At 44.6% G+C, this 60948-nt stretch overlaps 3 protein-coding genes and 2 long non-coding RNA genes across 7 annotated transcripts; 2 read left to right on the top strand and 3 right to left on the bottom strand.

The window, feature by feature from the left end:
• Nucleotides 1-4675: 4675 nt before the first annotated feature.
• Nucleotides 4676-6175, bottom strand: LOC139673635 (uncharacterized). 2 transcript variants are annotated; one of them, XR_011698165.1, is made up of 3 exons: nt 5944-6175; nt 5545-5701; nt 4676-4755 (listed from the first exon to the last, which is right to left on the bottom strand). It is a non-coding gene; the product is annotated as an uncharacterized lncRNA (long non-coding RNA). The 2 variants fall into 2 exon arrangements; XR_011698166.1 differs by having other exon boundaries at nt 5545-5590.
• A 302-nt stretch (nt 6176-6477) lies between these two features.
• On the bottom strand, nt 6478-10750 carry LOC139673634 (uncharacterized). Its single transcript, XR_011698164.1, has 3 exons — nt 10684-10750; nt 6993-7260; nt 6478-6876 (listed from the first exon to the last, which is right to left on the bottom strand). It is a non-coding gene; the product is annotated as an uncharacterized lncRNA (long non-coding RNA).
• A 213-nt stretch (nt 10751-10963) lies between these two features.
• On the top strand, nt 10964-26100 carry VASH1 (vasohibin 1). The gene is made up of 7 exons (XM_071557785.1): nt 10964-11480; nt 16362-16450; nt 17546-17602; nt 18668-18742; nt 19541-19922; nt 20301-20413; nt 21015-26100. Exons 1-7 carry the CDS (start codon nt 11205-11207, stop codon nt 21085-21087), a joined length of 1065 nt encoding a protein of 354 aa, XP_071413886.1. The 5' UTR covers nt 10964-11204; the 3' UTR covers nt 21088-26100.
• Nucleotides 23329-42061, bottom strand: ANGEL1 (angel homolog 1). Of its 2 annotated transcripts, none has more exons than XM_071557784.1 (10): nt 41962-42061; nt 39559-40161; nt 38780-39006; nt 38143-38212; nt 37292-37725; nt 36476-36602; nt 35531-35641; nt 34311-34380; nt 33764-33921; nt 23329-32955 (listed from the first exon to the last, which is right to left on the bottom strand). In XM_071557784.1, the coding sequence occupies exons 2-10, from the start codon at nt 39926-39928 to the stop codon at nt 32786-32788; spliced, it is 1737 nt and encodes a 578-aa protein (XP_071413885.1). In that variant the 5' UTR covers nt 39929-40161; nt 41962-42061; the 3' UTR covers nt 23329-32785. The 2 variants fall into 2 exon arrangements, with proteins under 2 accessions (XP_071413885.1, XP_071413884.1); XM_071557783.1 differs by lacking the exon at nt 41962-42061 and adding an exon at nt 41804-41934.
• A 1948-nt stretch (nt 42062-44009) lies between these two features.
• Nucleotides 44010-59244, top strand: LRRC74A (leucine rich repeat containing 74A). Its single transcript, XM_071559300.1, is given in 10 exon segments — nt 44010-44033; nt 44384-44480; nt 46325-46441; nt 47655-47838; nt 52393-52507; nt 52509-52556; nt 56055-56169; nt 57293-57462; nt 58058-58143; nt 59169-59244. Coding segments are annotated over 10 exon segments (1032 nt in total).
• Nucleotides 59245-60948: the final 1704 nt, after the last annotated feature.

The raw sequence follows: 60948 nt of genomic DNA, 5'->3' as shown, positions 1-60948 counted from the left end.
AGAGGATGAACTCATTGCAGGAGAGGCAGCTGGTGTGGCTTCACCTATAATTGCTGCCAGACCACGTGTACTTTATAAACACGTCCAGAAGTTATAATGCAACAGGCCCACATGTTGGAGAACTTCTTCTGCCCTTTAGAGCTTTGAAGTTAAATTCAGAATTGTTTCTGTCATACCCCAGTAGCTGTCACTACTGAAGTTTTTGGGAAAATTCCCCTCACTGTTCTCCCCTACACGCAGCTCCTGTCCATAACACTCCCCACTCTGGAGGAACTCTATGATGGCACCAGGCTTTGCCCCATTATAATATGAACTTACGGCTTCATAAAGGAGGTATTTAACAGTGAGGTGCCTGTCCCTTTCTCACAGCATGAGAGCACTGACTTTTAAAGGAAAAATCTGTCATTTGCTAGCACTCAAACACATGATGGCTTCCTCTGAGCACAACAGATTTCATCTGCTTCCTTTTGCTTGCAGATCCCACAGCTGTGATGGATATGTTACTAACACATGGAGCACATGTGCCTCATATCCCTTTATCTTCCTCTCTCCATTTCTGCACCCCTGAAGAACTGAAAGGAAATAGAGCTGAGCAGAGTCATCTGGATGTATGCAAGGCCCTATCAAAGACTCATGAGACCTGACAGATTGACATAGCTACAGCTCATCCTCTTTCCAAAGTTTTCCATAACTACATATGTATCCGTCCCAAAAGCCCTCTGGAGCACAAAGTTTACCAGATTATTTTAATTACAGGCTCAACTGCAGTGGTTGCTCGTCTAAACTTGACCAAATGACTTACCCATTTTCATATAATGTGTTGGCAGGGAAATTTCTGGATATGCTTGTGACTTCCCAGGAAGCCACGTAAGAAGGATTAATCTAATTTCTCAAATCAGAGGAAATGTCTGTTTCCATTTTCTCTGAAGTCTATCAGGCCAGTAGGAAGACACAACACTTTTCATCACCAAAATCTAAAAAAAATATGACCATACACTAGCCCATTTCTCAGCATTCTACATATGACCATACACCAGCTCATTTCTCAGCATTCTACACTTAACCAGAAATCATAGTGTTGTATAACACAAGAAGCCAAGCACTGCCCTAGAGTGATACAGATTTTATCTAGCTCCTGCTTCAATGGGAACTGGACAGCTGGAATTTGTTCATAAGTATTTCTGGGGTAGTAAGATCAGTTACACTGGTCCAGTTGATTAGAAAAAGAGTAATTGGAAATTACAACAGGATAGAACCTACTAAAGCCACCTGTTTCCTCCATGAGGCATCATACAGGTGTAATCCTCTGTTACCGTTAGACAGAATCCATTCAGCAAAGTTGCCCTGAGATAGCAGAGACCTGGTCCAGGTGTTGAAGTCCAGTCCTGGACTAGAATCCTTCCACGGGAAGTGAACAGTGAATAGTGTCAACTCCTCCACCACTGAGAGCAACAAGTAAGACAAGTTGGGTTCTTACCAGTACAAACCGGTTAATCACTTTCTCACAAGTGAGCTATTCATGAGATGACCTCCTTCCAACTGCCTAAAAAAAAAAGAATAATCACAAAATTATATGATTCTAAAGTCATTCTGGTTGTGGCAAAGTGAGAGCCATGCAAAAATATCCCGAAAAACAAACAATGAAATTGGAAAGAGACAAAAGAAGACATTAGAATGTGTTGAGGGTAACCAGGTCTTGGCATCAGATATCAAATTCATTCCTTGGCATTGGACATCAAGCAGGAAAGTTACAGCTTACAGAGGCTGACAGAAGAAGTGGCAGTGGTGGAAACTGATCTATAAATTCCAAGTTTTGTAGATTCTAAGTTAATTGCAGGCCATTTTTTAGGAATTGCTTTACTTTTCATTGTCCTGCGGGAAAAACATTTGATCCTGCAAATTTTTATTCGTAACCACTAGATGTCACTCATCCCATTTCGGTCTCATGCCCACCATCACGGTAATTTTTAACCCGGGGAAAAAAAGCGCTAAATAATCACTACGGAGAAATAGACAAATTGTCAAATAGGGCACAAAGTTTTCCCAAACACAGCCTGAATTAGTTTTCAAATACTCACAGGTCAAGGTGTTTTGGAGCTGAGACTTAGATTCAGTACTACTTCTAATTGGAGAGAGTGAAAAAATCAATTCCATAGTTAGAGGCACAGAGTTATTAACATTCCAATTAATGTCCAACTCAAACAGTACAAAGTGAACAACTTAGGTGGAAAGCAACACCTCTCAGGCCTCTGCAAAGTCCATTATACTCTCAGAGTGTGAGTCTTGACCTCTGCAGCATATTCCTTATCACAGAATCTTAGACTGGTTTGGATTGGAAGGGATCTTGGAGATCACCTGGTTCCAACCCATCACTACAGGCAGTGACATCTGCCAGTAGACCAGGTTGCTCAGAGTCCCACCCAGTCTGTCCATGAACACTTCCAGGGATGGGGCATTCACATCTTTTCTGTTCCAGTGCCTCACCACTCTCATAGTAAAGACTTTATTCCTAACATCCAATCTAAACCTAGCCTCCTTCAGTCTGAAGCCATTCCTCCTCATCCTGTCACTACATGCTCTTGTAAAAAGTCCCTCTGCAGCTCTCTCTAGTTTTCCTTTAGGTACTGGAAGGCTCCTAGGAGTTCTTCCCAGAACCTTCCCTTCTCCAGGCTGAACAGCTCCAGCTCGCTCAGCCTGTCTTCACAGGTGAGGTGCTCTAACCCTCTGATCATCTTTGTGGCCTTCCTCTGGACTCACTCCAAGATATCCACATCCTTCTTATGTTGGGGGCCCCAGAGATGGATGCAGTACTCCAGTGGGGTCTCACTGGAGCAGAGTAGAGGGGCAGAAACACCTCCCCTGACCTGATGGCCACACTGCCTTTGATGCAGACCAGGACACTGTTGGCTTTCTGGGTTGCAAGTGCACATGGCTGTGTCATGTCAAACTTCTCATTCATCAACACCTCCAAGTTCTCTTCTGGACTACTCTCAACCATTCTTCACCCAGCCTGTATTTGAGTTTGGAATTGCCCCAGTCCACATGCAGGACCTTGCACCTGGCTTTGCTGGACATCTTGAGTTCACACAGGCCCACCTCTCAAACCTGTCAAGGTCCCTCTGGATGGCATCCCTTCCCTTCAGCATGTTGACTGCACCACACAGACTGGTATCATTGACCAGGTTGCTGAGAATGCACCCAGTACTACTGTCCATGTCACTGACAAAGATGTTAAACAGTGCCAGTCCAAATACAGACCCCTGAGGAATACTTATCATTGCTGGCCTCCACTTGGCTGCCTTTGTCTTCTGTGACTTGGGCAGTATGGCTGGAGCACTGGCTGGTAGAGACTGAGTTAAAAAACCTTGTTGATACCTCAGCCCTCTCATTGTCCTGGGTAGCCAGGTCTCCTGTTTCCTTCAAAAAATGGCCCATGATTTTCCTAGTCTTCCTTTTATTGCCAAGGTATTTATAGAAGCTTTGCTTACTGTTCCTGATGTCCCTGGTCAGACTTGATTCTATCAGGGCTTTACCCTTCCTAACCAGATCCCTGGCTGCTCAGACAATTTGTCTTCCTCTCTGCCCTTTCTTCCACTCTCTGTAGGCTTTCTTTTGAGTTTGAGTTTGTCTAGGAGCATCTCGTTGAACCACGCAGGCCTCCTGGCAGTTTTACCCAACCTTGTCTTGCTGGGATGCATTGCTCCTGAGCTTGCAGGAAGTGGTCCTTAAATATCAACCAGCTTTCTTGGGCCCCTCTTCCTTCCCTCTAGGACTTCATCACATGGTACTCTGCCAAGCAGATCACTGAAGAGGCTGAAGTCTGCTCTCCTGAAGTCCAGGGTTGTGAGCCTGCTATATGCGCTCTTTGCTACCCTAAGGATATGGAACTTCAACATTCCACGATCCCTGCAGCCCAGCTGCCCTCGAGCTGCACCCTCCCCACCAGCTCCTCCTTGTTGGTGATGGTGAGCACAAGATCCAGCATAGCACCTCTCCTCATTGGCTCCTCTATCACTTGGAGAAGGAAGTGATCATCAATGCATTTTGAGAATCTCCTGGATTGCTTAAGCCCTGCCTGTATTGTCCCTCCAACAGATGTGAGGATAGTAGAAATCCTTCATGAGAATGAGGGCTTGTGAACATGAGGCTGCTCCTATCTGTCTACAGAGAGAGTCATCAGCTCGGTCTTCCTGGTTGGGCAGATCCCCACTATAATGTCACCTGTCCCTGCCCTCCGTGTAATCCTGACCTGTAAGATATCAGTTGGCTCCTTATCTATTCCCAAGATGACCACCATGCACTCCAGCTGGTCCTTGACATAGAGGGCAACACCATTTCCTTGTCTCCCCTGCCTGTCCTTCCTAAAGAGCCTGTATCCTTCCATTCCAACACTTCAGTCATAGGATTCATATCACTGTATCTCTGTGATGACAAAAGATCATAGCCCTGCAGGCATGTGCACATCTCTAATTCCTCTTGGTTATTCCCCACAGTGTGTGCAGTTGCATAGAGGCATTTAAATTGGGCACATACCCCACCCCACCCCAATGAAACCAACTTACCTGCCATCCCTCTCCATATATCTTATAAGATATTCCTTTGGAAAATGTATCTTTTCAGTCCACAGCCAGCTAAAAAAAACTACACCTTAACTTCCATGTAGCCCCAAACCTACCTCCAAATCCACAGTGACAAATTTTCTCCTCTGTATGAACAGATGGCACTGCATGGCATCAAGCACAGTCCATACGATACCTACAAGGTTTCAGCAAACCAGGGAACATGTAACACAGTAAGTTGGGCACAATAGGACTATGAAGTAGTAACAGGACTATGAAGTAGTAACAGCAAAGAGGGGGAAGGAGGAATCAAGAACCAGGTGATTAACACTGACAAAAAGAATGCACCATTTCATAAGAGTAATAAACCCTTTTTTCATGAAACTTTTTATTACTATTCTTCTAATATATTCTTCAATGTATTAGAAGAAGAATAAATTTCTACATTCCTTCCAGTTTATGACATAATTAGGCAAATCAATACTGATCAATGCATTCCTACTCTAACTTCAATAAAGCAAAGCAATATGGAAATCTAATCTATCAAAATTTTATTTGCATTTCCAACAGTGAAAAAACCTGTTTCTTTAGCATAACTAATCCTATTGCAAAATCAATCCTCTCCAGTCCCCCAAACCTAACTTGTTCTAGGAATTAACCTACTTTCCAAACAGTATTGAAGAAGTCTTTCCATATGCACATAATTTTTATTCACTTACAATTTATGTAGCCTAGAAACAAAATTAAAGGTTGGCTTGCTCCTTAAGAGAAAACTCACATTATGTCCCTGCTCTGCCAGTGTCTTCCTCTGTGATCTTGGACAAGTCATTCAGGACATGTTTACACCTCACAGCAGAGAACAATGCAGAATTCTCTGAGTTGCAGACTCCCAAGCCAGGAAACACACATGGCACAGCACTGCTGTACCTGTGTGACCCAGAGTCAGTGCTGGTATGTTCAGATACCATGGCATGAAGGTGGTTACCTGATTCATGAGGTCAGTGATGTCCTCTGCTCAGGTGTCTTTTCACCTACAATAAAAGCACTTGCTGTAGTTCTTTATCTCATTTCTCCCTTTCCAGAATGGGAAGAGTAGCACTTCTATGTTTTGTAAAGATGCTGCAGGCATACAAACAAGAAAACTGCGGAAGTATGAACAGAACAGAAGTGAGGGAATACAGCAGAGAGCTCTAAACCCTATGCAGCACTTGAAAAGTTTCTTTCCTGTAATAACTTTATCCTAGGCATCAGGAGAAAAAAAACCCAGAACATCTATTCCTACTTAATGAGAAAATTAAAACTGAAGACACTAAGGAACAAGCTGTGAAAACTGCTCAGGACCAATTTGACTTAGAAAATGATAATAAATTTCTTAAGGAAATACCTTTTCTCTTGGGAAGTGCCAGTTTCTTGAAACTTCCTGAAGAAAAATAAATTACTGCTAAGAAAGGTTATTCAGGTTCAACTGAGGATTTTCAGATCAGACCAAAATGGGAAGGCACCAATTTCAGAATACACAGACGATCTGCAGCATCAATGATAAGACAGACAAAAGTTCAAATTGCATGACAAGACTTAGCACAGGGAATTGAACCTAAGGCTCCACATAAATTCCTGGACTGGCTAGTCTGGGAGTAGTGTATTTTGTACATACAACTGAATGCTCACTCTGACCCATATAAGAAAGGCACATGTTACAGACCAGGCTCAGCACATCTGGCTGAATGTGAGAAATGTTACATTTAAATTTCTATTTCACACAAAGCATTGTTGAGATTCAAAGTTGGGATTTGATTTCTTCCAAAAACCTCATTAAATACCCGGTGTGTTGGTGTATTCATTATTCTGGCTCCAGAATAAATCTTTCAGAAGCGTCTGTTCTGTACCAGTGTAGAACAATAAAAAGGTTTTACGGGATTGAGCTCATTTCCTCTCCATCTCTAGAAAAAAATATCAGATAGACAGAAAGGCAATTAAGAATTTTATTATAAAATTCTAGTTTTAACCAAAAGCTTACTGGAGAAGCTAATGAACTTTAAAACAGGTGCAACTATTTGCAATTTGTGTTCCATGATATTTTGCTAGTGTAACTTCAAGTTTTAACAACATCTGTTCAACACTCATATAGCAGAAAGCTTTTAACTCCTCTATGATTGCTAAAACTAGAGTTTTCCATTCACTTCAGAAAACAAAGCCCCTCTTCCTTCCCAGCAAAGTGGAATGTTTTAAAGCTGTTAGTTGCTCCACTTCCTTTCCTTGAAGTTTGATGTGAACCCGTATCAGTCCATGGTCTTTCTTATAGGCCTCCTTTCAGTACCTGAAGGGAGATGGAGAGGGACTTTTTATAAGGGCATGGAGCAACAGAACAAGGGGGAATGGCTTCAAACTGAAAGAAGGTAGGTTCAGATTAGATATTACGAAGAAATTATTTACTGTGAGGATGGTGAGGCACTGGAACAGGTTGTCCGGAGAAGCTGTGGCTGCCCCATCCCTGAAGGTGTTCAGGACCAGGTTGGATGGGGCTCTGAGCAATGTGGTTTAGTGGAAGGTGTCCCTGTCCATGGCTGTGGCGTTGGAACTATATGATCTTTAAGGTCCCTTCCCATCCAAACCATTCCATGGCAAATGCAGCAGTCTCACAAATATTTGCAGATATTCAATAACTTGCTTAGATTTAAGATTCGTCTCTCTTAGATGAGACCTACAAAGGAAATCAGTATGACTGTACCCGAAGAGAAAAACCTGTTAAGTCACTACATCAGTCTCTGTTGAAGTCATTCTTTGCTGCCCAGAAAAATAGGGCTGTTCTGGCACTGCTATGCCAATCAAACTCCCAGACAGACTAAAGGTTCACATGTGTTGTAATCAAGTAACAGAAGTTTTGCTGTTATCTGCAGAGATAGTCCTGATTAGAGCCAAGGCAAGAGCAAATGTAGGGGCAAAGGTAGAACTCCTGCTTGGGGCAAAGATCTACTGCAGCAGCACACTGTTCTCATCAGGCTTTTCTGCACAGGAGAGAATTTCCCAGCACATAAAGACTTTGTATGAATAGGCTAAAGGCAGTCCTGTGAGCTGGAGAAAACTAAACACAAACAAAGGAAAAAAACACATGAATAAACACCACTTCAACAATGAGTTTCAACCCTCTATCTTTAACTGAAACTTAAAAAACACCACAAACAACAAATCAAACATTTAAAAAAGGTAGATCACCCAATATGTGAAAAATATGCTAGAAAGAAAACTTTCATTGAGCTATTGTTCTGTGGTGTTCCACCCTGATATACACTATTTCTCTCATTTAAGCACAGCAACTGGAACCAAAGAGGTGGTTTGTATGAGAAAAGGCCATTAATGCAAGAGAGTTGAGCTTATTTCACCATCAAGAGAGCCCTTGAAATGGGCAAAAACTCCCCACCTTCAGTAGTCAATACATTAGGCTAGTGATTTTCAGGCACAAAACAAAGGGTCATAAGGGACTTTAACCAGTCATACAGGTTCTCTCCCCTCCTCTCAAAAGCATGATCAACTTTAAGCAAATCATAGAATCATTTAGATAGGAAAAGACCTTTAAGATTATTGAGTCCAATTGTAATAATTCCTGACTGATGGCTGACAAACAACGCTTGAAACTTTTCAATTACATGGACTCTGTATTTTACTGAGGACAATTCTCCCAGTCTTTCATTGTCCTTCTGTAAAGTTTTTTCTAATGTATATCCTGACTCTTTCACATTACATTTTAAACATGTTACTTTTTGTCCTATATACCCTAGAAGTTTAAGACATGCCTGTCTTCCAGGAATCTTTTTTATATCTAAAGGTTGTACAATCTCAGACTTCTCTTCCAATAGACAACCAATTCAGCTCCCCCGCTTATTCTAAACAAACCCTAAAGTTTCATGTAAATATGTTCATAAAACATAGGTAATGTGAATCCAAATTAACACCATATCACGTGTAATGATTTTGCACAGAGAATTTGCAACTAGAAAGCTATGTAAGTTTCTTTCCCATCCTTTCACTGAGCATGGCAGCTCTGCTAACTTTTCAGGTCAAGGTCATCCTGGACTCCACCATGACATCCTTCCCAGCCCATTCCTCTCTTCAGTGGGACTCAGCTGGACACCGCAGGGCCAAACACAGTCAGGCAGCTGCAAACCTCACTGCCCTTCTGCTCCCCACCTCCTCTCATATATGCCACCAGCAGAGTCAAGCTTAGACAAAAATATGCAAATCTGTTGGAATTGTATTTCACTTCTACTACAATACAGTATTTTTAGTTTTAAGAAAAAATAATTGTTAATGTGCCAAAAATGCCAACTTTACAGAATCTCTGGCTGCAAGTCAGGGTTACTACCATTTCTCTTTTACAGGTAGAAAAGCACAGGTACAGAAAGCAATGTGAACTACCAGCTGTAAACTAGTGCTGGAGCTCAGAATCAAACCCAGCATCCTTGCTTCTACAGACAGCTATGCCTAATTTCAGCCAGGGGAGGCAATACAGCTCTAAAAGAAGCATTTAAAATCTTTGCACCCTGTCCTTTCCCCAGTGCTGTTATTGGAAATACACCTGCCACTCAACCACAATGCAGATTATGTCCCCCAATATGAATGTGCCATTGCACAACTGGTACCCTTCCAGTCCCATGTCTGTAGAGGAACTGAGAACCACTGGGTCAGAAGGGACAGGGACACAGGAGGTTATGAACTGTCCTTACAAAATGCACCCATTCAGGGAGTGTAGAATTATTCTTGGCACAGGCTTTGATGTCTCTTTAGATATAAGGAGTCAACTTCTACTGACTGCCACGTGCTCACAGGTAAAAAGACAAAATACCCTGTAAAAGCCTTACAGAGGTGATAAATCCGAAGTACTCAAGGTCCCCATTCAAGAGAAATTCCTTAGTTCACAGACATATATGTTTAGGTATTGCCGAAGTTAATATAGGCTGCATGCAGTGATGCTGGTGATTTGTTTAAAAGCAAGAAGGAAGAGGTAGGGATGCATATTTAGCTTAGTTTTTCTAACGAGAATCAACCTTTCAGAATTTTGGGCAATGTTGAACTCAACAGAAACACTGTGGTCAAGTATCTTGCCTTCAGAAATGAACTCACATGAACAACAGACCACAGAGCACTACAAGAGAAGTGGCATTTTTCTCTGAAATCCTTTATCAGGCTCTGTAAAGGTTATACCCAGTTCTCAGGTCACATCAAATCCCATGGACACTGGGATGTATTTCCCATCATTTCCCACAGCCCTTTGAGTACTAAACGCAAGCATTTTAAGATGCTTCAAGAGGTTCCTCAGCAGCTGACCGGGTAATTTGTACACATTTCTTGTATTCGGTGTTTACATTACAGAACCCTTTTATGCTAGAGCATTCAAAATGGACTAATATTACAGGGTGGTGAAAACATACAGGCAGCAGTCCTGTCCATGGCAAGGTATAGCCTGGCTATTACCGATGACACAACCATTGTATTAGGTACACTGGAGAATAGGCTTACAAATCTCCTGCATCATGTGGACAACCTCCCATCAAGAGGGCTGAACCGGAACCAAACAATGAGGCAGAGCAAAACACTCGGTCTTTAACGCCTGGTGCATCTCCAGACCTTCGATGCAGTGCATTTTGTCTCTTCCCAGGCAGAAGAGCCCTGCTCAGCTCCTCCCTTGAGGGGGACACACCACACGTGGCACACCCCCAGATCAGCCGTGCGACCCCACCCTGGGAGAAGTGCCTCCTTCACCATCGCTTTGTGCCGTAGGAACACTCCAATACCCTCTCCTTCCCTCACTGCTTCCCATCTGGCAACTTCACCCCAGCTCTTGTTCCTCAAAGCTACCTCAGCACTGAGACCTGCTCCTGGCTCCCGGCGGTGCTCTGTTGTCCGACGGGGCCGGGGGGATCCCTCCAGTCGCGCCGCCCATCCCGGCGGGGCCGCGCCCATCCCGCACCCGCCGAGCGCAGACCCGCGGGCGGCAGCGCTCGGTGCCCCCTGCCCCGCACGGCGACCCTGCAGCGGCCGCTCCGTGCCCCGCCCCAGCCTGCCCACCGGGCCCGCCCCGCCCCGTTATCGCCCGGCCGCAGCCGGCTCCCTTATCGCCCGTATCTGCCTTATCGCCCGCAGGCAGCGACAGCGCTGCTCCGGTGCCGAGGTGGACACCCGCCGCGACCGCGACCGCGACCACGACCACGACCGCCGCCGCCCGGCCCGGGGCGGAACAGGGTGGAGAAGAGGGGAGCGACGCCCGCCCACCCATCCCATTCCGCCCCGCCCCTAGCGGGGGCTTTGTTCCCATGTGCAGCCCCCGCCCGGAGGCGGCTGTGCCCGCCCGGCCCGCGGGAGGCGGCGCGGGGGTGCCCGGGGCAGGCCCGCCCCGCGCGGGGCCCGCCGTCACAGCCGCGGGCGATCGGGCCGCCGGCGCCTCCCCCGCCGCCGCGGCGGCCTGATGCGGCACCCGGCACCGCCCCGCCCGGCTTTCTCTCCCGTTCCTCCCGCGAACCCTCCGTTCTGATATCCCCGGGGGCGCGGCGGGGGCGGGGGCGGTGACGCCCCGTGCCCGGAGCGCCGGCCATGCGGGGCGCGGCCCCCGGCGGCCCCGCGGCGGGCGGCGGGCGCTGAGCGCGGGCGGCGATGCCGATGCCGATGCCGGGGGGCGGTGGGGCCGCGGCCGCCGCCAGGCAGCCCCCGGCCGGAGAGGCGGCAGCGGCGGCGCCGCGGGACGAGGACCAGCAGGAGGAGGAGGGCGAGGAGGATCTCCGCGACGGTGGCGTCCCCTTCTTCGTAAACCGCGGCGGGCTGCCCGTGGACGAGCCCACCTGGGAGCGGATGTGGAGGCATGTGGGCAGAATCCACCCCGAGGGCGAGCGGGTGGCGCAGAGGATCCGGGGCGCCGCCGACCTGCCCAAGGTGAGACCCCGCAGCCCGGAGCTGCTGCGGTGCGTGGTCCCGGCGGGAGCGCCCGGGCGTACCGTCCCCGCAGGGCGGACGAAAGGAAGGGGAAACGGCGGCATCGCACAGGGAAGGGGCGCCCGCCTGCCCCACTTAGGGGCCGGGCTCCTCTGCTCGGGAGCGATCCCTCGGGAAAAGGGCTACCGGGAGTGTTCTTGCGGCAAGCAAAGCTACACACTGACTCGCAGTGTGAGAGGGTGTCCGCGGGACTCTGCCCTGTGTGGTGCGCCAGCAGTACCCCCTTCGTGTGCGGCCTTGCTGGAAAACAGACTTCATATGGCTAATGTGCGAGCAGCCTGGGGGTGGAGATGGGCAATGCCTAAAGAGAAAGACTGGATAAATGCTGAAAAAATGAGGAGTCCAAATGTTTGTCGGGGGCCGGGGAGAGAGTGAAACAGGCAGAGGTGACTCTTTAAACATAAAGAAACTCCATTTCGGTAGTCTCCCACACCAAAAGACGTTCTTGCACAGAGCTGTGTCTTTCAGAAAAGGGACTCTCGATGCCAGGAGTTCTAAGAGGAGTTAGCGAATGCTTGCAGAGCTTATTGCTGATGTAGGGTCAGATGTGATTAAGCACGTTCTTGGCCTTGCTGCAGAGAACTCTAGAAAAGAAAAACGGCTGACCATTTCACTTAACCTTGTACCATACTGAAACATTTGCATGTGAATTCTTGCAATTGTTGCTATCTGTGTTGAACCTTAGCCTGAGAAAAATCTGCCCCTTTCACTGGCATCCTGTGAACAAAAGACGCTACAAACACTCCACTGGTAGGTTATGAGAGTATTCCCATCACTCTAAAAGGGAAAATTCACATACAAAAAGATGAAGTTTTTTCGGCTCAGTCTTTTTTAGCAAGAACTTAATTCCTTGGGAAGGTAATTTGAAGTACTAAAGAACATACCGTTATATAGTGCACAGGCAATCCACACTGTTTTCCATGAGGAACTCTGGAGAAGCATGTGATGCAACATCCTTTGTGCAGTGAAGAGTTATAGGCATCTGTGGCAGCAACCGGAACAAATCCTGAGTCCTGATTACAGTCCCTATTCTAACCCCACTGAACTTTTCCTTCCTTTTGAGATTTCCTTCCTTTTCTCTGACTTTGTCCTAAGCCGAGGTGAAGACTGAAAGTGTGTTTCAGATCAGTCAGAATGCATACTACTTAATTTCCAAACCATAAGGGATGATTTGGAGAGATGGGGGAAATAGAAGAAAGAAGTTAAAAAACAGGGATCCAGTACATGAGGAGAGGGAAATACAATGCCCAGTCTCTGGGTTTGGTCTTAGGAGAAGAACTTCCACTGTTCTCACTTTGTAGTCTTGGTACCAAAGGGTTACAGCTGGGGGGCACAAGTGGTATGAGCTCTTGTAATAACAGGTAAAATTGGGCTGTTTAGTTTTGGGGGTTGTTGGTGTTTGAGGATTTTTGTTGCATCTGCTAGCACCCATGCTACCCAGTGCTCTGCCATCTGAGATCCCATTCCCAAACTTCCCAGGCACACAGATGAGAGGATACTGGGATGCAGGAAACCACAAGGATGGATGAGCTCTGTTTCCCTAACTCTTTCTCCACTCTAGGGTTGTATTTTTATATTGGAGAGCTACTTAGCACCACCTGTCTCCATGCCATCAAATTTCTTTGAATGGCTGGTGCAACAGGTGAGAATTAGGGCAACAAGTGTACTCTGTGAGGCTGGCTCCTTTGAAAAGCCAGATACTCTACATGGGCTAGGGGGTGAATAGTCATTTTTAGGTGGTGGGAATTGGACAGTGATTCACCTGCTTCAAAATTTTGGCTTTGAATGGTAGCCAGCATTCGGTGTTGGGGGAAATAACTCTCAAAAGAATTGCACTAAAGTACTCTAAAATGATGAGTGCAGGAGGCTGTGATCATGCTTTGTAAATATGTTCACAGATCAGCTTCAGGGACTGTGTCTCTCACCGGGGTGTGGGAGTTCAGAGTTCTCCTCTAGTCTCAATTTCTTTCCAGTAGATTTGGGGTGAGTGGGCATTAAGTGAGCCATGCCACGATAGCAGGACATAGTTGATTGGCCATGTATGTTAGGCTTGAGAGTGCCACCGTCCTTGGTTGCCTTTTTTTCTAGCAACAGAGTGGGTTATTGCTTTGTTTGGAACTGCTGGTATCGTCAAATGGGAGCAGACTGGAAATACAAAGTGATGTGTGCTTGCCTCATTAAGAAATGATGGATTTTAAATGAGGTGGTTAGGAGAGCAAAGCAAGGAAGAGTTGCATCTAATGGATTTATACAGAGGGAGATGGAAAAGAATCCGTTTCCGTTCTTTCCAAGCTATCAACCAAGATTGGTATTGCTCCCACGTTTTTGTTTGCAAAAGGAAGAGTAGGGAGCAGCTTGCCTACATATAAGTGCCATAAAAGAAACTGTTGCTAAATTGGGCAGGCCAAAAAAGCGCCTCCGTGGTATCCATAAGGGTGGAGCTTTGTGCCTTGCTCCCATCTGCCTTTTCTCATGTACAGCATGGCCCACTAAGTACATGCAAATCTCTATTGTTCGCAGGATGCTCTTTCTAAAAGCAGGGTCCCAATCCCATGCATATAGCCAGCCTGCCGAGGTGCATGAATCTGGGAACGGGGTGATGCAAGCCCTCCACACAAACGATGAGGGACCAAGCTGTGTGTTCTTTCAGTCTACGAAGCCTGGCAGAGGTTATATACTCTGGGAAATCTGGGCTCTCTTTCTAGCTGACTCTCCAGCTTTCAGAATAACTGAAGGGAAAGCAAAATAGATCTGATTTCCTATATTTTCTGATACAAATAAATTCTGCTCTGCTTTCTAACAGATTATGAAAACTGCCTAATATTTATAGCCCTTCTGAAATGTGCAGTGGATCATATTGGGTAAGAAAAAAGTGTACGGATCTCTCACCCTGTCAGTGTGGGATAGAAGGATGAAGACGTTATTCCTCTCCTCCTGCTTCTGCTGCTCCATTAAAATGCTATAGACCTGATGCAGAAGAAACTGTAGCTCAGTCTGGGCTGCAGGCCCAGGTCTGAGAGAGAGAGAGAGAGAGAGAGAGCACAGTATACTTTCATCAGTTTAACTACTTGAGGTGCAGGAGGCTTTTTTCCATTAACTAGTCCCCTGCTGAAGTGGTTGCCATTGCACTGTCTCAGTGTGATACAGTCTTTTGAGGGAAAGGGGACCTGGGGGCCTGTTTTAGTAAGGGAGCAGTAACTACCCACAATTATTTATCTGTTCTGTCAGCATGCTCTCAATCTGTCTCCACTCAAAAGCATGAAAGTCTCCGTGCTGAAGAAATGAAACAAAGTTAAACAGTCAGCCTGCCCTGGTTGTTACCTTTTCCATTTTTTTTCTGCCTGGAAATTATTCCCTATGACTCAGTGTGTCAGCTCACAGCATCCAAACTGACTCAGCTTGTGCAGTTCCAGAGATGTCTCCATTCCTATGCCACTCTCTGGAGCCTTCCCTGGTCCTGCTGCAGCTGAACAAACCCAGTTTCACATCTGCTCCCGCCATTCCTGTGCTGCCTCCTGCAAGTGAGCCAGCGGTGCCTCCGCTTGATTAGGAGAGGCAACAACACTCGTCTCTCAAAGTTAAGTGGTCTCTGGCCCTTGTATTGTGGAGGGGGCACAAGCAGAGTGCAGCCATGAGGCAAGCCAGGACAAGAAGCTGATCTGACTGAAAACTACCCATGCTTGTTGGCTCAGTTTTCAGCTGCTTAAGGTGCCTGACCTGGTTCACCAGTCAGTTGTGCCAACCCAGGGCAGAAGAAGGAGGTATATGGGAATGACTGGCCACAGATATAGATGTGAAGGCTGCACAACATACAGTGGTGCCACTGGCTACAAGACTGTGTCCAGCAGAGGCAGTTGTACACAGCAGAGTGGAAGGCTCAAGAGAAGAACTGTCTCTGACTCACTCTTTCATAGCTGTGGATAGCCCAGCTCTGGAGGAAGTCTGAGGAGGAACTGAAATGTTAAAAACCAAACTGCGGAGAAAAGTTTGGTATCAGAGAGGTGCATGCTAGGCATGAGCTATCCTTCATAGAGAAAATATTGGGCTCTTTCTTCAAGTCTGTCAGTCATCCTAAATTTGTGTCTTCTCCTTTATGTTTGTCCTCTGGGCAGGACCTTACTTTTTCCTTAGACACACTTTCTCAGCTGCTGACAAGACTGCAGTTATCCCCTGTGGAGCAAATGGTGAGAAAGATCTGGCTGGGCCCATAAGGCTGAGGCCTCAGAATGGGACAGCAGTCTGAGTGGTGAACGTCCAGAAGTCATTCTCTGACCATGTAATTTGAAACGCCAGGCACTGGAGGGCTGGGGGTCATACTGTCAAGTCTGTGTCCAAGTAAGTGCCAATTCACCTGAGATGCCAGGAGGCAGTGAGGGACCTTTACACCCCTGCTTACAGGACTGTTCCACCCTCTGGTGGCTTTAGGGAAACTCATTTTCCATTTCTGCTTTTCTCTCTCCTTCTCTTATTTTTGTTTTGTTGTTCCAGTTTCAATACTCAAATGAGATCCTTCAGGTGTTAGTTTTCCTGTCTTGCATCTTGCTTTATCATTTAATTCTGTCTAATTCTTCCAAAGTTACATAAATGCAGGACTTTTGTGCATAGTTTCTCTTGCAGCTCTGTGGTAATGCTTCATTCTGAATCCCTTCCCAGTTACCAGTGTGGAAACAGAGCAATGTTTCTGGTGTGGTCACTCTGGGCAGCAAAAAGGGTCTGGTTTTCAGAGGCACATGCTCCCTGTAGCTATGTGTGACTGAGTTCAGCAGGAATCTGGAGAGGTTTGGAAGCAGTGATTTATGTATGTTCTGCTCCTCATTTCAGATTCCCATACCAAGTGTGCCTGTGTTCCAGCCATCCACCCCCATCCCTGAGCGCCTGGAAGCTGTACAGCGCTACATCAGGGAGCTTCAGTATCCTTTGCTGTTACCTTAGTTACTGCTGTGATGCCCCAGGAAGAGGGAGCAAGGGAACTTTCTTTCCCTGTGAAGAACAGAAAGGTCTTCTCCAGCCTTCTGTTGTAGCTGGAGAACTGAAACTTGCTCCCTGAAAACAGGAAGCTGGACTTGGGATATTTTTTTGTTTTGCTGCTCTGTTTCTTTTCTTCGTTGCCCAAATTACCTTCTGATTGTGTTCACTCCATGTAGCAAATGGGCATGTTGTCAAGGGCCTTTCCCCACTACCCACCCTTCTAGGTCAGTGCCTTTACAGTGGCATTTTGTTAAAAACACATATCTGAGATCCTGACAGCCAGGTGTGAGATGGACTACAAACTGCATCACCTCACTGTTAAGGCATGGGTGAGCTGTGGTGATGAGAAAACCATCTCAGATCATTGTACTCAATCACTCTTCTCTGTAGCTATCTAAACTGACAGTCAGCCACCCTGCTTTCATGCATCTGTGGTATCCTGCCCCTTTATGTGCAGGGCTGCCTGTGTAACTGTGTCCTGGGAATGAGATGTCCTGTTGTGCTCAAGAACAGGTATATGCCATGCAAACACACTCTAATCTCACTGATGAGTTACAGAGCTGGCTTCAGCTCTAATTCAGGGTAAGATGGTAGACCTTTTGGCACCATCCAGGGTGGTTGTGCTCTGGATTGGGTCCCAGTCAGTCTTAGAATAAGGTACCATGAATGTTTCATTGTTCTGTGCATTGTGTGCAGATCAGAGCAGGAAGAGATTCATCAAACTCTGTTCTGCCCTGATAACTGGAAAGATGAGCAAATCACGTGCTGTCAGCATGGACCTTTTGGAAATAGAGTGGAAACCTGTGTGTGGGTACGAGAGAGAGAGAATTTACAAGAAGGAAATACAGTGGAAGTAAGGAGGGACTATAAATGGGAGAATAGCAGCAGAAGAAGCTGAGGATTTTCTTGTGTTGCTTGTTATATTTGTGACATCATGACTTTGCTGTGAGAGTGGTAAATAACATAAAAGTTCTTCAGACAAGTTTTCTTCAAATTCTACTTTCCAAGCCGCCAAGCCCTTAACTTCTTGCCTCCAGGTACAATCACACTGGGACTCAATTCTTTGAGATTAAGAAGAGCAGACCTCTGACTGGGTAAGTACTGGCAGCCTCTACAGGATTTAATCCTTTTTTTGTTGAGTCCTTCTGTAAGCACTGCTTTTTCTCCATCCCCTGCACAAGGTCTAGTAGTGCTCAGGGTTTTCAGTACTGCAGCTCCATCCTGCTTTAGGTGACTTTACTGTCTGTTGCCTGGGGCACAGCTGGGCAGAGCTGTGTCTGGTCCTTTTCAAGAGCAAGAATAGGGTTTGGGTTTTTTTTGTCATGAATCAGTAAATCCAGTAAAATAACAAAGATGTATTGCAAAGATGTGCAGATTCTGCCTACTTCTAATTGAAATGTAACTATAAATTTCTGATTTCTAAATTAAGTCCTGCTGTGAACAATTTTTGTAAAACCCAAGTATCTTTACAGGTCTAGCTTCACAGCTCTTAGGAGTGCCTTTGCAGAATCTAGGCTCACTAAGCTTTTGGTGACTCATACTTTAAATGAGAAATGGGAATTCTCCTCTGCAGACTTTGGGAAGAGCTGTGCCCCGTAAGTTCCTTGAGATAAGCACCTGATGTTCATTGACTCTCTTGAGACTGGCTTCTTTCTATTGGTCTAGTGCATAGACTTACGGACCTCCAAATGCCTTGTTTTGTAATCAGTGCAACATCTCCTTCATGGTACTTGCTGAACAGAAACGAGGGCTGATGCCAGAGAAGAAGGCTTCATTGTCCTTGAGCCCTGTGAGCCTAACACTGCTGTGTCTTGTTCCTTTGAGGGTTTTACTTGTGGTCAGACTGGTGTCTATCCAGAACTTGCTGAGCCATGCGCTGTGGTCTCCCTGAGAACAGAGGTTGGCCTGGTAGGCAGCTTTGCTGTAACTCACTGAAGGGAGTCCCTTGTAAGCAGCAACAGCAGGTGGCAGAGACCTAGTTTGGTTTTTAATATCTTCCTAAAGAAGATACCTTGTTCTGTTCCCTGTCCTCAGTGGGCCACCCTCTCCTGGAAACAAACCTTTACCTTACATGTATAGTGAGAAAAGGCTGAGCTGGCCAAACTTGCATAGCATAAGCTCTCTAATTGTCGTTGTCTTTCCCTTGTCCCATTTTGCAGGCTAATGGACCTGGCCAAAGAAATGACCAAAGAGGCCCTGCCAATAAAATGCCTGGAAGCTGTGATCCTGGGAATGTATCCTTTCCTCTTGGAGTTGTGCATGTCTGCCCATCCTTGTGTTTTTGCCTCTGCTCTCTCTCTTACGATACTTGGAGGCTGATTATAATACTGTCACCAAGCCCCACATTCCTCCTGTTTTCCTCCCCAGTTCTTCCACAAAACCCTACCAATAACGTCCAAATCCAAGAAATTAAGTTAGGGATCCTCCCTCAACTTTCAGTTATGACTTAGGTCACCTATTAGCTTAGACAATACCTTTATTAGTTCTAGATGTGTTGTCTTTACGTACACATCTTTCCTAGCTATCTTCCATGTTTAGTTTGTGGCACTTGGCTATAAGTTCTTCATGCACATTGGTAAAGCCACCTGGAGGGGCAGAGATGGCAAGGGAATGGTTCAGAAGGATAGTTGGTTGAGTTTTTGTCCTAAAGGTGTATGATACAGCAGCTAGTGGAACAGATTAAAACAAACAAAGGAATAATGGCTGCAGATTAACAGTTTGGGAACTATGGACTACAGTAAACTTGTGGTCCTAGCATTGCAACTTCTGTATCAAAAAACTGCCTCAAAATTAACTTCCCTTTGTTGATTGTCTCCTTGAAGAGGCCAAGTCTCTTTTTCCCCATGACCCAGATGAAATTAGGGCAGCCTGCAGTGAGCTGGACTCCTGGTCTGGAGAACAAATCCTGCCTGTGTGATGTGTGAATCAACAGTGAGTCTGCTGAGCAGGCTGTGAGGGTCTGTAGGAGGGAGGAAGTATCTTGTCAAGAAACTTGTATCACCACTTGTTTCCTGAATAGTGGCTGCTGTCAGTTACCTCACCAACAACATGACCACACTGGACCGTTTCCCCATCAGCTTCAAAACCCACTTCTCAGGGAACTACTTCCGACACATTGTGCTGGGGGTGAACTTTGGAGGCCGCTATGGGGCACTGGGCATCAGCCGACGTGAGGAGCTCATGTACAAAGCACCTGTCTTCCGCACGCTGAGCGAACTCATCTTTGACTTCGAGGAGGCGTATCGCCGCTGCTGGCACACTCTCAAAAAGGTGAAGCTGGGCCACTGTGTGTCCCATGACCCACACAGTGTGGAGCAGATTGAGTGGAAGCATTCCATCCTGGATCTAGACAAGCTAACTAGAGAAGACTTCCGCAAAGAACTTGAGAGACATGCCCGTGATATGAGGCTGAAGGTAAGGAGCAAGGATGGAGTAGTTTGCTGCTGTATGCCCTGTCTTGCTTGGCTGCTGGTGTTCTGGGGGAATGAAGTGACAGGAAGCTCTCCTAGATGGTGGTGGAGTAGAGGCTGAAATAGAGGCTGCAGCCTTTTCCCTTTGTATACAGCCTGGTCCCCTAATGGATGCTCGTACAGTGCTGCAGCCTTGGACTGTATACAGTCCTTGGAGCCACAGCCATCACTGTAACTTGTATTTTCTGGCTTTTGCATTTTTGATGCACTCATATTGCTTTTTGTCTTCTCTGCCCATATAATAAATCATTGCTAGTTTTTGTGTTTTCTGTTATTACTCATATTGGTTTTCTGTTCATGTTGCTCTTTAATTTTCTGGCAGATTGGGAAAGGAACTGGACCACCATCTCCCACTAAGGACAGAAAAAAAGATGTCTCCTCCCCCCAGAGAGGTCAGGCCAGCCCCCATCGGCGCAACAGCCGTGGGGACCGACGGTGAGTGGGGCTGCTGGGCAGGAGGCCTGTGTAGAGCAGCTCTGTTTTACTCACAGTCTCCACCTTGCTATTTGGTTTTGGATCCTTCTGATGTCCTATCGGGTTTCTTTAGAACAGTGGGTACTGCTCTGACCCGCAGTAGCATTCTTCCCTAGTCTGTGACTTTGTGACTTTTATGATTGCTTAGAGAGTTGAGGGGACAGATGGGTTTTTTGTTTGTTTGTTGTTTTGGCAGGGAGGAGGAAGGCAGCTCAGACAGGCAGTGATTTTGGTAGCTGACATTTAACCTTACACATGGGTCTGAGCTCTGGTGTCTCACAGACCTGTGCCTCAGAGAGATTCCAAAAATTACACTGCTGTCAATAAGATTCTTTTCCTGAAAGTAGTCTGGGTTCCAGAGTGGACTTCCTACTCTTCCTAACTTGCCTTCCCTTTTGTTGAGATTGTTGGGAGAATTACAGAGGTTGCAGAAAATCTTGCCCTGAGTAGTGCAGGACCAGTCTGAAGTTTTCCTGTACCTTTTCCTGTGCTGCCATCTCCATGTGTAGCACCTCCTGACTGAGAATGGTTTCTGAAGAGTTGTTGCCCTCTTTGCTCACAGGCCATCTGGTGAGAAGAAGCCTGCTGATTCCAAAGCCATGCCAGATCTCAATGGGTACCAGATCCGGGTGTGAAGAGAGCTGTGCCTTGTACGCCTGGCTCCGTGGACTTCTTCCTGGCCACAGTTAGGACCTGGATCCACCTGTAGTGATTCTGACAAAGGGAACAGGGGAATGGGAGCAAAAGAGAGTGCTGCTTTTCCCAGGTACTTACTAGTGGGCCAGTCCCAGAGCTGGATCCCATGGGTCCCAGAGGATTCACCTGCCTATTTCTGGGAGAGGTATCCATCTTAATTCATGAACTATTTTTTTTAAAAAAGGGTAAAAAAAAAGAGAAAAATTTCTGTATGTTGGTGGGAATTTGCTTCAGGAAGAATATGAAGTGAGTGGGGTCAACAGACTTGCTATCAACTTTTTTGCCTTGACAGCAAGTTGATGAAGCATTTTGTCAACAGTACTTCTTCCCTGTGTGCTCAGAAGCCTTCAACCCATGCAAGGCCTGCAGGGCTGAGGAAGAAGTGATGTTGGAATGGGATTGCCCCCAAATCTTGTGCAAAAACTCCGGGTTTTGTCATTATGAATACTTTTTTTTATTATTGCTCTCGTCAGAGACAGGTCTGATATTTTCTCAGCCTGATTTATTGATCATACTAAGTCATCTTATCCAGAAAAAATGCATCTTGTATGTTAAGTCCTGCCTATTTCAAAGCATTTCGTTGTCTCTGAGGGGGTACACAGTGGAAGGATGAACCTCTTTGCCTGCTGCAATGCTGGTGAACTGTTGCTGTAAGTCCTTTTGTGGTTGAGTGGGTCAGGATATGCCTATGCCATTGCCATATGAAAACAGGCAGAGAGAACTCCATTGTCCCAGCAGTGGAGATGAGGCAGGCAGGGGCTGGTGGGAACCCAAACTTTGAGTCATCTCTTCATCAGCCTTCTATTTAAACTTCTAGTGTCTGCTACTGTGAAAGTGTGTGGAAGGCACTTCAGTCACTGAGATATGAGTTTGAAGATTAAATAGTTAAAGAAGGATGCCGTGATGTGAACAGGTTTTACAAGCATTTTTTCCTTTCCACAAGAGTCTTGCTCCTTCCTTCCTGTAGTCTTAGTGCTAGAGTTACACACACCTGTTTGTGAGGAGCCCTGCTTGAGGAAATTGCAGCTGCTTTCCTGACAGCTCAGCCTGAAGCCTTCTGAAGGCAGATCCCCACTCCAGTGCCAGAGCTGTGCTTATGTTCTGAGTCTTCAGGTAACTGCAAGATATAAGAGGACCACTTACTCTAACCTTGCCCAAAAGACTGGGCTGGGCCTTGCTGCCACTTACAGCCTTGGCTGTTTCTGCACTTCTTTTCAGGGCGTGTTGTACTACTGATTAAGCAGTGTAATGCTTGTCAGAAATCTGGAGTGTTATCAGACCCCTTTTTGAGGCCTAGGGCCTGGGAACAGTGGGGTTTCCAGAAGTCAGAACAGCATTGTCTTGAAGTGATTTGGATTAATGGATCTAGGGGATGGAAAAACAGAGCTTGATAGAGGGAGTATCTTTGAGAGAAAGTCTTGTTTTACTACAGCACTGACAAGGAGCTAAACTTTCTGAAATACAATGTATTTAATTTTGTTAGAACTGGCTTATTCTTTCCTGTGAACTTGCTAGAAACATGATGGAGCTTAACTACCAGCTTTTTTTTTGTTGCAATATTGCTGTGCTGCAACCTTATGATAAGCAGAGCTATTTTGGTGCAGAGAATGGGTTCTTAACCCCAAACAAATCAGCTCTTCTGTCTAGGTAAAGCAGTGTTAATCCTTGAAGCACCACCCACAAGCGATTTAACTCAAGCCTTACAGGTTTGTAATTGTACATCCTCAACTCTGATGTAACTTGCAAGGTATAACTACTGCAGTCTGTCCTTCTTCCAGCTGTCTTTGTACTTTTCTGTTAGGTTGCACAGGCAGAACGATCCATAAGAAAGTGGCAGAACCTGCTGCTGAGCCTAGAGAAGGTTAATCCAGAAGAGTATAGTGCACTGCAGCACCTGTCCCCTCCCTTACACTCCATCTACATGCAACAATTGATGTTAACAGCCAGTAGCAAGCCAAGCACCGCTTTGAGTGTGTCCTCTGATCACTTTTGTGTGGCTGCAAATTAACATATTTAGTGTCTGGATGCTAACAATGATGTTAGCTGTAAAGGTACCACAATTACCTGTAACTAATATGGGCCACTAGAAAACCTCTTTTGCATAATGTTTGCAATGCAGAGGACTGAAAGTTCAGATGTCACTGTGAATCATGTGATAAATACAAGCAGCAGTCAGCAAGGGAAACAATGTCAGGTTTTATTAAAGTGGATGGAATACAGGATAAAAAAAATTTAGATTACTAGGATGCACCCTCACCAGGACTTTGGTTAGTTAATTCAGAATAATTGGAAAGCTCTTGAAAATAATTAGCAGCTTCATACAGAGAACATTCAATAGCTGGACAGACTGGAGCCTTATTAGATGGAAAGGAGTGGAAATGTGTTGGGGGTGGAAGAATTCAAAACTGATGGGGCAAGTGAAGGGTCAGCTGCAAGTTAATGCTTTCTTGAGCAGGGCAACAGGGATGCTCAGAAGTGTTAGATCACCAAGGCAGAATGGCTTAAAACAAAGTGCTTTGACTTTTTAATGAAACGCTTTCCTGCAGGATGTAACTGAGGCCAATAGCTTAGAAAACTAAAGGAAGTGCATGTTTAAGAAATGAATGACAGGTAAAGTTCAAGGTCTCTTAAATCATCAGCTGCAGCCAGTCAAGAACATCCTCTCTGAAGATTTAATTGCAGCATTATATATGTTGGAAGACCTTCAGTTCTGTGCATGTATCCAATGTTGGTAAGTTCTCAAGATGGATGTTGGAGCAGACAAGTGCCCTCTTCTGGGGTTACTATTTCAAGCCTTTTGCTGTGTTTCTCTTATGTTAAGAATTTCTGCTCTTTACTGTTTCTGTATCTGCAGTTTAGCAGATGGTGCAAGAAACTGGAAAAGGACTATACCCTTCCTGTTCTTTCTCCCCCCATCTTTGTAACAAGATGAATCACTTCAATACAAAGCTTTGCTTTTTTTCCTCACAAGACAGCATCCTTCCATGACAGAGAGGATTAGTGCAATCCAGCTTTATGCTATAAGAAACCTGAGGGTAAAATGCAAGGCTAACTTTATCTCTTCCACATCCTTCCTCCCTCATCCACTTACTCTGGCTTCTGGTCTGTCTGCTGTTAACCATAAGATAAAAAAGGCTGGCAATGAGAGTCTTTTTCACTCCTGCACTCTTTAGGGCTATAAAGAAGGAATGAAAATAAGGAACTAGATTGTAACTCATATTCCTTAGTGCCTGCAGAACAAGAAAGATGAATCTGGAGATGTCCATTAATTATTTAATGTTTAATATTGATAGGGTTGTTCATGTAGCTCTGTGGTGTAGATTTCACTGTTCAGTAGGTCTCACCTGATGTCTGTTCTGCAGTACAAGTCCTTTGAATTCTGTGGAAGGGAACTGTGTCCATACACTATGGAATGGATAGACACTCTACACTGTATGTAAAGTCTAGGTGAACTTTGAAAGACTTCAACAAATGCTGAATTACTTATTAATTACTTACTAATTACCTATTACTTGCAAAACTATTTTGAATGTAATACACACCTTGAAATAGGAGTTCCTCTTTTCACTTTCATGAGGACAAGTCCTTAGTACCTTGGTACCTGGCCAACTGCAATTTCTTTTAATGGACAGATGGATTAGTGAGCAAAACTTCCTGCTACAGTGTCACTGACATCCTCTTTTTATATTAAAGAGGGGTGTTGGGTGTCCATCAGTCTGTGACACACTAGCCTTTTTTTAATGCTGATACAAGCTACAGGAGTCTAGGAAATTAAGGTGTTAGCAAGTGTGTTAGCTGGGAGTGGTTTTCTTTCAGTTGTGAGTTTTACCTGTGTGCCACTCTGTGAGTCTACAGAGAAAAATTACTTCATAACTGGTTGAAACGTAGTTTCTGTTCATGAAGTAGCTGTATTGCTGTTGTCAGATCTGCTGAACATGATTTTTTTTAAAGTATTTCAGGTGAAAGCCTTAATCAGGTGCCTGCCATTAAGGTAGGCTCGTATGTGGTGTTGTATAGATTGAAACATGGCTGTCCTTAAAATTTCATAGTTTAAGAAACTATAATGAGCAGAAGAATGCTCCTGTTGCCAAAGGGCAAGAGTCTGGATTAGATTGGCTTGACCTTATTCTGGTGGCTATGGTTAATCACTTCAGGTGGTTGCTTCAGTCACTTGATTCTTCTGAGTGAAGTATTTTTAAGTCCTGATGATCAGACACAAGATGTAGGCGGGAGCTGTCCCACGTCCCATGTGTACTGTGTGTGCAAGACTGGCTGAAATAACACCACATACTCCGGTGGCCTTGTGCTGTTGTCCTGATGACATTAATACCTGCATTATGGATTTATAGTCTTACTTAACAAAGCAAGTGCTATTCTGGCTTGATGTTTGCTCTCCCAGAGCAAAGTGGAGATGGCCCCTCTACAGCCAAGCTGAACTCCTTAGGGAATTTAATATTTTTGTCTGTTTTCTAAGCAGGTGTTTACTTGTATCACAACCACGCTCCTTCAGTGGTGCCCTGTACCTCTGCTCAAGAGCAACTCAGCCTAGGCCCAGAAGGTTACTGAATCCCCCCTAATCTCTGCAGAGCAGAGTTTCCCTCCAGGTCGGGGTTGAGCTGGTGCTAGTGGGACCAGCATGGTCCCCTTCCCTGCACATCAGTATTCTACTCTAGCACTGATAGGGTGCTCCAAAACCATTTACATCTTTACCACTGGTACTGCTCAGAACTAAGAAATGGAAATTTTCTTTCTTTAAGAACAGTATCATGTGTGTCTTTTTGTAATTAATCAGTGTGGTTCTGTGTTCTTATGTAGCCAACACAGAATTTTTATTTAGATTAGTTCCTACTGCACTTCCCATGGCCCTCATGTTGATACTTCTTCCTGCTTCCTTTGACACTTAGACAATAAAATTCCCTCTGTACTGCTCTCAGCTTGTGCAGAGAAAACAAGTTGTCTGTACTGTCCTTCTTTCTGATTTAAATTTTCCCATTATAAGTCAGCTAAGAAGTCAAAGGGACAGCCTTCAGTGATGACACTAGGCAGATTATGTAAACATGCCCTGTACTTGCTACACTATGGACATGGAAACACCCACATTCTCCTTGAATCATCTGAACACGTGAGGATGTCTGTGCACACAGAGGCAGCTGCCAGAGAGTAAGTATATATGTGGCTGTTTGACAAAGGCTAGAACCCATGTTTTCCTCCTGCATTGCTGTCTGGATGGACGGAAAAAAAATCAGTGTGGGCAGCAACAGGAATTTCAGTCTTCCAGCATAAGGGTTAATACAAACCCTCTGCTTGCACTGCTCAACTCTTCAATATACAATTCAGTTTCCTTTCCTGGCCTGAAAAGCAGTTCTACTCAAGGTCTGTGTTTCGTGACCTTCCAGACTAATGACCTCACCAGGACTTCTCAAGACAAATGCTGGGTTAATAAAGGACAGTCAGCTGCAAGATTCAGTGCAAGGATCCCCAGCAAGGAGGTCCAACTTTATTCAGGCTATCATCTTGCAGGCATAACATACCCCTTCTCTCTTGGGAAATGAGTAATAGCTGGGACTAGGGCCAGGATGTAGGCAAGCCTACAGTGTGTAGAGGAAAGGAAAAAGCATTTCCTAACCTGCTACTCCAAAGAGAAAGGCACATGCAATAGTCCCTCTTAACCAAGTTAATGATATGAACAGCTTCTGCCTTGAGGGAAGGTACTTGCACTGCACTAAACCTCTGCTTCAGATGCTGGTTCAAAAATACCCTCTGTTCCACATCTTAAAAATTTTGCTAAAAATCAGGTAACTCCTATACCCCCTATAGATGTATAGGTCAGGCTGATTGACAGCAAAATGAGAACAGCAAAACAGAGATGTGGCCACAGACTTTTTGCTCCCTTTTAGATCAGGCTTTCCCCCTTCTACTGATTGTTATGCAGTTCTAGGTTTTTAAGTCAAAGCTTATGCTACTTGGACCTTAGGTGGAAAAACTTTATTGTAGAAAGGATAAGCAATTGGTTGAAGCGGAAATTTTAAAAACATGAGGAAAAACAAAACCCAGTCAGTTTTACACTGAGGCCCAAAACTGCAAAACTTAAGGCTCTCACATTTGTAAAAGCATATAGAAATTAATGGGAGAGTCAGACTGAGCCTTAAGAGCACCATTCACACAGAGACGGCAGGCAAAGGCATATGACATCCTGGGGATAGTAGGCCATGATAGAATTCAGTTAACTCAGCTGAACTGCCTTTCCTAGATGACATTTTTATTTTGGCAGAGAGTGACTGTCATTCTATGTCTAACCTCATTCTAGGGGAGGAAGGGAGGAAAGGAGTAGCTATAGAATAACTACTGCATCCATCTACCCCCAGTTCAAGAGCAGTTCCTGAAACTGACCAAAAACTGAACAAATAGAAGTAGAATAAATGTAAGTAGAAGACTTTGCATCCATAAAGAAAAGACTAAAAAAACTAAATAACATTGCTAAGGCTTGAAGCGAAGGGGGTTTTGTGTGTATAAATGAAAGATGGCATGGAACAATACACCTTCTCTTGTAGCACACACCAGCATCTAGACTAGTCCTTCTCCCATTTGCCAGATCAGCACTTTGAAAGCCGCTGTGTTTCTCTAACCAAAGTTACAGAACATTTCCCAGCTCTACTGTACAGCATTCCTATTCCCCTGGAGCACAAGAATATAGTCTAAATCTGAAAGAAAATAAATAAATTTTAAAATAAATAAAGGGAGAAAGAGCTTCAAGACTAGAATGACATTTTCAATCGAAGTTGGAGGACAACCTTGACAGGAGAAGCCAAACTTGTACAGCTGACAAAAGGAAGGCACTTGAGGCATGCCAGCTGTTAAATCTGTCATCTTGGTTATGGTTATAGCAGGTGAGTTCTCAACAGAAATTCTGTATCATACTTTGAAACACAGTACAGGACATTCACTGCAGCTTGTGCATTTCAGCATGACAGTGCTATGAGAAGCACTACAGGCCAGGCAGCTTCAGTCTGGTAAGGAGCAGGTCACAGCCAGCAATTCAATTAACCTGCACAACAGGAAGCCTCCTGAAAGGATATGGTATCCCACTGATGCTTGTGTGCACCCCTCACCCCACCCCTGTCTTTAGGTAAGCATCAAAAGGCTTCATCTGCATTTGGATGCACCATGGATGTGTCTGCAAATTTCTGAACTGTACATCCAGTACACGTTCATTACTGAGGTGGTGGCAACGGGAGGAGACTTTGCTGTGTAGAAACGCCCTGCTTTGAAGACTGTCTGCCAAGACCACACAAACATCATTAGGAGCAGGACACATACCTTGATCCACTCTTTTAAGAGATTCTTTCTGAAATGCTGAACTTGTTCTTGAGACCTCTGAGAGACTCCTCAGAGAAGAGGAACTAAGCTGAAGTGTATTTCAGAGTTCTGTCTTCACAAAGCAGGTGGGATACAGAGCACTAACAATAAATCTGAAACTCATTTTTGTTTAAGAGAACAAGAGTTATTCCCATCTAAGTGTTCATTTCAGAGCTCCCACCCCTCCCACTTAACTGTTCAGGGGTGAGGGAACCCACTATCTTATGTCTTGACCCTATTTAAATGTTGAGTATATAGTAAGACTTAGCCCTAAAGAATTCTACCTGTAGCTTTCAACTGAAAAAATACAGCTGCATCAAAAAATAAACACCAGTAAGACAGAAAGTTAACTAGATATGGCAGTCACGGGAAAACAGCTGCTGGAGAGATATCTTCTTAAGGAAAAGGCATGGAGAAAGAAGACTTCAAACAGCAGCCAAGTTTCATTTATTAAGGAAAGGAAAGAAGCTAGAGCAATTCTATTGTTTACCACTCCTCCTATCCCATGTAATTGGGAAAACTGATTATGAGGGGCAACCTCCTGAAACTATGAACTTAAAACTCTGAGAAAACGAAGGTATTCCAATTTCTATCTAGATAGCATAACTAAATAGAGCCCAGCAGCTGTGGTGCAAACTATGCAAAGAACTAGCTAAGATCCTTTGTCAGATGTGTTTACCTCTACAGCTGCATGCTCCTGTGGCTTAGAAGACTGCTAACAGGGGACGTACACATAGCCAGTGGTCTCTGGCATCACTTCCCCCAAGTACCAGTTTCTCTCAGCTCTACCTTACTACTATGATGTAACTGGTAACTACCTCTATGACACCTTTCCTTTCAGAGCACTGCAGATATTCCTGTTTTTCTTCTTCCCTAACGATTTACAGACCCCTCTGCAATTCATCAGAAACCTGTGTTAATGACAACTAGTCATGCACTTAGGTCCAGAAACTGTTAAGATTTACATCTGGAACCTCAGGTACATATGTCACAATGCTTATTACCACAGGCTCTGATTAAATTACTGGGTTTTATTCTTAAAGCATCACAAAACATCATTTTCTCCCAACAACTATATAGCAGCTGATATGTTAGAGTTAGGAATCTTCCACCCACCACACCCTCCAAACTTCTCCTCTAGCCCCCCACAGAGGCATTCACAGGTCTTCAGATCGATTTGCTATTAACTCCAAATTGCCTGGAACACAGGGGGTTTTGTTTCCTGGAACAGGCTAACTCTATAGGGGCCTATACTAGAGCTTCAGTGTCATCGGTCAAAAGAAACAGCCATCGAGACCTCAACTCTGCCTTTGTGTCTGGTCCTGTATTTCTGCAATAATTTCACCTATGAGAGCCCAGGGAAGCACATGGAAGCCAGGGCTCTGGGAGCTGCAAGTCCCTCTGGGAGCTTTATAACCTTCAGAGAGAAGAATAAGGGGACTTGCGGGCATTGTCCTGGAGTTTCTCAGCACATGACTCTGTGTCCAGCGTTCAACTTAACCACTCCAAGTGCATACCATATTATTTCATGCACAGAAAGAGGAAGCATTAGCTTGACCTATGCAACATTGGATTTTCCAGCAAAATATAGCTGGAAGCTTACAGCCTCCCTGAGATGCCTTCACGCAAGTTTCCCAAAAGTCTTTGGTTTAAATAAAATGGAGAACACTTGTGATGTTGGAACACAGCTCCTCTGCCTGAATTATATTACAGGATTGGCAGGCAGCTTCGGCCTATGCAGGGGCAACCAGTTCCTCTGACGGTGCACTGTGCACATGCACTGTGCACACCGTATGGGTCTCAATAGGTGGGGCAGGCAGCTTTTACACACACACACCCACACACCCCTCATCAACTGACCATCAGACCTAGCCAGCAATCAAAATGGAAGCAGGCAGCTAAATTTGTAAGTGCCAATACCATGTGTCACAGCGTTTTTTGTTTTGCTTTTGGTTGGTTGTTTTTAAATCTTGCGTGTTTTCCAAGCTTCTTATTACAATGTTAACAGCAGGTGGGAGTCATCTGCAACCAGGCTGCCTTCTGGCAGCCTCTTTTCGAGCTTGGCAGAAAATAAAGCTCTCAGTTCACCCTTTCCTTCCCTCCCTTTACAAATACAACCACTGACAAAATCAAGAGTAAGAGTAGTTGCAGAAATTAGTGAAACTGTCAGATAAACAGCCACAGAAATGCACAGTTCTGCATCCCTCCCCATGTACCAGTGCCAGGCCAGAACTATTACTTGTCAAACTAAGGGCAAACAAAGCTGCAAAATTATTCACCCCCAAGACTGCTGTCCACTTACAGAACTCCCAACTGGGTAGCAAAAGCCATTGACACATAACCAGACAAATACTGCGCCATCTGGCAGGAGCAAGACGGAAATACGCAGTCCTTACATGCTTATAAGGGCACAGAAAACAATCCCCACACTCCACCCTTGTTTTTGCAGTTTACAGAAGCGATCTGTAAAAGATCAGCAGTACTTTCTTTCTTTGGGAGCAGAGAAAGGGTTCCTGAATGCAAATTTTTGGGGGTTTGGGAGGTTTTTTGGCAAGACAAAGAAACTATCTCTCCACCTCTGGGAGTTGGGGATGTGCTAGGAGACAATAGCAAGGCTCACTTCTTCCCTCCTCAACCCTCATTATTGCTGCTATCTTGTGTAGCTCATTTTTCCTCTTCTCTTTCACATCCCAGCCAGCAAAACCTTGTTAAGCAAGTCTTCAGAGGGTTCAGCTTCCAGAAGTACAAGGTGCTGCCATTAGTTTGTGGTTTTGGCTTAGATTAGAAATGTTTTATTTTTCAATAAAGAAAGTAACATTTAAAACATGAAAGTCCTTCAATATAGACCAGAAAGAAAGTACAGTATTTCAAGTCTCCTCATACCTTCCCATAAAAAAATGAAATGGGACCAGATTTCCTGCCTTGTTTGTGAATGACTGAAGAAGATTGATAACGTTTCTGCCAGTATAGGTCTCATCTCTTAGAGAAAAACTGAGCACCAAATGTCAGGCTGAACTGGGGAATTTCCCTCTAGGAACAGGTACAGTTCTACTGCTTTTCTACTGGCCAAGCCACTGCTGACAAAAGCACACAGACAGGACACCAAAGGTACACAGAGATCCACGCAACTGACAATCTGGGTCCAAGTTACAGAGCCTTACCCTTCCTCCCAATGCCTGTCAAGAGACAGAAGTCAGTCCTAAGAGATCTACCTACCGAAATATGGCTGGGGCCAGAGGAAGGAGGCAGCATGAACTTCAGTCTGGCACAGGTGGATGCTGCACGTTGGCTATTGACACCTGGCTGAATGGAATAGGGAGTGCACAGAGGCAAGCAACAAGTATCAGCTCTTCCATCTGACAGCTGTGCTGCCTCTCACATGCCTCCCATGTTCATGATTCTTTTGGGACCTCCAGAGTTAGCCTTCTGGGGTTGTCATGCCTTACAGCATGGGGTTTTTTTCACTGGATATTCACTGGGAGGATCCTATACATTTTTCTTATGACTGCCAAACTAGGTGCGATTCTGACACTGCTACAGAAAGGAAGGGAACCTTCCCCAAGGCCTCTAAGCCTTTTGCTGCAGTTCTAGAGCTGCTGTGGGTGGCTCTGTAGAACACCTGGCTCAATTCCTGGCAATCCCATTCCCTGAACCATTAGTCACAGCAAGTAGTTTCTTGTAGAAACTGTTACACCACACAAACCCTTCTGTCAGCAAGACGGTCCTTATTAAGTAAAAGACATTTCTAAGCAGTTAGCAGATCCAACATTCTAAAAGACAACACAACAACTAGCCCTGAAAGGACCATTCTTCCTAAACTATCACTGAGAAATTAAAATAACTATTTTTTTGGTGCGAAAGAACATTGGTGTATACATCTCATGCTCCTTGGTAGCAATTAACTAACCAGAAGTAGATGGCACAGCCGCTCTCTTTTCCAGCTCATGGATCTCACACAGGGACAAATAAATATGGCAGTTATGTTGGTTCCCACAGCTCAAAAACACCTGCTAAAGAAAACAGTGGAACAAAGACCCTTTTAAGAGATGGTAATGCCTGAATACAACTTGAAGCGCACTTGGAACACAACCCAGGTTTGCAGAGATCCAGAAAATACCAATACAAAAAGCACTCCAACTCCCTATCCCTGCTTTTAGTGAGGGTGTGAGAGGAGAGAGACTTAGCGTATGACAAAAAGGGTTTTCTTGCAAGCAGGTTGTGCAATCCAGAGCGTCAACTGCTGTATTGGAACAACTTTTCTTTAGGGAAAGAGAACCAACACTAACTCTTTCTGAGGCTGGAAATCTCCAGGCCAAAGCTAGCCAGCAGGCAGAGATGATCAGATGAACAAAAAGGATTTGGTAAGCCATTTGCCATCAACAGGACATCTTCAGAGAGAAGGGAAAGGCGGCCAAGCAGCTTCAGGGCTCCATCTTTGTACATCCTGCGGCCTGACAAAGAAAATGGAAAGAAACATCAGCCAGAGACTCCTGCAGTAGATTAACTCTATACACTCCCAGAGGGATGTTTGTCAATTCATCCCTGACAACTGAAGACAGCCTGCACAAACACTGCATGCACCTTTGAGCCTAGGAGTGAAAGCAGTGAGCATCCCACAATACTGCTGTTCATGGTTTCACATACTTGCAGGCATGGGAAGCAGAATATACTGAATTCACTGGGTAGTTGCTTACATGAGAAGTTCCTTACTGTATCATAGCTTCAGATCCTCCCCCAACGAGGAATTCATCTCTGCATTCATAACCTGTTCCCCAGAGTTGATTCTGACATGACCCAAAACAGCTCAGAGACAGTTCTTGGATGCATTTTGCAGTCTTTCATCAACATAACTCCTGTTTCAGGTAGCAGAGAGGAGATGCCATTGTAAGGCAACCAGAGCCACCATGTATGTTCCAAGGCCAGCATGTGGTCTCAAACAGATCAGAAGTTCAAGCCTTGAACTTAGGACACAGCACTGCCTGTTATCAGGAGCACAAGTAAGATACTTAGACAGAAGAAAAGAATCCATTGTGATTGAGCTTTCTCAAAAGTCTACATGAACCTAAGCAGCTTCATTCTTTTCACAGCAAAGTGTCTTCTCATAATTCATAAGCAAATGTTCCCTCCACCTTGTGCATCATTTCAGTCAAAGACACACCCTGTAGATTCACTCCAGCTTGACAGCATGCACTGCCATCTGGGCTGTCTCACAGTCCTCTTCCAATGTCACAGGGATAAGTCCTGCACTGCCACACTCACCTGCCCTGTTCTCCACAGGCTCTGCTGAGTAGAAAATGTAGTCAACAGTGGCTCCAAGTCCCATGGGCATAGTTGTGACCTCCGGGCGTCCCCTCTGTGGCAGGAAGTGGCTGTAGACAGAGGTCAGGTTCAGGCTATGCTGGATAACACCTGAACACCTGCACACAAACAGTCACCATTTACCAAGGAAGGAAAGAGAATTATGCCTTTTCAATATTGCAGTCACAGCTGAATGTTCTCTTGCTGATGCAACTGTCCCAACTATTTCTGCTTTCTGAATACATAAAAGAAAGCATTTCAGAACTATTCACTTCACTTACACGAAAGCAAAGCAGACTATGCACTTCCTTTGTCTTCAATACCCAGTCCTGTCTATGCTCTTCATTCTTGACCTCACCAACACAATACTGACAGAGCAGTGCCCAGCTGCTGAGACAATCCTGGAAGGATCTAGCTCTTCCAGATAGCCCTCTCTACTCTCTTCCACTTTCATGTTTATTTCAGTCTTTCCCTCCAGAGAGGGGCCATTGAACGTACACCAAATTACCTTGGGATGAATGGCTGGGGATCAGGATATTTCACCAGGGCAGCAGGCTTGGGCCAGTGTGCAGGGCGGTCTGCGAAGGAGCAAAGAGATTCCAGCCAGACCTACATAGATCCCAGAACAGGCTGCCCATCCCAAATCTGAGAAGCTTGTCCCGAGACCAAATGAATCTTTTTGCCCAAGAAGAGTAGATAGCTACCAGTCACAACCATCTTAAAGAAAAATATCCAAAGGAAACACTAGCTGTAAGACTAACAGGAAGGTCCTTTGAGCAGATCAGTGCAAAAAATGGAGAAGTCATATTCTGTCCTACTAAGGACATGTTCGTAAAGGATTTAATATTATCAAAGTTAGGGTACTTCAACCTTTGCTCTCAAACAAGGTTTGCTTGCCTTAACCCACAGCTTACTCAGAGTGTCTAGAAAGGCTGAACACAAATAGAAATCAGAACCAGCCATGCTGCAAGGCCCATAGGTGAGGTAGTGTCTACTGGGTACCATCCAGAGACATCTATGTTGTGGCCATCGTGTGACAGCCTTCAGGTTTGTTCTTTACCACCCAGAATCTTGAAGCAGAGTAAGAGAAATACATATATATATGTGTTTCAGTTTACAAAAAAAGCCTCAAAAAGAGGTTGAATCTCAGTGCATCTCAAGGAACATGGTCAGTGTGTAAGACTGTACACCTCTGAACTCTCATGGAATCTAATCACACAGTCAAAGAAGGAACCCTTCTGCCTTCCCCATTCCTCACCAGGCATTACCTCCACCTTACGTTTTCCTTGAAATTATAAAATCATACAACTATAGAAGGGTCTGGGTTGGAAAGAACCTTAAAGATCCTCTAGTTCCATCCCTCCCCTCCCACAGGCAAGGATACCAACCACTGTATCACGTTGCCCAGGGTCCCATGGCCCCATGGCCTTGAACACTTTCCCGGGATGTGGCATCCACAACTTCCCTGGTCCAGTGCCTTACTACCCTCTAAGTAAAGAATTTTAAGAAGTTTAAAACCATTTCCCCTTGTCCTATCACTATATTCCTGTGTAAATGGTCACTGTCCCTACTTTTTAATAAGCTCCCTTTAAGTACTGGAAGTCCACAATGAGGCCTCAGTGGAGTTTTCTCCAGTCTGAAAAACCCTTACTTTCTCAGTCTCTCCTCACAGGAGAGGTGTTCCATTAAACTAGGAGAGTCACAAGCTGAAAAGTCTCCCATTAATACCTGGTTTAGCATCTGTCACACCTTCCAAGAGGACCAGCTGCGGGGGTCGTTCACAGGCAATATCACAAAAACGAAACTGGAGCAGAAAGTCACGGCTGTATTCACGTCTCCCTACAGAGAAAAGTACAAGTTAAAAGAAAAAATAACAGCAGCCAAGTCACATCTACAAGGAACACCTACAGAAGTTTTAGACCTTTGGGCCTCTAAGACCTCTTTTGTTTGAGAGCAACTTTTGTGCCCAAATGTTCTAATACCATGAGAATAGCAAGCACTCTAACTTAAATGCAGAATAGAACAGATGTGTAAATGAAGAAGAACAGAGCACAGTTATTGCTATCCCTTTAGCTAATGCAACAGTCATGGTCAGTATAAAGTTAGAATGTCCCCTCCGAGACACCACAAGTTCAAGGGATTTTCAAGCAGATCAGTTAGCTCACAACTCAAGGAAATGTCTGTCAAAAAAGAAAAAAACAGTTCTGAAGATTGGTTTGAGTACAAGTTCTACAGTCAAGATTTTAACAAAAGCTATTTTGTGTGGGCTCCTGTTTTTTTAATCCTCTCTAAGGATGGTAGAGAATAGACATGATAGAGAAGATGAAGACTAGGCTCTTAGGAATGATTTCTTAGCAGTGCAGATGAAAGCTGAACATAGTTTACGACTACACAAAAGCCTAAGTTTCAGCATAGGAAAGAGATACATAGAGCAATTGTTACTGGTACAGGAAAATTCAGCTCCTGACTAGACAAGAAAATGGCGGAAACGGGGCTACAGCAATAGATTCTGGGAAAATTGTATTTAATTCATATACCAAGGAAATGGATAGAAGAAGAGAATCTTTGCTCAGTGGCTCATGTAACACATGACCAAGCTATTCAGATGACAGCAAGGCCCACAAACTGCCCATCCTCAGCAAACTCATGTTCTTAGTGCATACTGGAGCTCACCTGGTTTCTTTGGCTGGCACCGAGTGACATACTGGCAGTTGTCTGTTACACCCAGTGAGCTCGGCCACAGTGGGGCCAGCAGCTTCCGTGAATACAACTGTTGGGAAAAGTCTTCCTGACCAGACACCTGCAAAGAGGCCAGAAAAAGAGAGGAACCATCAGCAACAGAGCAGAACTTTTGCAAGCTATAGACAATGGACATATATACACTTGCAAAGAGCAAGACAGGAGAATGCCCTGATAGAAAGGCATGAACTAAGCTATTCAGAACATGGTACAGGTGTGATAAACCTTCAGCTGTGGGGAATAGATACAAATAGCTAAAAGTCACCTGACATGATACTTCACAGGCATCTTACTGAACTGATGAGTTAGCTTGCAAGCCGAGGGTGTATTTGATAGCAGACACACAGTAAGAGGGAACCACAACAGACTCTAGCATAGGTGCCCATTTCAAACTGTTTTCAGAACAAGCATCCACACAAAATTTCAGTAAGTCTTGGTGGAGCTGCACTCCTCTACACTTTCAGTCACGTAGCCACAAAAATTCCATAGCAAAGGAAAACAAAGACATGAAATTAAGTGGTCTGTTATCACATGTCTGCCTCAAGAGAAACCAAAAGAGCAGTAATGGAAACAACAGGCACACATTTATCCACTTCGTTCCCCTGCAGTGCTGGAGATATCGGGGAAGACTGCTGAATAACTGAATTCAGTATTCACACTAATTTTTCCCAAAAGAAGGAATGCAGCCATGCATTTATCTAGCAATATGAAATGAAGAGCTACCCAATCCCACTTCTGGTTGGCAACTACCTTCCAAGCTGGCATCCCATGGTAGGAAAGTTCACCATTCCGGATGAATTTGTACAGTGGAGAATCAGGTACAGAGTTCAGGTCTCCACAAAAGATGACAGGATAGTAGCTGCCTTCAGCAGTTCTTGCAATTTTGTCAATTTCTGCCAAGAGTAAGGCCACCTGGGCCAGTTTGATATCTCCTCGACGAGGATTGAACAATACATGAGTGTTGGCCACACACAAAGGACTGATGGCCTTCACACCTAGGCCCTCTGAGAGCACAGGCTGTAGCAGCAGCACCAAGCCCACATTATCCCGATTGAGGACATCCAGGCCAGGACGGAAGTATTCTATGGGGCTGAGGCTGATCAGCTGGAACCTGCTGTGCTTATAGCACACTGCACATCCATCTGTCTTCGTCCCAGTTCTCCGTTTGTAGAAGCATGCAAAGCCTGAAACAAAATCATCATCTATTAAGAGGTTTATCCAGTCACTACCTCAGGCTACCCCTATCAGCTGGGAGTTCAGCAAATTTGTGTAGATAAGATTCCTACTACATTTGGGTACAGGATTAGACCCAATTCTGTTCCAGTAATCACTATTTATTATTAATCACTGGCAGTATTTTCTCTCTCCTTGTCCTTCTAGGATGCTCTCAGCTTTGTTACTCTGATCTTTCAATTCTGAGGGAGAGCAACTGCAAAAGAAAGGATAAAGGTCTAAGCTGACAGTTCAGACATAGGGCCAGCAGCCACCTGGCAAACAGGAAGAGGTCTCTTGAAACCAAGTGCTTTGAAGACAGTAAGCAAGAAGCACTGCTTGGCCAGTTCCATGAGCTGGATGTACAGAACCATAAAAGCAGGACATACCCATCTCCTTGAATGTCGGTTCCAGTTGTTCCCAATAATGGTTCTCTTGCACCTCCTGGAGACACAGAACCTGGAAGGAAGGCAGAGACCTCACTTATTCTACAAGTATTTGCTAGTTACCTTGTTTTGGGGAAGAAAGAAAACAGAAAAGTACACTCACATACCAACCCTGCACCCAGAAATGTCATCACCGCAACTCTCTCCTGTACTTTCCAGATGAAGAGCAATAACTTTCTGGGTCACATTAGCTTAGTTTTCCAGTGATGAAGCAAAAGATCCTTCATCCCACAAAGAGGACTCAAAGAAGAGAAAAATTCATGAAGTCCTCTTCTATGCAGGCTTCCCCTCTTGCGCTGCCTTAGAAACCTGGTCCTTCTTCCTCTACTTCTGATGCTTACAGAAGTTAAGCCCTGCCATCAAAGTATGACTAGTTTCTACAATCAAAGCAAGACAGACACCAAAAAATAGGTCTGCAGAAGTCCTCAAACCCTCTCAGGGCAATCAGTGTTCAGTTACCAAGCAGGTAGTAGCTTCCTAGGACTTCCCCCCATCTTTTGTTCTTTTTTAATACTGCTAGATCAAACAAGGAATTCAAATTCTGGTGACACTGATGTAGGAAGGGCTTAGCCATACTCACATCAGGATCCCAATGCTGGATCTCCTGCAAAAGGTTTGGAAGGCGGTAGTTCCAGTTCAGGATGTCTGGATGACAGTGTACATAGAGATCAAGGCCCTGCTCCACCAGGTCCTGGGCAAGGATGTTGTAAGACATGACTCGGAATTCAAAGAGAGCTGTGTTTTTCGAGACCTGCTCTAGGACACACGGCTGGACAGAAAGATCTTCCCAGTCTCTCCATAAAATCTCTACATGCAAGAGACAAAAAGCAAAGTTTTACATGCTGAGTACCTTCCTGATACTTTAGTTCCCTCGGCACCCAGAAAACAGCCATTCTCATTCCCCAAGCTAGGCCATTCTAGCCTCTGAGCAAACCCTCTCCCACTCTGGTTTTCAGGTGCTCTTTCTGGATGCCTTTAAATACTTGTTCTTTAAATACTGGATGCCTTTAAATACTTGTTCTTGGCGATGGCATAACACATGACCAGAGTCAAGCACACCAAAACACACACTCAACTATTTGGTGCTTTTTAGATTATAATGCCAGCACTTGGGAACAGTTCCTGGGAAGGGAACATATAGTGATATTTAGACCAGACAGCCTAACAGCACAGAGACCACTGGCTGTGACCAGCCCCTCCTCAGCAAAAACTCACTTTACAGTTTTCACTAGCAGATCCTGTCAATTCTGCAGGGACAATCAGTGCCCTACTGACACCAAGTTCAAACACAATAGCCTGACCACATTCACTACGAATGCCAATCCCAATTTGAACATTAGATTCAGAGCCATTACTGACCATGGTAGGGGACCTCTGTTGGGACAGGACAAAATGGTACTGCATCCTGAATGGGTCGGGCTGGGAGTTGTTCTGCTGGCACTGTCTCTGTATCACATGCTAAACTCCAGGCCAGCACAGCTGGGTCATCATTCAGCACTTCTGTGTTGATCCCAGCACAGCCAGCTATCTGCTGATCCGTCTGTGGCACCACAGCTGCCCAAGGGGCACTGTCTGCTACAGTCATTGTTTCCTCTGCTGGTACTCTTGCCAGTTCAGCCACTGCATGATCTGGCAGTTCTGAAGAAGCCAAGGTGTTTAGCTCTGAGAGCTGCTGATCAGCACACGGTGTGACTTCTGGAGACACGTTCAGGTCACTGAGGCTAGTCATCAATAGCTCTGAACCTTCTAACCAGTCACTAGTGAGTGTAACTGATACTTTCCCCACTGCTGGAACACTCTCATTGGCTGGGAAATTGCCTGCTCCTTCCTCCAACCATTGCTGGAGAAGGGCTTCTTGCTCTTCTGAGACCAATCTTCCTCTGGTTGCAGCAAAGACACCTTCTATCTGGGTGGACGGGCTCTTCGCCAGAAGAACATTCTTTTGACAGGTAAAGAAACCATCTGTCATTTAAAACAAAATCAACATAAGACAGACAGAAATCCTTTCTCACTCACTCTTTTCTTTTTCCAATACATTTGCTGTAGCTCTGAGCAATACAACCATTCAGTGTATCAACTCAAATGACTTCTCTGAAGAAAAATACTTACAATCTGAGTAACTTACCCCTGCCTCCTCCAGAATGCTAAGCCACAGTCCAAGTCTCCTTATGTTAGTCAAAGTCAGTGAAACTGCACGATAGCAAAGGCTTTACCAATCTAGGGAATTCAATTCTAATTTATGCAGCACCACAGAATCAGCCAAGCTAAAAGGCCTTGTAGAAACTATCAACTCTCAGCAACGCATATAAAGGCACAGTCTGTAGAAGTTAGCAGATCAGGTGCGTGGGCTAAGAAGCCAAGGTCTTGTAGATCGTTACTTGGAGTAAGTATCTTTTCAGGCATGGAGTAAAAAATATCAGTCAGCTAACTGCAATGTATCACAAGAATGTGTTGTACAAGAAAAACTGTTCTGCTACTAAGACATAAAAAATGAAGACACAGAAGCAGCAACATATGCCTTACTAGAGAGATATATGCATAGAAGTAGTCCTCGTAAGAATTACAGATCATCTGATGACTGAAATATATGGCAAAAAAATAAAAACATTTTAAACTATTTTTAATGTAACAATTGAACATAGTAATATTCACTGGGTAAAGTAGAAAAAGACGACTCTTTTCACTTATATCTATACAAAAGATGGCGTTTACAATTTACTATGAATTCTGCACAGACAGTAGTCCCTACTGTTGACTAGCAATTTCTGTTGACTACAAATCACTTTTTTCTCTGTATCCCTGTGACAGTCAGTCAGCCACAGCAGTAACATACTGTCAGCAACATCTGTGTATACTTTTACTAACTTCTGTGTCGAAGTTTTCTGTATCTGTCAGAAATGGGGCTTTAAGAGCCATACACCTCTCTGAAGTTTTGTAATTAAGTTCATGAACGTCAGAAACACCAGTGCACCAAGGTAATGTCTCCACACACCACTAGCCAGGCACGGCTGTTACAGGAGCCTGTTATTACACCGTAGAAGCTGAATTTGAGGGGAGTTAGCTGCTCACTGTGACCACAGAGTGCGTGCCCGTCATTGCTACAGGCCCAGGGACAGGCTCAGGCAGAAAGGTGGCCTTGCATCAGCGCAGCAAACAGGGGCTGTGAAGCAGCAGCCGGATCTATAAAACTATGTGAAACAGCGATGCACGCAAGGCAAGAGTCACAGCAGGTCCTTCGGGGGGGTCACAGATCTATCTCCGAGCAGCCCATCTCCAGAGATGTTCCCCAGGCTGCAGGGCAGGCCCGGGGCAGGAGCTGGAGTCGCTGCGCACACCGCAACCTGCCTCTGCAGCACAGCAGCTGTTCCTTGCAAACAAACACACACCCGGCTCCCTGCGGCGCCCGGGGTCAGCAGCTCCGGGCCGGCACAGCTGCCCCAGGTCCTGCCCAGCGCCGGGGCTAGGGCTGCTGGGGGCAGGCGGGCCGCCCTGGTTCCCGCTGCCGGGCCGCACCGCCCCGGGCCGGCACAGGGACGGCGGGGCACACCGCGCCCCTCCGGCTGCCCGCCCCGGCCCCGCCGCCGCCCGCCCGCAGCCGGGTTACCTCGCAGGGCCCGGAGGAGCCGCGCCGCCGGCAGCAGCACGTAGCAGAGCACGGTGCCGATCATACCGCCCGGCCCGGCCCCGACGCCGCGCCGGCCCCGCCCCAGCTGCGACCGCACGGCGCGGGCGGCGCGGGGCACGGCGCGCCCGGGCACTCACCGCGGCGGGGCCCGGCCGGCTCGGCATGCGCTCCTCCCGCGCCGCTCCGGGGCCGCCCGCGCCCGGGAGGCCGCGCCCGTGGTGGGGCGGCCCCCGCTGGAGGGCGGCCCCGCCCGCCCCTCCTCTGTGCGGCAGCAGCGCCGCCGGGGCCGGGCTGAGCCCCAGGGGTCGGGAGCTGTGAATGGGCTGAGTGACGGCAGTTTTCTGCCCTCCTCACTCTGAAATCTGTGGTTTCAAAAATTTTCATCCCGAGTTCTACAGAAATCCAAACAGGACAACTCCCAGGATTTTTTTTCACTCTGGGAAGCCACCATATGCTGCATTTGAGTTAATAATTACACTGGCTTTTCAAACCTTTGATGACAGCCAAGGTTTTGCAAAGCAGTCCCTGTGCGGCCGGTGGGGTGGGTGCAATAGCGGGGCAGGCTGGAGCAGGAGCAGAGCGTACGCTCCCGCAAGTGCTGCTGACCGGTTACCTCGGTTCTGCAAAATCCCTTCTCGCCTGGCTGTGAGCACTCTGCCTCTTCAAGCTGAGACCCAGCACATGTTGAAACCAGACAGTTGCATTTGAAAAGCGAAGTCCTGGTTGATGTCCAGGACTTCAATGTTTGCTTCATTTCACAATTAAATGTTTTCAGCATCTAAAGGCAAACAGATCAAGTTGAGCACGCTACAGCTTTTTACACAAAATACTAATTTCTAATATGCAATCTCAGTAACCCTCTTCCAAACTCAGGGATGGGTACCTGCAATGAAGTCAAGATTCATGTCATCCCTGCCTTTTGCACTGATAAGTGTTGCCAAACTGTTCCCTTGATGGTGACCAGTTGCTGTCTTACGGGTTATAATTGAATAAAACGCTTGGTGATTAGCACAGTGAATGTCCACGGCCAGGATTTCAGCTGATATAATAAATACATATTATGTATATAAATGTATATAAATAATAATCCTACCAATCTCCTTTTCAAATCTCCAGTTATAAAATACCACAGACCATAAATGCAGTGACTTGCCTCAAATCCCACAAATGTCTCTGGCAAAGCACAGAACTGGACTGTGGTCTCCCATCTGTTGCAGCAACCAGACCAACACTGGTTTTCATTTCTAGTCAGAAAATGGCGGGTGTTCACCAGAGGAAGTATCTGAAACATTAAGGGCTGATGACTGGGTAATTTAAAACTAAGCTGTTCTTTAAAAAGAAAGATCTAAAAAAATCTTCAGACCCAACCCACATCAGAATAATCAGACTGAAATCAGAGAAGAATGTTAGCTGGCGCTATAAACAAGCAAGTAACTGTGGCCAAAGTTTGTATGTATTTTTTCTTGTGAGGGCCAAACAACTGTGGCCTACACAAGAAAAAATACATACAAACTTTGGCAATAAAATCAAAGCTGACAATGGTCATCTGCTTCAGGGTCAAACCTTCCACTGGGTTTTGTGGCATTTTGTTCTATATACAAATATAACCCTACCACAGTCACTAATGACTGGACTACTTGAGAGGTCTATGTAGAACCTAAGGGAATAAAGCCACTAAAATTACCTTATTCTTAGGAAACAGACCTTTTCTCTCTAGAGTCCATATGACACTACATAAACTTCAAAAGCTGTACCAGGGATTATGTTCACTGAGCATCGCCCCTAATGGAAATATTTCTTAGTGTATGAATTAGTTGTGCTCAACCTTTATCAGAAAGCCTCTTCTGTAACAGTTTGATTTTAGCCCCTTATGAAAAGTCACAAAGTCCTCAGTATAAAAGATGTAAAATAATAAGCACTGAACCAATTTTGGCACCAACAATAGTTGGTGGGACAAACAAGCACTTGATTCAAGGCCCCATTAAGTGCTGACATGTTTATGAGCCACACTTTATTACTGAACTTACTGGGAATTTGTCAGTCGAGAAGTCTGAATCTGTTCAGACTAAAAAGGTGAATACAGCCCTATCCTTGTCTCCTCTCAGACTGTAACTGCCACAGTCTGACTTGAAATTGTACACACTGGAATATGAACTTAAAGGAGACAAGAACTCTTATCAGAAGCATGGCAGGACTCTTTGACACACCTGTGAGGGTTTCCATAGCCAAAACCACAGCTGTTCTCAGTTACTGGGAGCTGATTTGATCTCAGAGTGATGGGGTTTCCAGCACTGAATGTCACCCTTAGGAGTCAGAAGGTGCAGATAAAGTTACAGAAGGGTGGTGACGGCAGGACAGGCTAACCACAGGCTCTGCAGGGCCTTCTCATAACACCAGGACAGCCCATGCACAAGCCAGAAATGGGATTCTCCTATTTAGAAGCAGTAGAAATCAATAACACACATCTTACAAGTGGCACCATTCCTCCTGTAGATGTTTTAATTGAAGCCAAGCAGCTGCGCTTTTTGTGTGTAGGTGTGAGAAACTTACAGGATCTAGGAAGTGGCTGTGAACTCCTCATTTACAGAAAAGAAAAAGCAAACGAACCTGCATCTCACTGATGGTGACACCAAGAATGAGTCTAAGAAGGATGCAGGTGCAGTGTTTAGTTACAAGCAAACTCACTTCAGAAATTGTCAGAAATGGCCAAATTAAAGTCACCATCACCCAAGACAGACTGTTGTTGCAGCAGGCTGATCACCAGGTGGAAAGGCTTCTCTTCTCCAGCAATGAGGAGAAGGGTGGCAAACAGGGATCCAGGCTGCCAGTGGCCAGAGATGGGAGCTGCCATCTGGGAACAGTTTGGAAAAAAGCAAGATGAATAATAGGAGACCTTGCCAGTACCAGCTTTCAAGGCACTCCACCCAGCTGCCCCTAATGCCCACAAGAGGGGTCAGAACTCAGCATCTTGTGAGACCAGATCGTTTTTGAGGTCTCCATCACCCAGGAGGACAGGCAGGGCATGAGGGGCAGGAGGGTTTTCTGAACCTGCTGCTCTCAGGCTGTGCTTGTACACAGTAGAGTCAGGCACCAGGACTGCTCACAGCACTTTGGCCTGACTTCTAGGTCAGCATTAACAGTTCCTCTAAAAATACAAAAACCCCTTTGGACTGTCACTTAATCATTACAAGTTAATTTCTTATTTTTCTTTGTTGCTGTATATACAATTACTTGTTAAATAATGCAGTTACTGTAAGGTAGGGACATATGCGGGACAACTTCTCTCTTTGGCTCATTTTCCTATATTTAAATAGAGTATAATGCAATTTATGAAGTGCAGGGATCACTTCTGAATCTATTTCAGAAGGTTCAGTTCACAGACTGGGACTGGCTAATGCACTGGGCACATGACTAATCTCACGAGTTCTTTCATAGGATTTAGACCTATTTTTACCCTTTCTTTTGTCTTTCTCACACTAAAGTAATGCAAGTAAACCCATCATTTGACAAATAAAGTCTGGCAGAAGGAAAAGGTCTTAATAAAGGAGCTGCAGCTGCAGGGCTGGTTGAAATGCAGTGATGTAGGTGTCAGCTGGCAAGTCTTTCTCTCAGATAGGTCTGAATGAAGAGCCAAACTGCAAGCTCCACATCAGACATCAGAGCTAGGTGATATCCAGGAAGGGTACAAAATTACCCTTAGTACAGGTCAATAGCCTGGAGCTCTAAAGGGAAATAGTAAGGGAAGAGGGCAGTAAAAGCAGTGACTAGGAATGAAAAGGAAGATTCAGAGTAGAAAAAAATATATATTATGCTATTAGTCAGAAATTACACTTCATTATTTTTCATGCATTTATTCCTCTTAAAAAGGAATTTTCCAAATTCTTCTTCTCTCTATGAAATAAATTATAAATTGTGGGTAAGAGAAGCTGTATCACTTCCAGTGAGCCTAGTTACACTCAGTCCCAATAGACAGTACCATTCAAATGCTTTCTCTTCTGCCATTCAGAAAGAGTACTGCAAAGCATTCCCAGTCTGATCACAAAGTCAGCCAGCAGTGTCCAGCCTGTGCATGGGGAAGAGTCAGTCAGTTCAAGAGAGGCTGAAGAGGCTGACATGGGTTTGGCTTGTGGGGAAAAGGGATGGAGATGAAAAATTTGCTTTGCCCGATGGGCTCAGAAATTGAGAAATGGGAGAAAGGCAGCTTGTGAAGGAACAAAGACCTAATGAGGGAGAACTGTGAGTTCCCTGCACACAGGCTGAAGAGTTTGAGAAGTTTTTCCAACACTGCCAAGCACCAGAGTGAGCCCATCCCCACACTGAGGCCAGCACCATATGTGGACAGTGCACAGGGAGTGGCGGGCATGAAGCAGGGATGAAGGGGAGGTACATCCACAGCATGTTGAAGAGGGGCTTTAGTGAGAGGAGTGGGAAATCTATCACACCCAAGGAGTCACATCTCTGTTGGGCTTGCATTGACAAACTGAATCTGTTTCATGGCAGACCAGAATGAAGAGATGTCCAAAATCAGTGAGTCTCAGGAGTGTGTGTTGCTGGCTGATGCCTCAGCAGAGAAGGCCACAGAAGGCCCAGACACTGAACCAGGGGTTGAAGCTGAATGTTTTCTGACCATCTGCCTTCACTATGCTTTCCCTTACAGTCAGAGCTGTTCCTACCAATGGGTATATATTCAAAATGGAGACCAAGAACACAATCCTGCTAGAATCCTGACAACCACATATAGTCTGAAAACTGATTAAGATGGGGGTGGGAATGAACTTCCCCTTAAGAGCACTCCCTTTGATGTCAAATATCTTCCTTCAACTGCTCTCTCCACACCACCGCAATGTATTTGTTCCTTATTCTCTCCTCTAGTCATTAATAGCCAACACTGCCAGTCCAGCCCCATGCCTGGGCAGGAGGAGCAGCTATCTGAAACTAGGGATGGGACTGTGGCCTTGTTTGTGCACCCCTGATAAAACACTGCATGGCACTTATAGGTCTGCACACCATGGGTTTGCCACAACCATCCTAGACTGTTCTGGTGGCCCTCCTCTTATTTTCTGCCTCATTAAGTCAGTCCTCTGGCTAAGCAAGTCTTGCACTCCTTTTTGTAACAGTAGGATTTATCCATAATTTAGGATAAGAACTTTCTAATTTGTTAAAAATGGAAGGAAAATCAAAAAAACATAAGAATGCTAGAACAAGGACTGTTTTGTTAGAGGCTTCAGAATGAACTGGAAAATGGCTTTGATGAGAGTGGAATTTGTCTTGAGGTTAGACCACTGAATGTGTATAACAACATGGAGAAATATGAGCTCTAAGTATGGGGTTTGATGAAGGAATTCCAAATGACAAGTTTTTGTGGAAATACAGCCTTGAGCTGCACTGATATGTCTCACTGCAGCTGTGTCAACAACACTCAGTGGCCAAGATGAGAATGCTGGGATCCTTCCTGCTGGTTGTAAGCCAGTATGTTCTGAGCTGCCCTACCTCTGCTGGCAATATCAGCTGTGTGCTTCAATTATGATTAAAAAAAATGTTTTTGCCTGATGTGAAGAATTCTCAATTACACAAAAAAGGTTCAGTCACATTGCAGACTGGTGAGAAGCTGCAGTAAGTCACTGGAAGCCAAATGAGGAAGCAAGGAGGATAACTCCTGGAGATCTGGGATAAAGGGATGGAGACAACCAAAAGATTACAACTCCTTAAGATCTAGTAACAATATACTGTTGTTGCATAGTGTTACTTAATTTTATTAAGTTGCTTAATTTATTTAAAGTGGAGAGAGAACATTTAATGCACCACTCATGAATATACTTTTTGTTTGTAGACCCTGAGGTAGCCTTTGTGTGCACTATGGGCACAGAGATGTCCTTGGAAGCATACAGGCTGAGGGAGGTGGTGCCTGTCTCACACATTATTCAAAACTTGGCCAAGCCTTATGTAAATCTGAACTACCATGGTCTAGGGCTCAAAGGTGTCAAAGTCCTTGTTGGTGTTATGGTGAGTAGTCAGTAATACTGAAGCCACTGTTCTCAAGAACAGTAGGAATTTTAGGCCTCTCTCAGTCCTGGAAGTCATCACTGAGTACAGGGTGGTAGAAAAAGTCCTGTATCTTCCCCATTGAAACTCTAAGCATGTTTCTAATCCTCTGTGCAGGAAAAGTTTTATGCAGCAACTGATGGCCTTTCAGGGAGCTACCCCCAAGAGCTAGTGAGCTCTCAGAGCATCACACTGTCTCTCCAACACCTCCCTCACCATTAGGCTGAGGGTGGGCAAGATCCTGGGAGGGTACATAGCCAGGAAAGCTGATCCAACCTAAGCAAAGGGATATTCCATACCATATCACATCTCCTCAGCACTGGAAGCTGAGAGAAAGGCACAGGAGGGAAGGGGAGGTGGGACATGGTGGCACATTTGTTAGTACAACTTTTGTTTTCTAGAGCAACCATTATGTGTACTGAAGCCTGACTTCACAGGAAGTGACTGGATATCACCTGCTGATGGGAAATAGAGAATAAATAGTTTCTTTTCCTTTGCTTCAGTGTGTGGCTTCTTTTACTTCATTAAACTGCCTTTATTTTGATGCACAGGATAGCGTTTTACTATGTTGTTTTCTCCCCACTGTACTGCTGAGCAAGGGAGTGACAGAGTGGCTTGGTGACTACCTGGTATCCAATCAAGGTCAACCCATCAGAACTTCTTACAGCCAGATACGGACTGTGATGAACTGGAAGCACAGCTTTCTGCAGAACTCAGCATAGCACCAAGGGAGAGATCAGTGCATTGTTATCATACTTTTCTTCCCTGGGAATCAACTTTGGAGAGGAGACTTCATCTTACTTGCTGAGGCATTAATGGTGAGTTACCTGAAATCCAAGGTCATTTGCAGCCCTGGCTGTGTAACAGACTATTCTCATCTGGAAGCTGCTACTCACTTGGCAGGATTTCACTTGGCAATGCCCACATGATTTTCTGGTATAATTCTGCTAAGTGCATCTTGCTTAGTTCAGAAATAAGGGAGGCTGGAAGGACACAGACACTGGATGAACTGCACCAACATTTTTTCAGAACAGCTATGTGTGTCTGTCTGAGAAACAAACCTTCAGAACTGTGTAAGAGACGCCAACTTCATAAAATTTTGCAATTCTCCAGTAAAAATAAGAGGCTTAACTTCTCTGATTAGTTCCTGTCTCAAAGCCTCTGCATCATTTGGCACCTTCAGCAGCTGCCCTGCAGCAAGGCCTTTACCTGGTATCAGGAAGGGCTCTTGGTCAAGGTACAATGATGGGAGTGGAATAGGGGCAGGAAAAATTCAGAATGTGTTGTAGGCCATGAATGACCTGTATGAGAGAAGTTTGCACAACACAAAGTCCCATTGCTTCAGCTGTTTTAGGAAAATAATCACTGTGATCTTATATGTCTGTTTTGGGATGTGCAGTGCCACAATCTCTGTCCTGCTGATGTCCCATGCACTGAAGATTTCAGTGTGTCTGGTATCCCTCATTTTCATCTTCCTTTGGAGGCCTTGGGATGGCATCTGGTTACAGCTGGCTGGAAGATCCCATTGTCTCTGCACACTTGTCTCTCTTCAGGGCAATTACCAAGCGAAGAAACTGAACCTTCACCATAAGGACTTCTCTGAGAAAGGATGAAGCTCCTGAAATAGATGCTCAGTAATTTATTACTCCTGCAAAGCCAGGATGTCGTGGTTTAGGAACAGCACTCCAAACCACAAGCTGCTCCTCTCCCCCCAGCTCCAGTGAGACAGGGAAAAGTCAAAGATTACAGGTTGAGATAAAAACAATTTAATGGAAACAGCAATGAGATAAGAAAACAAACAGTAACAGCAACAACATTAATAACAAAAGTATACAAAAAGAGGGTGATTTACATGAAAAAATGCTTTTCCCTTACTGCAAGCCATACCCACCTTCTTGGAAGCGAGATTCCCTTACTCTCATCCCTGGCAGTGATGTGAGGTGGTATGGAATAACAACTTAGACATGCACACACAGCTCCAGGCTCTGCTCCCTCACAGCTACTGTGAAAAAATTCACTGTCCTAGCCAAAAACCAGGAGTACAGGCACTGAGGGGCTTGGGGTTAGCACAGTGAACACATATTTTCTCCTCCTAGCAAAAGCGCCCGATGACCTGGTTGGTAGTACAAAAGCCAGGGCCCACAGATTCAGAGTTTCCTGGATGGCCCACAGACTCACCCTCATCACCGCAGGGGACTCCAGCAACAACGACTAATATATGAGAACGCACAGGCAGGAGGAGAAACCACAGTAACAGAACAGTCTGGCAGAGAGAAGGGAGCTGAAAGAGAAGCCCCTCAGGGTGTATAAAGCAGAAAATTTCACTCTACTAAAACCTCACAGGATCAGAACTGTTGTTCTTTTTAAGCTTCTGATTACAAAGTTCAGGAGCTATTTCAGTTTTTCTTAAGTAGCCATTGCACAGTAAGCAGCAAGAGAAACAGATTAGGAAGTAATAAAATTAAGCTGACTAATCTGTCTGTGCAGACAAAGTGAGCTCCAGAGTGTGCTAGTAGCCCTTGAAAGGGAAAGCAAACCAAACAGTATTTCAGTAATCTCAGGTGCTATTACAACATTGTGAAAGGCTTGCATGAATATGAGGGCTCTTCTTCCCCTCAGTATGTTCAACACACCTGCTGCCAAAACGGCCACAAGTGAGCACCCAGCGTTCCTTGAGAATTGCAGTAACACAATGCATTTAGTTTAATTAACACTTTCCTTCTCCTGGTTCAGTATTTCCATTGATATGTATCTCTTTCTAATAAAAGTCCATGTCTTTAAAATATGGATCAATTAAAACTAAAGTGAGGACAAGGTATTGTGCCCCTGCCTTGAACAATCCTGCAGGCAACACAGAGATCAGTACTAAAATGCGTGACCTTCCTAGTCCAGAAAAATGCCTCTCCAAAATTCAGGGGTTTGCAGCTCCTCTCCTTCCAGCTCAGTTGAAGCAGGAGCAGCAGAGATTACTGCAGAATGTTTCTTTTCTGTTTTGCTTCTTAAAAGAATATTTTTAAGTCAGCTAAATTCACCATCTGTCTCCATCCAACCTCCCATACATGGAAAATTTGGATGAGAAATTATCTCTGAAAATGAGAGCAAGTGTTGGCAGCAAGTCCTATCCCTCCCAGTGTCACAGCAGACACAAACAAATTCACAAATACCCTGCTCTAAGTAGAACTTACACCCTGAGGTGTGCAATGCATGTGAATTGGCACTGGTACATATACAGCTGGGCATAGCTACCATATGAAGCTGAGTTCCTCTACTCTGCTAATCAAACAAGCAGAGTCTTGATATTTTAGATGTGGCAAGGAGAATCCAGCCTTTTTTCACAGTGAGAAAAACAGGCAGTGTCTATTAATACAGGAAATCCTCTCTCTCTCTACTTTCCTCCTTCACAATGTAAATCATTTGCTAAGATTTTATTCAAGCACAACTGTCATTTTCACAACAGGGCAATGCCACAGCACTACCTAAAGTAGAGGAGTATTATCAAGTCCTGGAAAAAAATGGCTAAAGCTGCCTCCTAGGAAGTTAGGAATCAATAATCCTGGAAAGAGCAAAACTAAAAAAACAGCCAAAATGGCTTCAGAGGTTAGGGTTGAGAGCTTACATGTCTTCTCAATCCAAGATCAGACTCTTGGAATTCAGCTCAGAAAAGTCAGCTTGCTTACAAGCTGCACTCAGCTCGATCCAACATCATCATCCTGAGAGCCTGCACATGGCTTGAGGGGAAACGGTACAGCTGTTAGTGAAAGCTTGTCTCTGGGCACCCCTGCCCTTGTAAATCACTGCAACCACACCAGTCTTTTGGACTGCTGTTTTAAATTATGTAAATAAATGTCTCTCTGCCTTGCTCTTAACCTGGCTTGCGGTAAGGTCACTAGCTCACACCAAGGCATTCCACATGGATTATCTTTGGAGCTGATAGCACAAAGGACTTGAAGGAGGACATGTCTTCTGCTGGCCAGTGGTAACAAAGAAATTTTTCTTCCTAATAGGGGGAATGGGATCTGCACATGAAGTCCAAGGTGGGCTAGAAATTATGTTCACACTCTAACAAACACACGTGGTAATGCCAACCCTCTAATGCCAGAGAGCCAGACCTTGTAGGCTGGTGGCAGGTAACACCCTGAGCTCTGATCTGCTGTGCTGCCCGGAGGAACAGGGAATGTCCCAAGGGAAACACCCCTCGTGCAGAAGGACCCTACTAGCAAGCACACATTCAAATGCAGCCCATTGCCTCACCCCTCTCCCCATCACATGGCTGAACATGATCCACATCTTATCCTCCTGCATGACAAATATGAGGGACCTGACATGTGGAATTTCACACAAGGAGACAGAGAGAAACTGAGAAGGTAATTCCACTTAGAAGCTGCATTGCAGACCTTTGTGGGACAGAGACAAGAGATGGTGAGATAACAGACAAACCCCTTGAAAGGGAGCACAGTTTTAACACAGCCCAGCTGAAGAAGGGGAAGAAAGGGTCATCCTTGAGTTTACATCATGCCTTCTGCTAGGCATGACATCCTTATTCTCCCCATGTCTGGATCTATATCTCTTCTTCCAGACATGGCCAGTAACCCCCTGACCACAGAAGATGCCACTTCCCTACTCACATCTGTCAGAAAGATCTTCTTTCAAATTCATGATGGAGAAAATCAACATCTTACTAAGAGCTTCTGTGCTGAAAAGCCTCCGGACCATACACCATGCATTTTTAAGAAGTGAGGGGATCATACAGCTGCCCCTTTCCAAAACTGTTTTGAGGCTTGCTGTTTGTTTCATTTAGGCAAAGTCATTAACAAAAAAGGCTAGTATTTGACAACCCTGCTAGGAGCCATGTGGAATTTGGCTTTGGTCTAGCTCTGGAGAGAGGTGCTTATAGTTTCACCATATTTCACTCCCTTCCATTATGTAATAACTGAATAAGAACACAGAGTGAATTCCCACTGGAGGATGAATTCTCTTCATCCCCTGAGCTGTCTTCTTCCAGGGTAGCCTAAGATACTGTGAAGTGCTTTGATACTCTGTCAGTATGTGTGAGGAACAGAAGCAGGTGGATGCTTCCAGGCATCGGAAGCCAAGCAGTTCTATTAAAAATAAAACAAAACGAAATAAGCAAACAAACAAACAACAAAACCACCACCACATTAAAAAGCTGGTGAGGAAGGAAATAGAAATTAGAGGCCAAATTTTGTATGCTACTCTGTAGCGAGGCTGGAGCATGACACACAGACACATACTGTTGTAACCTCATGTGCTGCTTCTAAAATGGGAGACTAAGAAATGCTCCTGAGCTCCTGCATGAGGGCGGGGGTTACATTGCAGATCAACACAGGGGAGAGACCCGGGCATGCATCAGTCTAGTCCTGGCACTTCCATCCACGCACTGGTTCTTCACGGGAGCAGTTACAGAAGGCATCAGGGGCCTCAGGACCCTCCACCTACCTCTGGGAGCAGCATGATTAAAGGAAAGAGCATTTTCACAAAAATTAAATTTAGGACATAGATAATATGCTCATGCTTGAAACAAGCTAAAAATAAAGTTCATGGGCAGTTTTGGACACTCTTGTAGTGGGTTGTATCTAAGTTACATCTGCATGTGTTCTTTGTCCTGTGGTTACTATATTAAAGAAAGAAACTAAAAATAAGCAGAATAAATAATATTCATCTATAGTCTTTCCTGAGAGTATCGAGTGCTTTCAACAGAGATCATCTGAAGAACAGGCATTCCTCCAAGGTAAAGATTTTTTCCTGCATAAATTAAGATCAAAGAGAATTCTTTTCCAAGTCTGCAAGGAATCAGGCCTCATTCTGCAAAGGAAAACTGTATGGGGGTAAAGGACTGCATTACAATAGATGTGGTTCTGCTAGTTTTATTACTAATAACCTAAATAATTCATAAAATTGGAAAGAGTAATAAATTTTAGCTAAATTATGATAAATTAAAAGAAATTATTGAAATGCATTTATTTGAGAGGAAGCACTCAAGAAATTTTGAGGCAAGTACTTAATCTACAATCCAACCTAAATCTCACTAAGAATTTCTGCTTTTTAGGGTTAAGAGTTGTTCTCTTCACCTCACCCTTGAAAAAGTCTAAATTACCTGGCATTTCACAAGATAAATGGTCAATGGCATAAATTTGCAATGACATTTCAGTATCCCAATCAAATCTTCATAGGCAAACACCTAATCTGTCTGACAGACTTCATTCCACCTGTGATGCAGGGAGTCTTGCATTTCAATTCAGAATAATTGTAAATATACAATGCTCAAGGCCTTACGCGGTCTTAAACCTTCAAGAAATAAGTAAAGGTTTTAATCTTTTATAGGAAACTTAAGGGAAGACATAAACAAAAGCCTCTTCTGCCCCTTTTCTCCAGGATAAATGCTTATCTTGACTTTTAAAGAATGAATAATTATTGCATCTATAAAAGGAATATAGAAGAAGAATCACATCTAGAAACCTTTGCATGGGTTTGACAGCACCAGCAATGGTGAAGTAATAAAGGCACATTTTTAACAATTTATTGCTTCTGACATCATTTCTATACGACTGTTCCCCACATTCTTTTCATAATCTACTCTTCAAAGGGTTCCAACTCGTAGATACTGACCAATGAAACATTTTCTACAAGTTCTGAATCAAAGTAGCCAGCACATGCTCATCTTCAGCATCACAATACAAAAGAAACTCCTGCTGCTTTTCAGCTGTCTGTGTGTTGTTTTCCTGGACTCTACTGCCTGTGTCAAATATGCAGAAATGCCCAAGCTGCCCCCAGGTGCTGCCCAGTCCCAGCATGGTTTGTTAGGCCAGACACGGTGCTTTGGCTGTGCAGCTTCTGAGGTGGCACTGGCAGTCCACTGCCTTTGTTGTGGGTTCAAGCCAGTCTGGCTACCCTGGAGAGAGCTGGCAGCAGCAGAGCCAGTTTGGGCTTTCCTGTGCTGCATGCCCAGGACTAGGGCATTCATTAGTGTGCTTAGTGCAAGGATGTCTGAATGATTTCAAGCCACTCTACGTCCATCAAACCCTTGGTGCTGAATGAAAGCTACTAAACCCAGCTGGACCCAGACCGGTTCAAGACTGTTATTGAGCAGTGACAGTCAAGAGATCACTGTTCAGTAGATTATAAGCTTCTAGATGGATCTTACAAACAATGGATCTTAAGTTTCTAAAAAGGAGCTGTAAGAATGCATTTGGAAACTTTGTAAATAAACTTTGGGAAAAAATACAGTGCTTGATGTCCTGGGACCCTCCCACAATGACAAAAAGAGAAGCTTTCATGAATTTCCTGAACTGCCTTGAAATTTGCAACAAATAAGCATATCCCTAACATAACACACAAGCAATTCCCCTGTCATCATGGGTATGAACAAAACCATAGTCATGTCTTTAAAGGATCAATCAAGGCAAAGTCAAATTTTTCATAACTTAAATGTAGAAGAAAAATTTAGTGACATCAATAATATTTGCATCGATAAGTTTCTAAGATTTCAAACCCCATGCTGCCCATTCCATAGATGTTAAAACAGAAAACTTAAAATGTGAGCTCTGAAATGCTGAGCTGTCAGTACCCTGTTTGAAATTCTGGGGAAAAAAAACAAATGTCAGGTCTTCTACTACTGACTGGAGCTTCCTCTTACGGTTATACAATGAACCAAAGCTTTGCCAAAAGTTCTTTTCATCTGGAGGCACCCAGACCCTTCCCAGATAGGATCATCTTTCTTGTCTGGGCTATAAAGCTACAGAGCTGGAAATACTAATCCTTTAATATCTTGGGTGATTTTTTTTCATTTTTTGCAGAGCTCTATGGCCCATTTTGGCCATTAACTGTTTAACTTGCAGTCTACATCTTCACAGAATGGAAAGAACTGTCTCAGGGATGAACATGAATTACTTGAATCACCAACAATAAGAGGTCTTTGGTGATGAACACCTACCTAGCATTAAGCTATTACCTACATAAATTAGTAGATCTTTGTCTCAGACATGTAAAAAGAGAAAGATGAACACTTATTTAGGGTCAAACCTCCACGGGATTCCTGAAAGTGAAGAGGAGAGATATCAGAAAGCACCATCCTTAGGAGAAAATGGTTAATGTATTTGTGAATACAAGAAAGTCTTAGTTGTTCTCTGGGGGTCCATGCTGAGTGCACTTTCCTTGCTCCTATGTACAGAATGAGTTGGCGAATGAAACTTTGATTAAGTTGCAGGATTTGATGTGTCAAATGTATCCTGAACTAGATGTAATCTACAGTGAGGTCAAAGGCTGTATCACCAAGATCCCCAAAAGCATTCAAATCCCATAGACATGATTCAGGTGAACTACTGAATTTGGGTCCTTAGCTGCCTGTACACAGCACACATGTTCCAGATAGATACTTGGAGGCATGGAGGTTGAAAAGTAAGCTTTCTTTCAAGTCAGAAATTCATCCAAGTTCCTTCAGAAAAGTAAATTTACAAAGGCACTCATGATGTTCACATATCTCTGTTCACACAGACTGACTAAGCAAATCCTTTGATTTTCAGTAGAGGCTATTGCCTTGGTATCTGAGGGCACTGAGCAGAGAGGGGGAAAGGAACAAGAAGAGATGTCTGCTCACTGTGTAAAATACGTTAATTCATTTCAGGTCTGCTCCAAATTCCTCATCACAAGACCACCACAACAGCTGACTTTCATAGAACCCTTCACCGACAGCTGTGCTTTAGCATCAAAATTAATGTGCTTCATAAAAGTAGAATATGGTATTACAAGTAAATACTGTCCTATATAGACATTGCATAGCTTTTCAAGGTCTGCAGTTTTCATGGATAGCAGCAGATGGTGCCGTCCTCCTTGCTGGAAGCCAACGCAAGCACTTGGGCATTCCTGAGCTAAACACCTTTGCACTACCAGCTTTACTGTGTTTCTTAACTGCTGTGCAGATTTTCAGCTAATTGGGCGAGACTTCGCTGTAGGTAAGGGTTTGGACGGACTTAAGCAAAAGCTTGAGCTGTTAGCTCACATCAAACAGTGCTGCTGTGCTTCACAGCTAGTGACACTTGCACTACTGTGCTTTGCAGTTTTTAATAGCCATTACGGTATCCAGCGAGTCCTCATTCAAGCAGAGAAGAAGAATTCAGAGAAAAGTAACTGAAGTGATTAGAGATCTGGAGGGGAGAACTGTCTGGATAAGACAGCCTAACCAAGCAGTGGCTACTGGGATGGAGACCAAATAACCTTATGCAATTATCAGAAAAAAACCCAGGTTTACTACTAAGTCTCGTTTTAAGGTAGGGGAAAGAAGGAGGTATAACTGAGAGGAACGGGATTAACCTGAACAACAGGAGTTTGCTCTGACTGCATAAGCAGTAAAGAACTCCTATCTCTCGGTGATGGGCTCAGTAAAGGCAGGGTGATAGATGGAAGAATAAGAGGAGAGCAAGTATCAGTGGCTGTTTCATGGTTATGCCCATGTTTTATCTCTGCTTCTACAAGAACTATTGAAAGAGTACAACCTACAACTCTGATAGTTTTCTAGGAATATCGATGAGAATGCAAACATGAAGGTTCCCGTGGCAGCCTTCTGAAAAGCCATGATGCAGGTGTGCCTCTGGAAGCATGGCCAGAATGCTCTTCTGTCAGGTTACTGCTCTAGGCAAACCTCTCTGCTGCAGCACAGCCACCAGACAGCCTTGCTGGTGACATTGCTCAGGCTAAGAGGCTAAATTCACTCATCACAAAAGTTGAGCCTTGATTGAGACCAACAAAATGCTGTGACACCCAATAAATACTGCAGATGGCACCAGTGATAATGGACCAATTTCAGAATATCACAGTCATGCTGTTTGTATAGGATATATGGAATATTGATAGATACTTATGCCTTACTACTATGCAAAACTGAAAAAAGGTATCTAAATCCTCACTTGTACAGTGGAAAATACAGTTCTCTTCTTGACTAAACCACTGTGGTGGTTGGGATCAGTAGCAATGATCAGCCAGACATGATGTTCTTTTACAAAGAAATGCAAGGAAAAAAAAAGAGTGAAATTGCCTCCCCACCACCACTCTGGATTTTTTTCATCCCCTCCACCATACACCAAGCCATCTGCTTACCTACTAAAAGATGGCCAGGCCCCAGCCTGATATGGAGGACTTTTCTGCTTAAAATTACCCAGGTTTCCTAGCACTTCTCAGCAACAAAGCATCCCACTGGATTGAGTCCAAATTGGGGAACTAGCTCACAATCCAGACCGTGATCAGACAGCAGTTGTAGATTATAGGTATGTGAGTGACTCCACTTACTGTCCTGGTTTGTCTTTCTTATTTTAATTTGGCTCAACACCAAATAAACATAACCTTATTCACCTTAGGACATGAAGAGACATATGTTTTTGGCCAGTCCATTACTTAATGTAAGTAAAAGATAGATGGAAAAACACCTTGAATACTTAGAAGTTTTGTTGAATCAAACTATAAGTAAGTCTTATTTTCCTACTTGATAAACTTGCTGTGAGTGTGCAGGGATCTCAGAGCTGAATGGCATTTTCATTCATTCTCGTTAGCCTGTGTGAGAAGCATCAGCTCAACACCATCCTCCCCCTGAAGCCAGGGTAAGATTTGCAACGACAGCATATCTGTGCCATCAGAACTTTTCCTCCTTCCTCGGGGACTCTTGGTTTTTTTACTTCTCTCTGATCCCTCTTCTTAGGAGACCTAGTTTTCCCTGGAAACCCGTCTTCAAACTACAGAACTTTTCATTCTCTTGAAAGTGCCTCTTCCTTAGTGCCTGTAGCAATCATGTCCAAGTTCTGAGAGCCTGAGCATTCAGCAGCAAACTCCTCAGAGGCTGCCAGTTGCTGCAGGCTAAACCGCTTGTCATTGGACCCAAAATTCCCCCTAGATTTTCAGTCAGTTCTGGCATGTGACTCATCAGCTGAAAGCCCTGTTAATCATGCCCAGATATTCCCATCCCTTGGCACATACTAATGGGTTTTAAAATACACTGTAGTCCAATTTTAAGACTAGAAGCAATGGCTGAGTTTTTCTCTTAGCCTCCTAATGTTTTCAAAGAGAAGCAAATTATTCTGTTGGTCCAGTCTTTATTCCTTTGCACACATCAGTGCCATACTAAAACGTGTGTGAAGTGGTAATATTCACCTTGCAGACAAGATTTGTGACCTTAGCTGTTCTTACTGTTCCTACCTCAGGGTGTTTCCTCAAGGTCCTCTCAGCAGCTTTAAGGTATCTGACAGAGGCGGTTCACTTTACTAGATTAATACTGGTTCACCTCCTTCTTTTCAATCAGTCACTTAAAAGAGCAGAAGGCAGCACAGAAACCTGTGGAAGGGGAAATTGAGGAAGAAGAGAAGGAAGAGCCATAACAGCGAAGCAAGGATGCAGGTCAGACAATGCAAGATTGTGTGAGAACCATTGAGAGAAAGCTCAGAGTGGCTCTTGACTTGGGGAGGCCCAACACTGGGGAGCTCTGATAGTCTAGGTTATTGAATGTAGAAACAAAGTTGATGTTCCACTCCACAGTAGGTCCTTACATAGTCTGGTCCTTTTCTGTTAAGGAAAGACTTTGCACCTGGTTACCAATCTGTCTTTCTCTGTGTGCTGACAGTGATGAACTTATTTGCAAAGATAAAGCAAAAAAAATAGGAATTGGGAAACTAAGACACTCATATATTGTTATTATCTCCTTTTGAGGTAATGCACACAGACAAAGACTGAAGCAAGGGCCCTGCAGTTATTCCCTACTAGATTAAGAGATCTGACACAAGGGACCTTTGTCAGAGACAAAAAAAACCCTCATGATAAACTACAGCTCACATTGCTTAAAAAGTTATGAATGATAGAAATTTATTTAATATCCCCATGGGAAAAGATATGCTAGAAAGATGGAAGACATAAAAGATTTTAAATGGCTTAGATACTGAAATTCTTTAAAACTAACATTAAAAGGTGTGTTTCAACAGATCTTAAGAAGGAATTAAAGCCTTGCATATATTAATATGTATTTAAAAATAGAATCTTTAAATTGTAAATATGTACAGGAAGTACATTTTTCCATGTGAGCAACTGCTAACACAGACTATACACCAAGGACCTTGGAGAACTGGGGAATATTGGCCGCTTTGGGAAGATGAACCTTCAGTGAAAAGGAAAAGAAGCTAGTTGTAATCTGGTAAATCTTTCTTTCCCAATGGAACTCCCATGTGGAAAAAATCTTTAAAATGTCTTGAAAAGCTTTGATAAGAGTTCACGTGGCTCCAGTGCCTAATCAGAGGTCAAGATGACTGTCAGCATGATGGCATTGGTACGTCTACTCACTAGTCACCCTCAGAAGACTTCAGCTAATACATTAACCCAGCAGGTCAATGTCCTCTGATACCTGTGACTCTTCCAGAATTTGCTTGTGATTGCAGTCAGTGCCCCCCTTCACTTATAGAATATGTGGGGATTTGAGATTAAGAATCAGAGCAGCATTAGAGATGCTGGACAACTTGCACATGCAGGGGTATAGCACTGTGGGGTTTTCTGTTCTTTCCCTAATCATGCCTGAAATGTAATTGTGTTTCTTGACTATTCCTAAGCACTCAGGTGCTTTTTCATAGAAGCTGTCATGTCTTCACCCCAGCCATCAGCCACTCGCTCACTCTCCCACCAGCAGGACTGGGGAGAGAATTGGAAGCATAAAAGCTGGAAAACTCATTGGTTGAGATAAAGACAGTTTAATAGGGAAAGCAAAAGCTGTGCACACAAGCAAAATAAAACAAAGAGTTGATTCACTGCTTCCCATGGGCAGGCAGGTGTACAGCCACCCCCAGGGGAGCAGGGCCCTATACACATAATGGTGACTTGGGAAGACAAATGCCATCACGTCAAATATCCTCCCTCTTCTTCCTTCTTCCCTCACACTTTATATACTTAGCATGATGTTGTATGGTATAGAATATCCCTTTGGTCAGTTTGGGTCACCCATCCCAGCTCTGTGCCCTCTCAGCCTCCCAAGCACCCCAACCCCCTCATCAGCATGGCAGTACGAAAAGCAGGAAAAGCAGAAAAGGCCTTGGCTCTGTGCA

The sequence above is a fragment of the Pithys albifrons genome, chromosome 6 (assembly GCF_047495875.1).
Source record: "Pithys albifrons albifrons isolate INPA30051 chromosome 6, PitAlb_v1, whole genome shotgun sequence".
NCBI lineage: Eukaryota > Metazoa > Chordata > Aves > Passeriformes > Thamnophilidae > Pithys > Pithys albifrons.
This window is presented reverse-complemented; position numbering and strand designations above follow the sequence as displayed.

Coding starts and splice junctions, on each gene's coding strand:
- ANGEL1 (XM_071557783.1), bottom strand. CDS start 41,867: ATGATCGGCACCGTGCTCTGCTACGTGCTGCTGCCGGCGGCGCGGCTC. Junction 40,162..41,803: donor GCTCCTCCGGGCCCTGCGAG/GTAACCCGGCTG, acceptor TTTAAATGACAG/ATGGTTTCTTTACCTGTCAA. Junction 32,956..33,763: donor GCCTGTGGAGAACAGGGCAG/GTGAGTGTGGCA, acceptor TTTCTTTGTCAG/GCCGCAGGATGTACAAAGAT.
- VASH1 (XM_071557785.1), top strand. CDS start 11,205: ATGCCGATGCCGATGCCGGGGGGCGGTGGGGCCGCGGCCGCCGCCAGG. Junction 16,451..17,545: donor CGCTACATCAGGGAGCTTCA/GTATCCTTTGCT, acceptor TCTTGCCTCCAG/GTACAATCACACTGGGACTC. Junction 19,923..20,300: donor CCCGTGATATGAGGCTGAAG/GTAAGGAGCAAG, acceptor ATTTTCTGGCAG/ATTGGGAAAGGAACTGGACC.